General features: G+C 46.2%; 1 protein-coding gene, 1 long non-coding RNA gene and 7 other non-coding genes across 9 annotated transcripts; 7 read left to right on the top strand and 2 right to left on the bottom strand.

Annotated features, from left to right (window-relative positions):
- The first annotated feature begins 2,897 nt into the window (after positions 1-2,897).
- TRNAT-AGU (transfer RNA threonine (anticodon AGU)) lies at positions 2,898-2,971 on the top strand. The gene has a single exon. It is a non-coding gene; the product is annotated as a tRNA-Thr (tRNA).
- A 6,159-nt stretch (positions 2,972-9,130) lies between these two features.
- On the bottom strand, positions 9,131-9,204 carry TRNAI-AAU (transfer RNA isoleucine (anticodon AAU)). Its single transcript has one exon. It is a non-coding gene; the product is annotated as a tRNA-Ile (tRNA).
- Positions 9,205-17,968: 8,764 nt separating this feature from the next.
- On the top strand, positions 17,969-24,377 carry LOC135365517 (uncharacterized). Its single transcript, XR_010413465.1, has 2 exons — positions 17,969-21,811; positions 23,257-24,377. It is a non-coding gene; the product is annotated as an uncharacterized LOC135365517 (long non-coding RNA).
- Positions 24,378-25,045: 668 nt separating this feature from the next.
- Positions 25,046-25,126, top strand: TRNAS-CGA (transfer RNA serine (anticodon CGA)). The gene has a single exon. It is a non-coding gene; the product is annotated as a tRNA-Ser (tRNA).
- A 1,519-nt stretch (positions 25,127-26,645) lies between these two features.
- Positions 26,646-26,718, top strand: TRNAR-ACG (transfer RNA arginine (anticodon ACG)). Its single transcript has one exon. It is a non-coding gene; the product is annotated as a tRNA-Arg (tRNA).
- Positions 26,719-35,695: 8,977 nt separating this feature from the next.
- Positions 35,696-35,778, bottom strand: TRNAL-UAA (transfer RNA leucine (anticodon UAA)). The gene has a single exon. It is a non-coding gene; the product is annotated as a tRNA-Leu (tRNA).
- A 3,800-nt stretch (positions 35,779-39,578) lies between these two features.
- On the top strand, positions 39,579-39,651 carry TRNAV-AAC (transfer RNA valine (anticodon AAC)). The gene has a single exon. It is a non-coding gene; the product is annotated as a tRNA-Val (tRNA).
- Positions 39,652-47,405: 7,754 nt separating this feature from the next.
- On the top strand, positions 47,406-54,905 carry PRSS16 (serine protease 16). Its single transcript, XM_045866086.1, has 12 exons — positions 47,406-47,475; positions 47,551-47,711; positions 48,366-48,465; positions 48,576-48,705; positions 49,980-50,103; positions 50,333-50,410; positions 50,492-50,539; positions 51,199-51,489; positions 52,250-52,391; positions 54,311-54,490; positions 54,569-54,714; positions 54,828-54,905. Exons 1-12 carry the CDS (start codon positions 47,406-47,408, stop codon positions 54,903-54,905), a joined length of 1,548 nt encoding a protein of 515 aa, XP_045722042.1.
- Positions 54,906-58,893: 3,988 nt separating this feature from the next.
- TRNAI-AAU (transfer RNA isoleucine (anticodon AAU)) lies at positions 58,894-58,967 on the top strand. Its single transcript has one exon. It is a non-coding gene; the product is annotated as a tRNA-Ile (tRNA).
- Positions 58,968-67,034: the final 8,067 nt, after the last annotated feature.

The following is a 67,034-nucleotide window of genomic DNA, read 5'->3' as shown; positions in this document are numbered from 1 at the left end:
GGTAAGGTGCAGGATTCTAGGAGAGAGAAATATAAGCAAATTTCCTGAGTGCAAAATAGAAATTCATAGGTTTTCTGGAACCAACAAGAGGGGTTTCCAGTTCCTATTGAAGAGGACAAATGAGAAGATTATTTGCCACAAGCAAGGATTAGACTCATGCAAACTTTAAGTTCAGCATCTTGCCCACTCGTGCATCCCAGCAACTTAGAATCTGTATTCTCGTATCTTTTTCTTGTAAGAACAGTTTGGGAAACCTAGGGTTGACCTTATAGGTCCGTGAAACATAGGCCCAGGATTACAAGAACATAAACAAAAAAATCTATGGAAGATTATCTGATGGGAAATTCATAAAATATAATTCAAACAATTGTTTTATTAAAATATATTCTTCCCATGCTATGACGTGTACAGGGTACTAGGAAATAACTGGATTCTTCCTGACCTTGCAGATAAATATTCTAACAGGAAAAATGCATGATTTTATTAAATACCTAATTGCATGAAAATATGAAGAGGCTAAGATAAAGGACACCACACAAGCAATCACACATCTTGGAGACCCTTACCAAACCAAAGCTTTGAGAACCAGAAGACACAGTTCTAATAGATTGTCATACAAAAAACCAGTACACTTATCTAGAGTACTAGATGGACCAACGTCTCAAATCTGAAAAAGAAAATCTACACATCTTTTGTTTTTTTAGAGAGGACATTTTTTAACTTAGTAACAGAGAAAGACCTCTGAAGCATAACCTCAAAAATACAAACCATGGGGTGGGGGGAAGAGAAATCCTTAACAAAATCAAGGATCTGTCATTAAGTTCCTCCACTGACAAGTCAACAGACAGGTAACACATTGGGAGATGATTTTGCAAGATCTAAAATTCACAGTAGCCCAATAACCACAATACACAGTATCTCCCCCACCCCACCCCGCCCCGTGCATCAATGTGAAAGACACACCAACCTCAATAAGCACATAGGCAAATTATAAGAAAAGAGTCAATGTCCTAAGATGCAGGGCCAGTAGCTAACATATAAACCGATGCTCAGAATCTTTAGAAGGCATAAATGCAAATTAAAAAAAAAAAAAAACAATGATGAGATTCATTACGCTATGCATATTAGATTACAAAGTAGAAAGCTGAATAGTGTCGAGCGTGGACAAGAATAATGGGGCATGCACAGCTGGTGGAGTGTGGACTGGAGAATAGACTGGGATTAGTTAGTCATTCTGCTCCTACAACCCAATGAAATTCTCAAACACGGACATAAAGGGGGTGGAGGAAAAGGTGGTGTAATTTGGACTCGGGGGACAGTGGAGGCAACCTGTGAGTCCGCCACTGGGACAGAAGAGAGGAAACACATCGTGAGTGCCCACCAAGGCATTGTATATAGCGGTTAGAAGCCACGATTTAGGTAGACACAGGGCAATTTTGATGGCTCTTAAAGTCATGATGTTTTTAAAAGACACAAAAATATATAATATACCATTTATGTAAATTTATTATATATGTGCACACAATGTCAACTTTACAAAAAATACATATTGAAATGATGTACAATAAACAAATTAGCTTATATAAGGAGAGGCGTGGCAGCAGGACCTCGGGACAAAGGGAATGCATAAACCTTGAAGTGTTGTAAGAAAAGGCAAATAGGTCAGATACAGGGTAGACTGGAAGAGCCGGAGATGTCCAGAGGAAAGCAGGTAACAGAGGATCTGTCCCAAGGAAATCTCCCACGTGCTTTCTCACCCCGCCAGAGTCTCGCCCTCTGTGGCTGCCCAGTGAATGCGTAGTCGTCACCCTCATAGAGCACAAAGTGGGTATCTAAACACCGCAGGATGATGGTCCCACCTGCTCTTCCACGCTAAGCTGCATTCAGGCCACACCCGCCACGACCCCTTCTGCTTTTCCAACACCTGCGGCAGAACTTGTCAGAGGAGAGGTCATGTGACTGGACTAAGCCCCTCCCTGTGCCAAGCCCAGATCCCACGGGCATCGGGGGGGGGGGGGGCGGGGGTTAGTTATCACATTGTACCCCAGTTTTCGCCTGACTTCTCAGTACCCTCCACTCAGTTTTTCTGTCTTGATGAAGACAGAGATCAAGTCAGTTTGAACCCAGCGGGTCAATGAACAGAACCAGACTGTGCCTAAAGTCGTTTCCTCCGGCGGAACTCCGCGCTGAGCAACAAACACATCGTGCGGGGCTCTAAACCGTCTTTGAAAGAAAGGGCCTGACATTGCCTGGTTTGGGCAAGTTGGAAGCTGGGTGGCCGAAAATCTGCATCAGCGTATCCTCATCTCGGCCAAATTAGATAAAATGGAAGGAAGCATAATAGTCTTGTTCAAATGCAATAAATTAGCTCAGAAGGTAGCACTGTGGGTTTGTAACCTGGGGGTAGTGGGATTAGTTCTCACTGTTTGGGGGGTGGGGGGGTAGGTGTTAGGGCAAATTGTTTACACTTGTTTTCTTGACCGCCCTCTAGAATACAAATTCTATAAGGAAGGAAAGTTTGTTTGTTTGTTGTTCACTGTTCTATCTTCGATACCTAGAAAAGTACCTGACATACATTACCTACTCAACATTTGTGGACAAAATGAATGAATTAAAGCAGAAACAAAATTAAAAGGTGCTGCAATATCCAATATTTCCCCTAGATGGCGGTAGTCGCCATAAAATAGGAATGTAACCCATTTTTTTTTTTAATTTGAAATTTTTAAAACCTTGCATTGAAGAATGCATTTTTTAAATGTTGAAGTTTCTGTTTTAGTAAAAGCTCAGAAACACAGATATCTTCTCTTTGTCACAAAATCAAATGAATTTCTGACAAATTGCTACATTTCACAGAAAATGGTATAAATATGATATAACTGAACATAAATGCAAAAAGGGGCTCCGTGGCTTAGCTGGTCAAAGCGCCTGTCTAGTAAACAGGAGATCCTGGGTTCGAATCCCAGCGGGGCCTTCTTTGTTTCGTTTTCTATTTTCAACAGTGTCGTTGCCTTGGAATATGTTGGAGTTGCCTTGAAGAATGTATATGGCAGGTAGAGCCTGTGTTCAATTGTTATTCCAGCTGAGGAGAGTCTCTTGCTAGGTGATTGCATCACATGATGAGGGACTGGGATGAAGGGAAAATGAGTCACATTTCCATAGCTGATCAAAGCGATGGCTTTGCTGATGATAGGTAAGACCAGGTTAGGAACCGAGCACCAGTCATCTTGCAGTAGGTGATAGAAAGCAACATCTCACATTCTGTCTTGGAAGTTCAGTCTCCAAACCTCTAAATCTGTGACGGCCAATATTTTCAGCTAAATGACAGAGTTTGGTTGTCAGTGTCAGATGAGGAATTAATAAGCCATGGCATCCGGTTTGTCAGACTCATAGTTTATGAGGACAAGTAAGAGAGCACGGGGGACATTTACACTCTCACCATTCTGGTTTGGGCAACCCTAAGAACTGTCATCTTTGTGCATCTGAGTGTAAGGGGCAAGACCAGAGCTCAATGACCTTTTGAAGAAATAAGTCATAAGCTAAGCTAAAAGGCCTGGGTGGCACTGGCCTACACTCTGGGCTTTTCCGTCTTGTACAAAGAGATTTCAAAGGTTATGACTGGAGCACCTTGAGAGTCACTGTCTTTAACCTGGTCCTGCCCCGTGCCTGAAATCCCACTTACACTCCACAGTAAACCTGGTTTCATCTTCCTTTTATTCCTAGCAGTTCTGCCCCTCCCAACTTCCAAAGGAATGTGAACAAAAACATGGCAGTGAAGGGTAGCAGATGATACCACCCCAAAATCTGCCACTTTGGCATATGGATTATTGCGAGCTGAAAGCAAGTGAGAAGAAGCAGATTCCCCAAAAGTTCTCTGCCCTCCCCCTACCTGCCTAGAAGCAGGACAGACGTTTACAAAGAGGTCCCTTCTTCCCTCTCTACCGGAAAAGACAAAGGTTACTCCCCAGAGACAACTTTAGAGCCTATCAGCCCGGCAATGAAGTCAGAAACTTCACTAGCTTCTATCTTTGCCCTTGGCCCGAATCTGCCTTCCCTTTGTTACATCATCTCAGGGCGGATTTATTGTCCTTTGGTAAAGATGCTGTAGGAGCTGGACTTCTGAGCCACCTCGACAGTTACTCATCTTTCCCCGGATGTCTCCCTCCTATACCTGGAATAAACGTGTTAACAAAATTCAGTTTGTTTTCCCCTTCTTAATCTTTCCTTACAGGGGTCTCAGCTAAGATTTCAGAAAGGCAGAAGGGAGATGTCTTCCCCCACCCCCCCACCCCCCCCCACCCCCACCCCCGGCAGTTACAAGCCTCATGTAACTTTCATATTGCAGTATTCTCTCTTTGCAGAAACTAAATCCAGGGAAGGGTGAAAATACCATTAGACCTACCGATCATATATTAAAGTGTTATTCCTGCCCTCTACCCACCAAGAACTCCGTCAGGGAGGAACAGACATGCTATCAGGTACCTGTCAATCCTTGTCTGAATCGTGAAGCGGGACAACCAGGACCCAAACCTGCCCGCAGAACACTGTTGGTTGCCCCCAACTCACAACAGATTAAAGGGAGGCTTCTCCACTGTTAATATCATTATTAATATATCCCCAGACCTCCCTCACAGCCTGGGTGCTGGACAAGGAAGTTGAATCCTCTCTCCTATGTCTTTTGCCAAACTTAGGAAGAGAAGGAGGAAGGAAGTTAGGAGGAAGGACAGAAGATGAGACAGAACATACATTTTAAGTTTTGCAAGATAACGGATTCAGTGAAGATTTTTTTTTTATAGTGGGCTGACCATGAAATCTTCTTAGAAAGATAATGATTAAAAAAATTCAAGAAAGCAAGGCAGGCAGATCAAAGTAAACAAATAAAAAGGCTGCACACGAAAGGAAAAATGTTTGAAAATAAGGATATGTGGCAGTTTATAAGTAGTTGCCTTGGGCTTTAACAGATTTATAAATCAAATCCTGAAATATGGTTGTTAATGGTTGGTTTGTTTATCTATTTATTTACATGCTGGAACTGGCCGAATATTTCTCTTACATCTCAAGAGCCTCCTGTTCCTTGTTTTCATGCTTCGATGGGCCGGTCCACTCACCTGGGGGAACAGTCGGAAGTTTGGTATTTCAGGGTCCTTTACACTGGAAAACTGCTGTTGAGAAACACTGTAAACAACTGGACAAACTATGCCTCAGAGGTTTAAGTATCTAAAATACAAACTTGGAATGTTTGTTCCATTACAAACAATTCCAACACTAATGTTTACAATCCCTACTTATTAACTCATTTGAAGTTAACAAAGTGGAATACAATCCATGTTGATAACAGCTTGGTAATAGTATGAAAGTAGTTCCAACCTTGTGGATTCCTGAAGCCAGTCCTGAAATACAGTGTCAAAGTGTTCCAGGATGGGGGAGAGCATAACGAAGGACAGAATTTGAAAATTAAGTTTATTTATCCTCATTTATAATACCTGAGTTTGAAAAGCCACGAACTGTATTAAAATCTAGGAAAGTTTGCTTCATTTCGATGTGTTTGTTTCTTTGGTTTACCGCTTCTTGCCTTCCCCTATAATATGACAGGGTCCCTTTTGGTTTTTCCTTGTGTCATCTTCTTGGAGAGCAAATATTCTGTATTTTAGAGAATACCCTTTTATAGTTTATGCTGACTGTGCTGTCTTTAATTATTGAAGACAACAAAGGTTTCTCACATAGGAATGAGCTATAGTTCTTTACACTCATGTTACCTTTTATCCTTATTTTAAAATGTTTTACTGTAGCTTTGAAACAAGTAGCCAAATATTTTCCCCAGCAATCATAATCTGATTCCTCTCCAAAGTGTTCAAATGTCCTGAGAGCTTTTAATTTTTACCTTCCCCAAATCAAATCCTAAATGTACGATAAAACTTTCAAGGTATCTTTTCCACCTACAGCTATCTTTGAGACTTCCCAGGAGGTACCTGGAAAATCATAAAGGTTTGTTCTTTCATCCTGCAAAAAAGAGAGATGCTGGAAAGAACCAGGGCTATTGGATGTGTTACTATTGATGAGTTGCACAGGAAGAGTTGAAAATCAGAAGGAGAAGAAGGAGGAAGGAGAAGAGGAGAAAGGCTTAGTCTTCCCTAAGTCAAATTTGCACGGGTAAAATGTTAATGTAAGTATTTCAGAAATTGTACACTGAGTGGGAAATTCCTGGGGATTTATCAGTGCTCTTACTGTACATGAGATATTTCTATCAACATATAAAATCCTGGTGTTGTTTTGTCTGATAGTAGACAACAGGGGTAGAATGCAATCAAGCATAATCCCAGCTATTTTTTTTTTATGTTAACTTGGTCGCAACTTTATTTCTTTAATTTGAATCTAGCATCTTCTGGGCTACTGAGTTTTAATTGAGGACTTACCACAGTTATTAATTATTAATAAGTCTTATTAATGTATAGATATGTAGAACCTACTCCAGACTTACCAGGCCTCTTTGCTTCATACTGTTGACATAGTCTTGGTATATTTTTACTATGTGACTTGTATATTTGTGGCATATGGTGTCTCCGGATTATCATATGTCCATTTCAAGACTTTCTCTCTGTGGAAATTATGTTCATCCACTTCTATAAACTAAATGCAGTGTTTTTTAATCTTCTTTGAAAATATGAAGGTCATAATGTCTACAACTATTTTGTCTAGAACTTGTTTTGGATTGGCTTTGTTATCTTGTTTTGCATGCCACAGAAACAACCAAAATTCCTTGTTAGTGGCATTATTCTTATCATGAATTCTCATCAGCCCTTTAGCCTCAGAGAATTATAAGTAATAAATCAATCCCAACCATTTAAAATCTCTTGTCATCTCTCTATATAGTTATTTTGTTGGGAAAGCACTTGCAATGAGCTTCATCTTCAACAAAGAAAGACCATCTCAGAGCTTCGTAGGAAAAGAGGACTATACCAGATACATTTGGTTACAGACTCTGGATGGCTTGGATTCAACAACTTTAAGACCATAACCATTCTACTGAGTCTGGATTTCCAGAATTCTGCTCAAGAAGCTCATGGGTTCATGAAACTGTTTTGGGGAAATAAAATGACTCAGCCAGCAGAAAGATGCTTCCTTTTCGATAGAAGAGAGAGAAGACACTTTATGACGTATTAGTGTTTTTACATGTATATAAAGTCGCATCAAAGTGACAACAAAATTATGATACAATCTGACCCGTTGTTTACAGCAAAGCTGAAGAAAAAATACTGACTTCTCCTTATCTCCTTGAGAAGCAAACTGCTGCACCTTGTGGGTCTCCCGTCAAGCTCCTCTGAGATCCCTGACCTAATTCTGGCGGGTACATTTTTATATATCTAGAGGTTATTTGGCCCACAACCTTAGAAATATTCTACACTGTAAAAGCTGAAGACCAGACTTAATCCATAGAGACATTTATCTCTATTCTGAAGATTCGAGTCAGGACTCAGATTCACTACATAACCAAGGAAACACTGCAAGGAACAACTTTTCTCTATATAAACAGAGAAAATAATTTCCATTTACCCTTACAACTGTTAACCCAAGACCCAGGGGAGCAAGAATGACAGAAGACTGACTGAGGGATAACTGTCGTGTTTGTCTGGAATGTTGCTGATGCTGTTACAGAGCTCTATCTTCTAGATCTACAAAGAAGCTCTTTCTCTTTCCTCCATCTACGCTGTGAGTTGTAACAATTTAGTAGACTTCGCTTTTGTGAACTAAAACAATTGAAAATATCTTATTGTGTAACAACATGCTCTTTTTTGTATCTCTCTGAGTCGCAGCTTTACCTTTTCCTGAAAACTATCTTTGAACCAATCTGTACATTATTTCCTTTGATCAGCAGGGTGTTTTGGAGCTCCGACCTGAGCACTATTTGAAATGTCATATGGTTTCACACAGAAGGTGCTTTATTCACATTATAACGGAAAATTAAGGCGTCCTGTTCCCGCCCTATCTCCCGCCCTGCTCGCAGACTTCCTGAGGCAGGGGTAGAATGGACTTAAAGGTTCAGATTCAACTTCTGGCTAGCTGGAGCGACGCCTTTGGAAAGAGGCTGTTCCTGTATAGTTTGACAGCTCAGTATATGCTGCTCAGTAAATACCTCCAGACACATCAAGTGAAAAGAGCGCGACGCAAAATGGTGTGTCCAATGTGACATTTTGTGTAACTAGAAGGAAAACCGATATTGGTATTTACGTGTCCACGCCCGAAGGAGATCAGGGAGCATCCCTGTGAGACTAAGAGCCGTGCTGCAGCCGGGAGGCCGCGGTGACAGGGACAGGTGGCGGACGCACCCCTTTAGCTGCCGACCACGTGAAGCCGGTCCCTGACCCCGGACCCGCAGGCCAGCAGGCCGGCGCGGCAGGCCCGGCCCCCGCGGCAGGGGTGCGGCCGGGGGTCCGCAAAGGCCGGTCGAGTCCTTGCACAAGTCCCTAGGGACAAGCGGGGGCCCTTTGTCAATTCTTTCCATGGGCTTCTCTGCCTTTAACTGGGTCGTCGCTGCTCCTGACGTGGAGGCCGCCGCTCCGGGCGCCCAGACGAAGCCCGGCTTCCTCGGGTTCCCCGAGCAGCTCCTGCCTCCCCGGCACCATGCTCGAGGCGCCGCTCACGGTATTATTTCACCGGCACGGCGCCTGGCACTTTCGCGGTAGCCCCAGACTCTGAAACCCGAGGAAGAGCGGGCGCGCCGGCGGCCTGCGGGTCGGGCGAGGAGGCTCGGCGGCGGCGGAACGCGGCGGGCGCTAGGACCCGGCGGGCCGGGCCGCGGCTCCCCCCGCCCCCGCCCCCGCCCCCGCCGCGCCCGAGCCGCGCGGACGCCGCCGCCGGACGCGCGGGGTCGGAGCGGGGGCGCGTGAACGTTCCGCGCCGCCCGGCCCTCCCGAGGCCCGCGCGCTGTCACGACAAAGCCGCGGGAGCGCGCCCCTCCCGACCCGTCCCGAAAGGCGGCACCTCCCCCCGGCCCCCCGCCGCGATTTCTTTTTTCAGTAAAGTAAAGCTTCCGCCCCCACCGCTCAGCGGCGGCGCCGCTGACCCTCCGTCCCCGGGGGGAGGCAGCAGAGTCCCCGCGGACGGGATGGACGGAAAGGGAAAAAGGGCGCGCACGTGGCCCGTACGGGGATCGAACCCGCGACCTTGGCGTTATTAGCACCACGCTCTAACCAACTGAGCTAACCGGCCGCGTGGGGGCGCGCGCTTTACTTAACGTGTTAAAGTCATGCCTGGCCAGGCTCCACCGGCACCTGCCCGCCCGGAGGCTGGGACAGACGCTTGAGAAGAGAGATTTCCCGGTGCCGACACAGCCGAACCGGCTTCCTCCCGGGAAAACTGAGTCCTCGCGCTGACGGCAGCAGCCGCTAGAAGTCCCGAGCGGGGCTCCCTCTCCTGCGCCGCGAGCCGCCCCAGCCCGGGAGGGGCCGCCCTGGGGCCCCGGACCCTGCGGCCCCGCCGCCCGGCCTCCGCTAGTCGGCGCTCGCCCCAGCCGCGATCGCGAGCGGCGTCCGGCATCCGGCGCTGCAGTGCGGCTCGCGGACGCGTGGTGGCGCCCGAGGGCAGGGCTGCCGTCGGCGGGACGCGAGGACTGGGGGGGGGTCTGACCCCTCTCCGTCCCAAAAGAACTAAGGCGTCCTAAATCCAAGACAAAAGAAGGCGGGACCAGGGCGAGTTCGGAGTTGGGCCTCTATCTTCTCTCCGTCGGACCCTACAACCCTCCCATGCCTCTCTTCCAGCTTACCACGCTTTGTTGCTTCTAAAATCCATTGACCTGCTTTGTACAAACGTGTATCTGAGCAAGACTCGAAAGACGCTTTTTCTCTTCTTTTTTTCTTTTGCAGAAAGGAGAGCTCCATCTTTCGACAAGGCAGATCAACTCTTTATTTACTTACTGGTTTTTAATGTAACAATAAAAGCTATAAGATCATGTTCCTTATCTTAAGCACATTTCTTTGCGTCAGCATCCTCCATGTGAACTCGGGGTTGTGTGCGTTTGCTTTGTCCCCTAGTAAAAATTCAGTAGAAGGTGAATTGAAAAACCAGATTTTTTGCTCTTCGGGTCACTTTCCTCTTTGCACTTTATTGCTGCTCCCTTAGCTTTCCAAACCTTGGGAGATCTCTCCTGCTTGGGGTGGGGGGGAGGTCTGCTCTTTGGGCTGCTGGGCATCCTCTTTGCTCTCCAATCTTCCCCGGGCTATTTTTTTTTTTGGCTGGGAGATCTCTCTCCTTCCAGAGAGCCTTGGAGAGATTTCCCTCAGCTCTCGGTCCTGGCTCTTAGCAGTTTAATACAAAGTGCCTTGGACTGGTTGCCCTTAGCTTTTCTGCCATGCTCCCTGCTTTTGGAAGGCTTTGCCCTCCCTGGGTATTTCTCTCCACTTTCTGGCCTTTTCCCTCAGGCCCCTTTTGGCTTACTCTCCTCAGCAGAGACAATCGGCAGTGGTTTGGGCTGCATGGAATTCTCTACTTGGGTGAAGCCGGCCCACCAACAAACCTTAAAAATCTCTTAAGAGTTTCTTCCAGTTGCTCGTACTCGTGTCTTCGTAGGTTTCTCTTCCTTTGCCCCTCTGCCCATCTGCCAGGGATAAGGGCAAGCAGAGGCCTCTTTTACCCTATGGAGGCCTCTTTGTGGAATTTAGTTTCCTTGGGGTTTTTTGTATCCTCAACTCCCTGATGGGTTCAGAAACCTGATATTCTGAAGCCTATGGGCTTGCTTTAATCAGGAGGTTGAGAGGGACACACTGTTGCAACTTTGTACAACCAAACCAAATGTTTCCAGATTTCTGTGCCAAAATTGCTTTTGTCATCCTTGAAACTAGTTCCCTTAAAATATAAGGTAACAGCCTAACTGCTCTCAATAAAGAAGCTAACCGTTTGTGGGCCTACTTTGTGCCAGGTGATTTGCATGTTGTTTCGAGTAAACTTTCCATCATACATCATTTATTCAATCAATAGTAAGAGATAGCCACGATCATTCTTATATTGAAGTTGGGGAAAATGAGAAATAATATGTACTTGTTGACATGGAAACTTCCAGATGTGAAATGGCTGACTCCTTGCAGGTGCATTGCCAGGTTTTACTTAGACCTCTGGGGGAGATTGCTGGGCACCTGGGGGGCAAAGGAATGTCATATAGAATTTAGGATACATTTCAGAAAATTACCCATAATGTTGTTCACTGATCTGACAAATGTTTATGGACATCTTGCCATGATCCAGTCTGGTCTTCACCATGGTAGCCCATAATGGCCCAAAGCCACACATGGTCCCCCCCACAACCTCCCAGAGTTTAAGATCCAGTAGCACCCACAATTTCTGAGTAGCTGAGTGTAGGCATGATCTTCTCCACAGAGGCAGTATCTTCATTATAGCTTAAGAAGGCTCTTCTCTTGTTCTTCAGGTTTGATACTGATGTATTTTCTGACAAATGATCGGGACAGATTAGCAGCACAGTCCAGTGAAAGCACTTACACTACATGCCATGGAAAACGTCCATATTTTGGCTCCACTGCACAGCTGCTTAAACAGAATATCCTGCATTAGACTCTTTCTCCCTTTCTTTTCTGTAATTTCGGAGAGTATTGTCACCAGCAATGTTGAAGACGGCTTGACAGAGCATACTGTATATTGTTTAGAAGTTAACTGACGGAGGGAATGGTGAACCTTGATGTCACCTAGGAAATTAGGATTCTGAGTTCAGGAGATGACAGTGGGGTCTTCGGTAGAGAAACGATAATACAAAGGATTGGTCGCTCTAAAACATCTATGAAGAATCATTCCCAGTGGGGCCTCAAGAGAGTACCTTAAATTCTGTCTTGGAAATTGTGGAGTGCAGGATTTTCTTTCTGTGACCACCAATAAATTGTGGAGGGCAGTGGAGTCTGAAAGCAGGAATCTGAACAAGCTGAATGTAGGGATGTAGGATTTGGCCCTTGGGCTCAGTATGTATTTGTCATATGGAACAAGCGACAAGTTCACTGGTCTCCGTGCATTACTGGTCTACTTCGACCGCCTCTTCTGACTCTTCTTGCTTCCTCTTCTCCCCATCAGAGCATCAACCACAGCTACAGCGAGTGGCCATTCAACCAACTTTTGAACATGGAACAATGAAGAGCCGATTTCTTCTTTCAAACTCAATTAAGGAAATAGAACATGTACGCAAACTGGTTTTATGTAAGATTGCTAATGTGTCCTCCCATGGTTTCAGATGACTTAGCTTCAAGTCCCACAAATGTGAGCTTTAATCTCTAAGGCACATGAGGAAAAATAAGAAAAGTAAACAAATCTGGTATCATTTGTATAAATTAACTTCTCCCGTTAGGATTCCCTCCTGTGAACTAATCTCCCTGAAGCTGCAGGAACAGGGAAAACTTAAGTCGTTTTTAAAAGAAGTTGCAAGTGTCATGCTTCTTCCCATCCCTCGTCCAAAGCTCAGACAAAAATTAGGTAAAGGCATTTTGAGCAATAAGTCAAAGAAATCTGAATCTGAAATGATCATTTGGGGATAGCAAATGAGTACTTAGGCTCCGTTTGTTTGTTGCTAGGACCGGTACCTAGACATGAAAAATGTCATCAGTAACAACACACGGTTCTCTTAGCACTGCAAAGTGTGGTGACTTTGGGCGAAGCAAGGAAAGAGGACTCACGGGTTGGTTGTGAATGAAGATAGAGCAGAACAGGTGTCCCGCAGCCTGTCCTAGGACAGAAGAATGGAGGACGGAATTCATAGGAGGACATCAAGAGTAAAGGTGGGACCGGATGTGACCTGGTTGTGAAAATTACTGCATATTCGGTTCTGGCTTTTGTGAAACTTTACACCGGAAGTAACCAGATGATATCTTGAAGGAACGGTGATCGTTTGGCAATACCAGAGGAGCAGAAGGAAAAACATACAATAAAAGACTGAGAGCAAATGAAACAATATAAAAAATGTTTTGAGATCTCAAAGTATTAGAGAAGCACTTAAGTGTTTTTAATCATTTTTTTTTATTTTGAGATCATTGTGGATTCACATACAGTTGTAAGAAATAATACAGAAAGATCCCATACCCTTTACCATTTTCCCCAAAGGTAACATCTTGCAAAACAATGTTACAACCATAATATTGACATTCAAACAGTCACGATCCAGAATATTTCCAACAGCCTGAGGACTCCTCATGTTGCCCTTTTATGACCACACCCACTTCCCTCCTATGCCAATTCCCTCCTTAGCCCCTGGCAACCACTAATCTCTTGGCCGTTTCTGTAGTTTCACCATTTCAAGAATGTTACATAAATGGAATCATACTGTATGTAACCTTTGGGACTTTTTTTCACTCCAAAATTCTCTGCAAATTTATCCAGATTCTTATAGGTATCCATAGTTGATTTCCTTTTATTGCTGAGCAGTATTCCATGGCAGGGATGTTTAACCCATTCACTCCTTGAAGGACATCTGGATTTTTTCCTAGGTTTTGGCTATGATGAATAAAGTTGGTATAAACATCCACACACAGTTGAAGGAGGGGAAACATAATTTTCCCTCCACCCTCTTAAGTTCTTAGCTGAGGCCCTCCTACCACCCATTATGAAAGACAGTCGAACAAAAGTAAAAGAAACAGAAGTTTAATAACATGTATACCTTTGTATACATGGGAGAGAACCAGGAATACTATGTAACTACCATGTATACAGAAGATATACATGCTGTCAAACTTCTGTTTCTTTTTCTTTTGCTAGTTTGTCTTTTATTGCAAGGAGGTCTCAGCCAAGAATCTAGAAGGATAGAGGGACAATTATTTTTCTTTCCCTACATAGTTACTTGCGTGAACATAAGTCTTTACTTCTCTGGGATAAATGCCAAGGAGGGCAATGGTTGGTCTCATGGTGATGTCATTTTTAGTTTTTAAAAAAAATGACAAAGTATTTCCAGAGGGGCTGTATTATCTCCCCACCAGCAATGTATGAGTGTATTAGTCTGCTGGGGCTGCTGTAGGGTAATTTCTGTTGTTCTGTCTTCAGTTCACAGATTCTTTCCTCTGTCCCTTGCATTCTGCTGCTGAGCCCAGGCTCTGAGATTTTTATTTTGGTTATTGAATTTTTCAATTCTAAAATTTTAATTTTGTATTCCTTTACATTTTTTCTTTCTTTTTTCTGATGCTTTTTTTTTTTTTTTTGCTGACGCTTTCTATTTTTCATTTGTTTCAAGCATGTTCATAATTGTCATTGAAGCATTTTTAAGATGGCTGCTTTAAAATCTCTGTCAGATGATCCTAACATCCCTTTCATCTTGTTATTGGACTTTGTTGAATGTCTTACTCAGTTTGAGATTTTTCCAGTTTTTGGTTTGACAAGTGATTTTCAATGGAAATCTGGACATTATGTGCTTTGTGTTATGAGACTCTGGCTCTTACTTAAACCCTCCCTTGTAATTGGCTTTCTCTACCCCCAGGGAAAGTAGGGGGGCTCATTAATGCCAGGTGGACAGTCCAAAAGTCCAGGATCCCCCACTCAGCCCCCACTGACACCAGAGGTAGGGCGTATCTTATTTCTGCTGGGAGGTGGTGACAATTCTGGTCCCATGTGGTCTCCACTGGCCCAGAGATGGATGGAGGCAGGACCCAGCTACCACTGGGCAGTGACGGAAGTCCTGTTCTTCACTAGGCTCCTCTAACACCACCCCAGCAGCCAGGGAGAGGGAGAGATATTGCTGGGTGGGGGTACGAGTCCCAGCTTCCTGCTTGATCTTTGCTGCCCTGGGTAGTAGTGAGGCTACAGTTTTGTGTGGTGTGTGGCTAACGGACAGTAGTCATCATCCAGAAGTGTTTTGTCATGCGAGGCTGTCCCTCTGATGGTCTTCTGGCTGGAGAGAGCAGCTTTTCTTAGTTTTCTGTATGCACCCACTGGCGTTTCGGGCTTCCAGCTTATGTAGCTCCAAGTATAGGACACAGGAGGCCATTCCTCCAGCCCCAGGGTCCCTAGCCAGGTTCCTTCCTTTCTCCACCTTTCAGATTCATCTTCTGTTTATTTTATGTATAATGTGCACGGGTTGTAGTTGCCCTTAGCAATGAAAGGATGGAGATAGGCACCTCTTTCCAGAAACTCTGTTAAGTTTTTATATTATTATTGATATTAATAGAGTACCATAAGATATTTATATAATTTATATACTATTTATAACATATTGTATTATTATTTATTTATGCTATACATATATTGTGTTTATATTATCCTACATTCACTTATATTTGTTAGTATATATCCCATGAAAGCAAACATGATGTTCCTGGAGCAGAGATTAACATTATTCTTACTAACTGCAATGACCCCTTAGTCTTTTCCTCCTCTCCATCAGTGTGTCATAGATTTTCTAGGTCTTATGTCCCTTTGAGAATATGAATATTCCATGGACTCCCTTCCCAAACTGGGAAGGACAGCCACTTTCAACTGCCAGACAAGGTGACAGAGGTCAACGCCCAGCACCAGAGATGTTGCTGCCCGGGGACCGGCATCCTTGACCATCAGCTGTCTTGTGCTGCCAACGACACTCCTTATTTGCATGGACAGGGGGACCAAGACCCCCTTTTAAAAGATTACTCGCATCAGAATACTGCTGTAGAAACTGCAGGGGGTGCTACCTATGAACTCTTGAAGAGTTAAATATGTTACAATAATAACTGGTACATTGGTCAGGTTTCTCCAGAGAAACAGAACCAGTAGGATGTTTATGTTATAGAAAGAGGTTCATTTTAAGAAGCCGGCTCACATGATTGTGACAGCTCAGTGAGTCCAGAATCTGATAGGGGAAGCTGACCGACTGGAGACCCAGGAAGGAGTGATAATTTGGGACCAAAGGCAGTCGGCTGGGAAACCGGGAAGAACTGATGTTGCAAATAAAATCTGAAGGCAGCATGGTGTCAAAATTCTCTCTCATCCCCTGGAGATCAGCCCTCTTCTCTATTCAAGACTTCACTTGATTGTATGAAGCTCACTCACATTATGGAGGGCAATCTGCTTGACTCAAAGTCCACCGATTTAAATGTCAGTCCCACCCAAAAACATCCTCACAGAAACAACCAGAATAATGTTTGACCAAACATCCAGGCACCATGGCCCATTCAAGTTGAAACATAAAATGCACCATCACAACTGGTAAATATTTTTAACCTACGAAAAAATGCCTAAACAAGGCCAAGACACCCAGAGATGTCTATCTTTGCTAAAGTGTTTCTCCTTGAATGAAATACAACTTTTCCCTCCTGGTCTCAGTAAATTTTTTTGTGAAAGCAGTTCCTCATCCTCCAGGTCCTGGATCCAACTGGTTGAAGGTAACCAGTTATTGGATCCATCAGAATGGCCCACATCACTTGTAATCTCATGATCTTTTGCCCAAATAAAAATTAGATTTTGTTTGTCGATCTGCATGCTCATCTGACAGCACAGATGTAAATTTTGGCAAACACAGCCAACAGATGTCTTACCAAAGAAAATGAAAAGCTGATACCTGCTAAATGTCCCATTCATCTCACACATCACGTCTTGTACACCACATCTCATGCGAAACAGCGGTGTGCTTTATTCACCTATGATAGTGAAGCTTCCATAACTAAAGGTTTGGGTCACTTTTCAGTTTCTCAAAATTTGCAGAAACAATGAGATTTTTTGACCGTATAGAAATGAAAGGATCTGGCCTCTTTAAACACGTGCCTACAGGATGACTATCGCTGCTGCTGGCTACAGAAAAGATGTACAAATATTTGTCTTTTGTAAAATCACAAAATCAGATTTTCAAATTTGGGGACAAGGAGAATTGCCTCCTTTATTTTAGGAATACATTGAGGATGAGAATGTAGAAAAAGATCCCAGCAAAGCAGAAATATAGATGTTCCAAAACGGGCTGACAGTCTTTGAAGAGGGCATATAAAGACTAGGATAAAGGATGAACCAACCGGATGAGCCAGAGTTGTTCAATGTCACATGCAGATGGACACGAAAAACTCATACAGTGAAAAAATGACTCCATTTTGGGGAAATAAGACTGGTTCGCACAGACCTTTAAAAAGACATCACTGCAAAGAGCAGTCACATTAAATGGGACTTTCTCATTTCTTTACTAAAGCTGTAACTTATTTGGAATCCAACTTTTATTTTACAAGTTCAAATGATGTCTGTGCTTTAAACCATTTTCCCCAAGAAAAAGGGGTTGAGCTACAATAGTGTCGTGTGCTATGGAATGTTTTTAACCAGTGGACATTTCTGACATGGAGATGATACGACGAAGTTACGGATGCAGAAGACCTGATGTCAAACAGCTGGTCAACCCAAACAAGATGGAAAGTAGGTGGACACTTTTGCAGAGCTAGAAAGTAATTCCCACCCGTCCAGGAACCTGCTGTTGCTATTAAGTAAAATCCTGAGGATTCCACGCTCAGTGTTATTGAGAGGACATTTAGTTGGAGGTCATCACACTGAACTGACACAAAGCAGTGTGATACAGGCTTGAGAGGAACAGAGCTGCATGTCAACGTGAATTTTATCTTAACTGGTCTTGGTTTTACCACTACATTAAAGAAAAGAAGAATGTCCTAAGGGCTGCAAGCAGTTCAGTGAAATATTACGGGAAAAGGAAACAAAAAGTAAAAGTATCCTACAGTATCATGGGACAGAAAAAAAAAAGTCATTACTTTTTATTAAATATAGGTAACATGTTTACTTTGTCCTATTGTATTTGTTTTCTTTTAAAAAATATTACATGTATGTACTTGGTGCATACACAGTCACATAATCTACTACAAAACTGAAATACCAAATAAGAAGTTTAAGTTTCTCTGTCAGAGGACAGAAACATCCTAAAAGTATTGTTGTGGTTCCTCACATGTATTATTTGTTTAATTAGTTCTATTAATCGCTCATGCCTCCAGTTTTAACTAGTCCTATTGCTTTGATTAAGTAACAGTATTTATGCAACAGAACAGCGAATAGAATGATATAATTTCAAATAAACACCTGCTTTCCGTACTTTTATGTTGCAGTAATGATACACATGCGCACGATCATTCCTTTTGTATTCGTGGCGATGCCGTTCAGGTCGCCCTGGAATGGCTCTGTCCGAGGGCGCCCTCTGACGGCTGCAGACGCTCGCGCTCCCCGCCGGCCAGAGCCCCGAACGGCCCGGGCCCGGCCCGGCAGGGCGGCCGGGCGCCCTTCCCGCCGCGAGGGGGCGCGCGCTCCCTCCTCCCGCCGAGCCCGGACGTCGGGGCCGAGTCTGCGCGCAGGACCCGCTCGGGCGCCCGCGCGCGGAGGGAGGAGGCGCCCCCCGCGGGTGAGCGCGGGGCCCGCGGTCCTAAGCGCCGCCGCCCGCGCCCCGGGCCGCGCTCCGAGCCTCCGGGAAGGGCGCGCGGCGGGCGGCGGGCGGCGGGGGCGCACGCCGCACCTGCTCCCGCGGCGCCGGGGTCAGCGGATTGGGGGTGAGAACCGGGGGCTGCCGGGAAACGGGGGGCTGGCGGCTGGTGTCGCCGCCCCTCGGCTTCCGTGGAGACCCGGAGCCCGAGGAGGGCGCCCCTCCCCCGTCGCCGCGCCTCCCAGGCCGCTCACTGGCCCCGGGGCCCGCAGGCGGAGCCGAGGGGAAACCCGTTCCTCGCAGACTGGAGGGCGCCGACGTGACGTTTTCCGTGGTTCGTGGACTGACGCCCAAATCTCCGGAATCAAGGCGGCTGCGTCTCGGGAAAAAAGGCGCTGCCCCGCCGGGCCTCGAACCGGGGCCCTTCGCGCGGAGGCGGCCGCGATAACCGCTACGCCACGGGAGCGCTCGCGCGCCGGCCGCCGCGGGCCCGCGTGGTGAGGCGGCTCGGCCCCGGGCCTGGGCCCGTCGGCCGCCGGGCGGCCCGCGAAGGGCTCGCAGGGGCGCCGCGCTCTCCCCTCCGCTTCCGAAGAACCGAAACCCTGGTGTCCGAGCGAAAGCCTCACCCGGGGCCGCCACCCTCGCGCAAACTTCGGGCGCGAAAAGCCAGGCGGCGTCCCGGAGAAGGCGGCGGGGTCGGACTAAGCAGAAGGGTTTGCTTAAAAGAATAACGAAAGCTGACGGCCAGCACTGCACGCACCTAAGGAGAACCGCATGATGGTCGGACTCACACGCACTGTCAACCGACCACCGCCGGAGAATTTGACCTCAAGACCTCCGCGTGCCCTGGACACCGTCTCTGCCCCTGCGACGGAGCCCGATTCGCCTCTCTCGGCGACCGCAAAGGACTCTCTGGGAACCAGAACGGAGCGGCTTGAGCTCGGGAGGCGGTCAGAAGCCCGAGCACTTTCTGCCACAGCCTCTTCCTCTGCAGGTAACTGACCAGAAGGGGTCGTGTGGCTCCATCTCACGACCAGGCTTCTGCGACCCGTACGGGAGCACATGAAACGCCTCGAGAACACCATGGCTGGCCAGGAATGCAAATGCAGAAAGCTTTGTCCCCAAGGAACTCAGAGTCTAGTAGTTAGCTTTCCTTACAGAAGCATGATCTCTGTTCTACTGTTCCGTTGCCCAGGCTTACAGCCGGTACAAACAGGAATCAAGACAAGATTATGTCACCTCCCGCTCGAATCTCATGCTCTCCCCATCATAGTTGAGCTGGACACATGTTAAAGAAAAAAAAATTAACATGAGGTATTATGCCAACCAAGTTGGCAATATTTGGCAACAAAATGTAATGCCACGGTTGCTCTTGATGAGACTCAGACTGAGAACAAGTCTTTCTAAATTCGTTCTTAAATGACTCCAATAAAAATGGACTGACTCGGGTAAAAGGTAAATTCCTGTCTTGGGGAATGGGTAAGGATAGGATAGTAAAAAAGGAAAGGAGTCAATTGCATGATAGTTTAGTGGTATGTGGGTCTGTATTTTAGTCAGAGATTTTGCTGAAAGTCGGAAATATTGCAGACTTTGTTTTCTGGAATGAGATAAGCTTAGAAGAGGGGAACTATCACCTGTCTCAACCATATTTAGGGGAATTAATTCTACACTTCCAGATTACAGCCCCCTAGTGCTAACTGGTAGAAGCGGTCCTTTGAGCCCAGCCTTAAGAGGTTAGTGTCCTCTTGTCCGAGATATTTGTAGTGGCCTCCTTGAGGCACTTATCTGCTAAGCTCAGCTGATACTCTCTAGCATCTATCACTACCACCTCTCTCCTCTCTTGAGACTCCAGAGGGCCAAGGACAAAGTGTGACCCATGGGGAGGTGTGATACACATCAAAATAATTGCACGATTTCCCAAATTTATACTGACAGAAACCTGGGCAAGTGTGAATGGGAATGGATCTTAAGTGAATAGGACCAAGGTGGCAGGAATATAAAGTTGCATCAGACCAAGCTCACTGACATAGTCTTACTTGGCAGAGGTACCCAGTTCAGTGTTTCAACTCAGGGACCTGGGAACAGCTCTAAATTTTTATTCATTAAAAAAAGTATAATTAATAAATGATTAATATATGGACCCAAAGTTAGGACGAACCAACACAATGAAATTGAAACATCAGTATTTCCTTAGTGTATGCAGAACAAACTAGAGGCGTAAGGAGATTGAAATTCTAGAATGAATGTATCGTGGGCTTCTCCAGAGGGACTTGCACCAAGGTTGTGAGAAGGAAATTCATGAGGAGAGCCTCAGCATGCCCGATTTGCTCTGCGGTGACTTTTCCTCATAGGCCAGAAATTACAGGGGTTCCTGCTACCACTAAACTGGAATCCCTGAACATAATGGCCATGATTGGATCACAGGGTGATAGGAGCCAAGTGTTGGCAAGGAATTGCCAAAGACTAGATGGGTGTTGTTACGAACTCAAAATTCACATGTTCTAATGTGAAGCCCTAACCCCTAATGTGACTGTATTTGGAAATAGGAACTTTCAGGAGGTAAATAAGGTTAAATGAGGTCATAAGGGTGGGGCCCTCATCCAATAGGACTGGTTTCCTTATATGAAGACAAAGACATACCAGAAATCTCTCTCCGAGTCTGCGCAGAGGAAAGACCATGTGAGGACAAGACAGGACCTGTGTCCTTTTACCAAAGTGACTGTGCATTAGGGCAAAGGAAATAGAATTTTCTAGGATTACTAGAAAATGACTGGCATTGATTCCTAGAGGACAAAGCATCACTGCTGTCCACCAAGCAAGGCAGAGACTCAATGACTCAATGACGTTTGCTTCTGGTCCATTTCACTGTGGGCACAGTGGGTCCCTAAACCCACCCTTAGATCATTTCCCTAACTCCAGACAGTATCTTTAGCATCGTTTCTTTTATTTATTTTGAGAGAGAGAGCATAGGGGGAGCGGCAGAGGGAGAGAGAGAATGCCAAGCAGACTCCTCTTGGGGCATGCAGCCAGATCCAGGACTGGATCCCATGACCCTGGGAGCATGACCTCAGTCGAAATCAAGAGTCGGACGCTTAACCGGCTGAGCCACACAGGTGTCCCTACTATTGTTTCTGTGACTGATGGAGGGAATGCTATTACGGCAGAAAAGGCCAAGGGGAAGCCACTAGAAATTCCTCTAACCGTGACAATAGTAAACCCAGAGCAGCGCGGCTGTTCTTGGAGGGGTAGCAGGGCGTGGTGCCAACCTCAGGGACTGGAAAGATGCAGGGGCGGAGATTGCCTCCATATCTTCTTTCAGCTTGCCTATTCAGCTGTCGGCGCTCTGTGGAGAATGACAGTGAGCTACTGCAAATTCAGTCAAGGGACTGTTCCAGTTGTATCTGCCCTTCGGGTGTCGTGTCCTCGGCGGAGAAAATCGGCACGTGCGCGGGCACGCAGTACACAGCTATGGATGAGGTCCGTGCTCTTTTCTCTGTCCTGAACCCTAAAACCCATCGGAAGCAGTGGGCTTTCAGCGGGCTGAACCAGCAGTCCCCCTCATCCGCCCGACCTCACGGGTGTATCGGTACTCCAGTCCGATTATAACTCATGTTATAAATGAGTCGCAGAGACCCCTCACCATGTCACCATGTCCTAACGTGGAAAGCTGATCGCTGTCTTACATACGGACATCTCAGGCAAATGCACATCACGCAAAACGCTCACAAGGGCAATGGATCTGCCTTTCCAGAACGGCTCAGTCTTGTCAGCCTCTCTTGTGTCTCCATCCCAGCCGTAGTCCCCTTGGGCTGCTATAACAAAGACTCCAGAGACTCGGTGGCCGAAATGACAAGCATTTACCTCTCGAGGTTCTGGGAGGTGGGAAGTCCAAGCTCAAGCATGTGCAGATTGAGTCTGGTGAAAGTTTGCCTCCTGGCCTCGTGGCTCCTGGAGGGCAGACTCCTCACTGTGTCTTCACATGCAGGAAAGAACTCTCCACGGTCTCCTTGATAAGCGCCTTCTCCCATTCTTGGGGGCTCCGCCCTAAGGACCTGATCACCTCCCAAAGGCCCCCCCTCCAAACACCATCATCCTATTGGGGATTAGGTTTCAAGATACCAATTTTGGAGGAGCACAAGCAGTTTATAGCAACCCCCAAAACATCCCCTTCCTTTTCTGACTTCAAACCATGTTTGTCCGGAGTAAGTTGACATGGACGTCCTGTGGAGGGAGGCCAGTGGCTCAAGGGGTCACAGGTCTGACTGGGGTCACAGGTCACGCCTGGCTGTCTGGTTTCTTTCCTCTCTCTTGTGAAAAACATCTTTCTTCCTATGTTGTTCAAAGAAGTGATACTGAACTGTGATGCTCAGTCTGACGCTGAAATAAATTATTACAACATTTTGAGAGGAAGTTATCCTGAGTTGATTTGGCACATCCGGACCTACTGGGGTCTGCTAAGTCTGAAGGTCTTGAGAGACAACAAAGGAGCCATCTTCTAAGATTTCTTTTTACCTCCCACTTCTTCCTGACATTGAGAAAGGACATTGACTGAGAAAGTCTCTAGGACAAATATCGAAATCAAAGACGCTCTAAAGAAAATTATAATAATTTACCAGTCCTTTCTCTACCAACTCTACCCCCATTGGGCAGCATCCACATGCATTGGGCTTCTCAGAGCTCCCCATCCAGGGGGTCAATGCTGGAGGGAAGAGAAAAGAGCATCTCCTGGGGGGTGTCGATGGGCACAAGAAAGCGGCAAGTTCCCAGTGGCACAGAGTCTGAGAAGCCGTTTGGGATTGAGGAGAATCTCTGACAAAAGTTAAACTCCCCAGGAGGAAGCAGGAAGGAAGGGATGAGCTGTGACAGATTTTGGATGGTGTCCTTTTAACCAAATGTCCTTGTTTCTCTGTTTTTTTCCTTAGGGACTCCTGAATTCCTTGGTAGAGTAGAAGGATTAGGAGAAAATCAAGATCTAGGTAAGAATCACAGACATTTCAAAGGAGCCTTTGATTTGTGGATGGACTCGATAGTCTTCATCCCAAGATTACTTGAGTCTCCAAAGGGTTCTGTCAAAGGCCTGAGAATCAAACCAATGAAACTGCCCCACGGCTAGCCTTGGTTGGTCCCCGGTCTGTTGCAGAGCTGTGGACTGGGTAAATGGCAAAGCTGAGGGCGGGGACTGGAGATTGCTACAGAGTTACTCCACTCAGTGCTCTTTGCCCCTAAAGCCAAACAGGATTTCCTGTAAAAACAACTCCTGGAAACTGTACGTTGTAAGAACTACACTCTGGCCCAGACCAAAAATACTGCTTTCTCTGCAAAAACAAAATACATACACAAAAAAAACAGATTTTGCAAGTTGTTACTCCTAGATCCAAAGGAGGAAGTTTACACTATTTAAATTCTGTGAATTTGGACAAAATAGTCCAAGATTGCACTGTGGAGAGAGGACTTCTTCCGCTTCTCCCAGAACACCCTAGAGCAAATCAAGACAGCTCCCCTCACCAAGCTTTGAAATCAGGGTGTGCATTCCAGGTCTCGCTGGCCCTGAGTAGGGCCAAGCTAGAACCCCATTCCAGAGCCTTCTTGCCTTGTTGCCTCAGGCTTCTTGACTGACTCCAGACTGACTCCAAATTGCAATTCACTCGCTCTGGGGCTCCTGGTGAGGCCTCCTTCAGAGCCCTCGTGTTGCTGAGTTCCAGAAAGGAAGCTCTCCGTTCACCATTCAGAGGAGGCCTCTGGTAAAAACAGTTCCTGTCCCCCTCCTCATTCGTAGTGTTTTCTTGAGCTCTTATGTAATATTTTTTAGTAGGTACGTCCAAAGTCTAAAATGGCATGCAGTAACTTTCTCCTTCCTGCTCCTGAACAATTCCATCTCCTCAGTCTCCAGCCCCTCAACTGGTTACTGTTGTCATGAGTTGACTGATTACCCTTGAGAGATTTTTTTTTTGTAAAATGCATATGTAATCTAACACAAATGTACTTCCAGGGGTAGCATTCTATGCAGATTGCTCTGACTGTTGTTTTTATTTTAAAATATATGTATGTACACAATGAACTTTCTCATTTTCTTTTAAATATGCATAGCACTCCACTGTGTAATTATGGCATGATTTATCTGATTAAATAATTCTGAATAATTAGGTTTTTCCCAATCTTGTTATTACCGTTAATGCTGCAGAGAGTAGACTTAAGCACAATATAACCTCTCAGGTGTGCAAGCATATCCTGTGTATGTGTGGAAATGCTCTATCAAAGGGTATTTGCGTTTGGAACATTGGTCGGTGCCGACGAATTGTCCTCCACATCAGCAAAGCCCAGTATTTTCTGCGGAGAGCACAACTGAATGGGATTCTGGATACAACTCCTCACTTCATTTCCTGCCAACTATGAAGTAAAACCAGGCAACCCATGAAGACTGTAGAAAAATGCTGAAAATCAAGGATTCTTGTGATGCTGGAATATTGCCTTCTCTCGGAGGGGTGAGATTTTGCGGCCTGGGGCCTGGCAGCATGGGGTTGGGTTGGAGGAAGCTGGGCAAGGGCTGGGTGGAGAGACCTGACGAAGGGGCTCGGGAGTGATTTCTTTCTGTGTCCCGCTTGAAGTGAACATGCCAAATGAGCAGAAGCAACCAGCATTGGTAAGACCGGACTGTAATCGGGGCCTTGTACGAATGTGTATTCTAATGTATAAACAACCCGCCCGCGCAGGGCTGTGATGGCCGAGTGGTTAAGGCGTTGGACTCGAAATCCAATGGGGTTTCCCGCGCAGGTTCAAATCCTGCTCACAGCGCTTCGTGGTGCTTTTTCTATCCCAACTACAAAATGAAATGCTCACCAACAGCTCTGTGTTCAGCTTTTCATCTTACTCCGCAAACTGGAAAGTAGGAAGGCAGCTTCCCTTCCAGAGGTCTCTGTTGATTTGCCCCCCCCTTTCTGAAGCACCGCTCGGTGTATCTTGGCACTTGGACCCTTCGCCGAGCCGAGCGCCGGCCACCACCCCCCTCCACCCCCTCGTGCGCGGGCGCTGCCTCTTTAGGCCCCGGCAAGCAAAGCCTGGAACTCCGCGCTCAGAATAGCTGCTTGTCCTGTACTGGGATTATGAAATCTGGAGGCAGACCCCAGGGGCAAAGAGAACCAGGAAATTTTATTTTTAAAACTCTTTAATGAAATACCCCGTGCCGATAATAGAAATGTAGGCAAGCTTCCTCAAAGAGTTCTCTGGTATTTAAAAAAAGAAAAAGGAAAAGCAAGCAAACAAACCTAAAACAGGCTGGTGGAAAACGTAAAGGTCTAGGATCAGAAAGATCCATTCGTGCGTGCGTGTGCGCGCGCCAAGCGCTCTTTAAAGCATCGTACAGAAATGAAATCGAAGCAAAGAGAAAATAACGATTTGGCCAAGGCAGTAAGTGGAGTGGGGCAGGAGTTGGGTGCACCCTGGCTGCCCGGGGACCCAAGCCCCTCTGCTTCTCGCCCTCAGAGGAGAGGACCGGCCTCACTTACAGATGCTTTGTGTTTCCAAGCGTCTATTCCGCCTGTATCGAGCACTTTAATACACCTAGCCGATCTACGTAATAATGAGGGGTGGTCTTTAATTCTATAATTATAAATCCAAACTTCTAAGTTCCTATGTGAATTGGGTTCTTTCTTCAAATATTTACCTTGAATTCTTGCCAAACCGTGGCCTAATTTGGGAGGGTGGGTGTTTCTGAATGTCTGGTCTGCTGCATAGAGTCTGAAATCATCTCCTCCAGCACGAGTTTGGGCTCTTTGGAGAGTGCAGTGGAAAACATATGATTAATAACTCAGTAGTGCATTTTATTTCACTTTCCTTGTCATTATATCAAAGTTTTAAATGATGTGGGTTACTAAAAATTGATCCACACATAGCCTCAGTATTAAGTACATAAGAAAAGTGCGATTGCTTGGAACACTACATCTAAAACGAATGATGTAATGTATGGTGATTAACATAACAATAAAAAAATTTTAAAAATGCGATTGCTGATGGACCAGTGGACCGACTGCATAAACTACTGAAGTGTTCACAGGTAGGAACAATAGAAACAAGCATGCACATAAATGAAAAAAAACAATGCAAGCGACTTTCTGTCACACACATGATGTTTCAAGGCAGGAAATCCTATCAGAAATGCAACTATTTTACCGGAATGTAACTCATGCAAGCTAATCCCAATCAGTCCGCTTTACCGGAAACCACAGGTCTCTCTCCTTCGGCTCACTTCTGCCTACTCAGGAAGCAACTCAGTGATTCTGATGAATAATAAATAATCAACACTTCTTAACCAGGGGGGCCAGTGGCGCAATGGATAACGCGTCTGACTACGGATCAGAAGATTCTAGGTTCGACTCCTGGCTGGCTCGACCTTCCTTTTTTTTTTTTTCTCTCTCTCTCTCTTTTTTTTCTCTCTCGAAAGAATGTCTTTCTGTGTTTCTTCAAGTTGGTAAGAGAAGCAAACTCCCAAAAAGGTCTTTCTACACGTGTACATTCTTCAAATTGGTAAGAGAAACAAACTCTCAAAGTGCTTTGGAAGGTAATTCATCCGATCTGGCTCCTCACCTCGGGGGCAGCCCTGGCTATCCGGTAAATCGGAATGAGGGCTCAAATCGTCTCTCCTCCTCAAGTTCCTTTCGCCATACTGACAGTTGACTGAAAGATCTTTGGAAAGACAACTTCAAGAATCACATGAGGTATATTACTCGCCCCAAAAAAGGAATGTTCTGATACATGCTACAACCTGGATGAACCTTGAAGACATCTGCTGAGTGAAAGAAGCCAGACGCAAAAGGCCACAGGGTATGATTCCATTTACAGGAAATGTCCAGAATTGGCACATCCACAGAGATGGTAGCTGCCAGGAGCTGGGAAAGGTGGAAAGGTACAGAATTTGCTGGGGGGGTGATGGAAATCCTTTGCAGTTAGATAAGGGTGATGGTTGCACAAATCGGGATGCACTAAAAACCACTGAATTGTACACTTTTCTGTGAATTTTATGGTATGTAAATTATACCTTAATATTTAAAAATCAAAGACGCGTCAAAGAAAAAAAAAATTCCAAACCAGTATTTTCTTCACGAAGTTTCCCCCCGTTGGGCAGGGCTCTCTCTCTCCTGCACACTTTCTGTCCCTGAGCATCGGTCCCGGAGGAGAGAGGAGGGACATCCACTGGAGAAACGTCGAACCAAGAAAGACGCGGCTGTGGACAAACGAAATCAGAGCCTCGCTTAGACCCTCAGTTGGCCGATCTCCGCAAAGATCCACGTTCCCACCCACGGAAGCGACTCGGCCTCCCTGTCCCCGCCCCGCCCCGCGGTGTGGCCCGCAGCGCCGGCGCCTCCCCGCGGAGGACTGACCCTAGGAAACTGTTTAGGGTCGTGAAGGATCCCAGACAGACGTGGAGCAGACAAGAGGCCGAGGATGTTAGGGAGACGAGGGAGCGGCAGCCTTTGGCGGGGTCTCTCCAAACAGGGGGGCCTCCTCTGCAGGTGCACCTGCGCGCGACCCCTGGGACAGCGTGGGGGGTGGGCGTGAACACAGACGAGCGAAAGAGACCTTCAGGTGCGGACATACACGTCCTCATCTTACAAAAATGGGTTGGCCCCCGACAGCGTGCGTTGTGAGGGGGCGCTGGGGAGCCTGCCACGCGTCCAGACCCGGCTGGATACACGGTCTGTCCAGCTGAAAGCGAATTAAAAGGTGGGGAAGGACGGAAGAATGGTCCAAAGGAGTTAGAGCTTCCTAAAATAAATGCTTCTTAAATTTTAGCGCGCGGGAAAATCACTGGGAGGGAGGACTAAACGCAGTTTTCTGGGCCTGGCTCCCGGAGGTGCCACATGGGTTCCTGGGATGCAGCCGGGGGAGTTTTAGCAACGGGATGCTGGCGCGACGGGCCCGCGGACCGTACTTCACTGCTGGACTCGTGCGCTGTAGTTTATCTCCCGCTTTTTACCGCTAACACCAACACGGAACTTGCACGGTAGAGTGAAAAAAACAGCGTCCGTGCGGAGAGGAAAATCACGACTCCAGCACTATTCCACTAGGCTGGAACCAAGGTAACTAACTTTTTCCCAAGGTAATTAATTTTAAGGTAACCGACCGTGTCTACTCTCAAGATTTTTGTTTTCCTCAAGATTTTTGTTAGAAACGTGTACATTTCATCGAATACTTCCCCCCCCCCCTTTTTTGGTGGCTCGTTTTAGAAAGAAGTCCATTTCCATCTCCCCCTCAAACAAAGACCTTTGATATAATAATCACACTCTTGAACCTAAAGGAGAAAACTTAGGCTTTTGTTTGTTTGTTTGTTTAATCTGCAGGTTGGGAACTTCTCTTCCCCATAAAAACATCAACAGAGATTATTTGGTGAAGAAAAATTTTTTTCGTTTTTCCCCAGAATGTTCTAGAGCCGCACTGTCCAAAACAATAGCCATTAGCACATGTTTCTAAAACTTAATCCCCCCCCCAAAAAAAAGTGAGATTTCTTATTCATGGGTTTTTTAATTGATTCCATGTTGGATTATAATATTTGGGATATAACATTACAATTAATTACACTTATTTATTTATACTTTTTAAATATGGCTACTTGGAAAATTAAAATTACTTATTATATAGTTTTAAGTCTCACATCTTCTTGTGGCTACTGATGTGGTAACATCAGTAAAGTGCAATTAATTTGCCAGGATGTGGTTCTTTGGGGCAGACTCCGTGGTGGTGTCACATTCCAAAGAATCTGTTTTTTACTCAAAAAAAATGCATGTATTCTTCTGCAAAAGCAATTCCTAGTGTGTGAAAATGAAAATTTTTCATACTATATTTCTTTACCTGCTTTTTTTTCTATGCAAGAGGGCTCTGTGAGTTGTCGGGTGAAAGAACCTACTTAGTAAACAGAAGAGTCTGGATTGCAGTTTGGTGAGGCTCTGTCTGCAGGCTTTGTCATTTTCAAAATGTTAGTCCTAGTTTTGTTCAAGACAGTTTGGAGGATTTATTCTTGATGAAACCTGAGTTACTCAATTGTTGTATGATGTGGAAGACTAAAAGCCTGATGTTTACTTTATAGATGCCTTCAGTTTCAGAAGGTGGCGGTAAGAGAAGTTTTCAAAGAAGAGACAGAAAGACCGGATGGAATGTGTAAAAATTTGCATGAAAAATCACTCCTCACAGCGCATGACTGAAGCACCACAAACTATTTTTAGACACCAAAAAATTCAGAATTCTCGTCTGATGACAATGCCCCTTCCCTATGCAATGAGATTATCAGTGATTTGCTTTGCAATAATTGAAATATTTTGTCTTTGACCTCTGACTTTATCATCTGAGAGCTGGTAATACGGGCTCCAGCAGTTACTGGAAACGCTGTTTTTGATTTTACATGATCCCCATAACTGCTCTTAATTCTTTCTGCATCCTGGAAGAGTCATCATACGTGATGTCCAGTAACTGTTTGTAAATGGATCAGGGAATATCCAATTTCCTTTCTCCACTTTTTTGGAAGTCAGTAGAATGGAGCTGAGGCCGAGGGGCTAGGAGCTCCCCACGGAGAAAACAAACCCCTTCCTCCTGCAATGTCTTTCCAGCGCCCCCTACTGTCAGATTTTCTGTGCCTGCAGGTACAAAAAAAAAAAAAGTGAAGGCCCAGATCCCTTTTCAAAAGGCTGTCTAAAAGGATGAATTTGAGAGTGAGAGGCGTATTTAAATTTTCTCCTGTGTGTCTCCTTTACTCCTTACACAGAACCCTTTACATTTGTGGTCACCAGACGTGTGGGGTCTTTCCTCCCACCAAGCAATTCTTCAACACTAGCTGATGTCTTGGATTTAACTCAGTTCTGAGACTGTCTATCTGGAGGTCGTGTCAGATCGCACAGGTTATGAGCTCAGTCTCAGGAGACCGCACTCACCTCAGACACCAACGGCAGCTAGCTAGTCAGCCCCAGGTGACCCCCAACTCTGTCCGACTTGGCAACAAACTGGAGGTTCCCAGGAGCTCCTCCCCCTTGGATTCCATTATTTGCTAGAACAGTTCACAGAACTCAGGGGAACACTTCCATACATCTAGCAGTTCATTACACGGTGTGATAAAGGATGCAGATGAACAGCCACATGGAGAGATGCATGGGGGCGGGGGCTTCTGAGAGAGTCTCAAGCATGGGAGTGTCTGTCCCTTAGGAGCTGGAGCACATCCCCCCCCCAACCCCAGTACTTTGGGTTTGTACCTCCAGGTGAGGTGAGTTCACCAACCTGGAAGCTCTCTGAATCCCGTACTTTTGGGATTTTGATGGAAGCTTCATCATGTGGTGACTGATCATTAACTCTTCTTTCTTTTCCCTTCTTTTTTTTTTTTTAAGACTTTATTTATTTATTTGAGAGAGAGAGAATGAGAGAGAGCACATGAGAGGGGGGAGGGTCGGAGGGAGAAGCAGACTCCCCGCAGAGCGGGGAGCCCGATGCGGGACTCGATCCCGGGACTCCAGGATCATGACCCGAGCCGAAGGCAGTCGCTTAACCAACTGAGCCACCCAGGCGCCCCTTTCTTTTCCCTTCTTAAGAGAACTGGGGGAAGGGCAGAGCATTCCAAGTTTCTTTTTTTTCTTTTTTTTTTTTTAAGGTTTTATTTATGGGACACCTGGGTGGCTCAGTCGTGAAGCGTCTGCCCGATGTGTGACTCGATCCCAGGACCCTGAGATCATGACCTGAGCCAAAGGCAGACGTTCAACGTTCAACCACCTGAGCCACCCAGGCGCCCCAACATTCCAAGTTTCTAATCATGGCTTGGTCTTTCTGGTGACCTTCTAGGAACCCACCCACAGTTGCCTCAGCAGAACAAAAGACGCATCTACCACCCAGAAAATTACAGGAAAGTCATCTCTCTGTAGCCACAAGACGAGGAAAAGAGCAGCCTAGCAGGCCAGACAACGTTCAGACAGTAACACTCTCCTCCAACAACACACCGCAGAAAACACGGTGTCCCAAACTCCCACTCTCGCATCACCACCTGAAAAGGCCCAGCAGAGAGCTTGGACCCCCACTTCGACCAGCGGTGAGGGTGGTGTTGGAGAAGGCCAAGGGTAAGATTGGCAGCACAAGGCCCGTTGCCCAGACCCCACTCCCACATCCAATCCTGCCAGACCAGAAGCTCAGCGCATGTGGGTGGAGCTCTTAAAGGGGAGATTAACTTCCGGTTGACATGGCTGGGCCGTTTGGTTGGGAAAATCTTTCCTGTCAGCACCCATAAGTGGGCTGGGCAGATTTTCAGAAACAAAAATCTTCCAGTCTACTGCAGGATATTACAGTCCTAACTATGAATTGGAGCCAAGATAAGACAGAATGGCTCACAGACTGGTATACACCTTTCAGATTTGTTAGTCTTCCAGGCAGGTGAGCTTCTGTTTCACTCACTTCCAAATATTCTGCCACAGTTTGGAGGGGTAGTCTCCCCATATCTTGAAAGTGAGGGAAAGGTTCTACAGCTTGAAATTCCTTAAAAGTGACGTTCAGATAAATTTTGTTCTTTGCCTTACTTTCACTGTCCATGTCTAAATACCTGCAGCCCACAATTTTTTTAATTTAGGGGGTTCGTTTCCACAAGATAAGTTACATTTTTATTTAGCTTTTCCCAATTCTGGCTTACAACAAACCATCCTTTTTTTTTTTTTTTTTTTTTTTTATTTGACAGAGAGAGAGAGACAGCGAGAGAGCACCACACGAGCAGGGGGAGGGGCAGAGGGAGAGGGAGAAGCAGACTCCCCACTGAGCAGGGAGCCCCATGCGGGACTCGATCCTAGGACGCTGGGATCACGACCTGAGTCCAAGGCAGAGGTTAACCAACTGAGCCACCCAGGTGCCCCTCAGTTGTTTGTAATTTTCTTTTTTTTTTTTTTTAAAGATTTTATTTATTTGACAGAGAGAGACACAGCGAGAGAGGGAACACAATCAGGGGGAGTGGGAGAGGGAGAAGCAGGCTCCCTGCCGAGCAGGGAGCCCTATGCGGGGCTCAATCCCAGGACCCTGGGACCATGACCTGAGCCGAAGGCAGACGCTTAACGACTGAGCCACCCAGGTGCCCCACAACAAACCATCCTGTGTATCATGCTAGTCCTTCCGCCATTTGTTTTTCAAAATTTTGGTGCTAGCTCTTTATTTTCCCATTATTGTCCTTGTGCGTTTATGCCTTCAAAACACCCCTTTTCTTTCTTTTTTAGTAGATTTTTGGGTAGAGAGCCATCAAATGCCCATCTTAAATATGCCATCTTTACAAGCAGATCTATCTCTGACTTCCTGTGATTTCTCATCATGCGAGATACCCAGAAGGTCAGTAAAATAATATCATAGATAATGAATAGTATGACACCACTTATGTTCAGATGACAGTCCTACAGGACTCCAGCTTCCAGCTCACATGAAGAAGGCTGGAAAGAGTGTTGCTCCTAACCGACCAGCCAAAAATCTAGATAATTTAAAAAAAATCATAATCTTTTTTTTTTTTTTTTAGTGTATTTTTATTGGGTCTTCAAGTCTGGGTCCCACAGTCCTCATCTGATGTCACTCTTAGCTCTGTGGTGATTTCTCCCCTGATGTGCACATAGGGCTTGCCCAAGTAGCCTACTGCAGCCAAGGTTTTATTCCAAAGCTACCTCTCTAAGGTCTAAGGTTACCATGGTAGAGTTTTATACAACAGTTTTCCTTAAAATATTCCACAATTTGTTATTCCCAAACAAAATAAGATTATGCTCCACTCAGAGAAATTGGTTAGTCATTCTGAAGATGTCTAAGAACTATATTACTGCCAAAGAACAACTTTTCTCAGTTCATAATCTTCTGCGAACCCATGAGAGAGCTGAGGTCTCAGAGGAACCAAATAGTTTGAAATCTAAGGAAAACAGGTACTTCCAAGTAGAAATGGGACATGAACACTGGCTCACCCAAAACCTGCAGGATGAAGATGGGGCCTCCATGCAAGAGGGTAAGAAAAATCCAGCTAAAAGTCATCATTTTGTAATGAACTGCTAAAGTCCAGGTGTGGGCAGGCAGGGATATATTGGAGGGAGGTTGCACATACTTCACTGAGCACTCACAAGAAAGGCTGGGACAAGGAAAGAGAGCAGAGAAAGCCTCCTTCAGGGGTCCAGGCCTGGCAGAGGGGAGCGTCAGCGCCCAAATAAAGAAGTCCTAAACACTGAGGGAAAAGAGACAAATACTGTTAGAAACTGAAGAAAGTACAAAAGAATAAAAATCTCTCCCCTGGGGGAGTGTCAAAAAACCATATGGGCCCAGAATATTAGAGAATGTCAACTGCCAGGTTGAGGGGGAGGGGGGAAGGAGGAGAGGCTGACTGAGAAAGTCAGACCTCAGAGACCCAGGGTCACAGAATATCACAAGTCTGGGGCTGAACTGTGACAGAAAGCCTCTTGCACAACCCATTGGACTAGCAAACACTAGCTACCAAGAAATGGAAGGGTAGCCCTGGGGGAAGGCAAGAAATCCAAGGAGAGAAACCCTCTCTGAAACTCGCACAGAGAAGGCCTAAAGCTGAGGGTAGCACAAAACCCCTGAAATAGCACTCTGAAAAATTCAACCTCACCCTAAACCCAAATAGTGCCAGAAGAATTCAAAGCCCATTGTACCCAGAAGGAGATCATAGCAACAATAAACCACAAACATATCTCAACTCCTGCTTAGACTGATTCAACCTCACACATCAATAGCTTAGTAAGAGGGACATATCCATCTCCAGCCTAAATACTATTTGCCTCACCGGCTACCATCCTAATACTACGCTAATGAAAAAGCATCAGACACTCATAAACACAAGAAGAGACCATGCACTGTCAAGAGAAAAAGCAATCAACAAAGTGAGATTCAGAGATGTCCCACATAATGGAACTGTCAGAAAGGAAATTTCAAATACCCATGATTATTATGTTAAAGGCTCTAGTGGAAAAGATGGACCACATACATCAGCAGATGAGAAATTTCAGTAGATTGTTGGAAACTGAAAGTCAAATGGATATGCTAAATTAAAACACACACACACACACACACACGGTAACAGAGCTATAGAATGCCTTTTAATGGCTCACCAGTAGACCCCACAGATCTGAGGGGAAATTGAAGGAGGGTCAATAGAATCTACCCAACCTGAAACAGCAAGAAAAAAAAGATTGAAAAAAAAATCACTGAAGAGTTATTGATCAATGTCAAGTGGTCTAATATGTTTGTAATTGAAATCCCAAACAGCAAAGAAAGAGAGAAAAGAACAGAAGAAATATTTGAAGAGATAATGACTGAGTACTTTCCCAAAATAATGAAATCAAGCCACAGCTCCAAGACCAGAGAATCCTAAGCATTTTATATGTGTGTGTGGGGGGGGGGACCCTATTTACCTCCTATTCAAACTGCTGAAAACAAATAAAAGAGAGAATACTGAAGACAATCAAAGAACAAAATACATATTATATATAGCTGAAAAAGATAAAAGTTACATCAGACTTCTCACCAGAAATTACGTATGTCACAAGACAAGGGAATGACACTTCCAAGTGATGAGAGACCAAAAATCATAATAATGTTAAAAACCCCAAAAAACTGTTAACCCTGAATTCTCTACCAAGCAAAAAATATTTTTCAGAAATGAAGAAGATAGAAATATATGTCCAGACAAAATCTAGCAGACTTGCACCACAGGAGATGTGAGAAGGAATTCAGGATGAAGGAACAGGAAGCCAGAGAGATAGGAAGGACTGAATATCCACAGAAGTGGTTACAATGCAGGCGCACAGAAGGCACATTTTCCCCAATTTTAATCACTCTCGATAGGATCGACTGCATAAAGCAGAAGTAGTGACGTGCTGTACTGTAGACATGAGAACAAATACCACAACGATGGCCCAAACAAAGCAGAGAGGGCTGGTCTGTTGCTGCAAGCTGCTCACCCAAGCAGCCGCGGAATATGCCATTTGAAAGGAGACCCAGGCTAACTGCAGGTGTGTCTAGAAAACCCTTGGGAAACCAGTCCAGATCATTTTAAAAGACATGAAAAAAAAAAAAAGACATGAAAAACAATTTTATCTTCACAATAGTGTAGTGAAGATAAAATTAAACCATGTAAAATGCTCATAAGTTTCAAAAACAGGAAGAAAGATAAAGGAAAGGAACACCTAGAAACAACTTAAGAAGACAGTGGATTTTAATAGGAATATGTCAGTGATGACATTATATGCCGATTACCTGAATGAACCAATGATAGAGTTTGTCAACTTTTGGATAATAAAACGTCAGACCGAGCTGCAATGCTGGACCAAGTCCCAGCTCTTAACAAGGGAATTCTAATCTCACAGAAAGCACACCTACCGGGAGTGGGGTTCGAACCCACGCGGGCACATGCCCATTGGATCTTAAGTCCAACGCCTTAACCACTCGGCCATCCCGGTGGCACGTGTAAACCTTTTTGTCAAAATTACTAAGTTAGAATTCATAGAATTCCTAGTCCCTAGAAGGTTATGAATATACCTGGGAAATCAGGTGACCAGGCTTTAATGTGTGGGGAGGAAACAAGTCCTTAAAATGCTTCTTGGGGGAGAAAAAACACTAACGGAAATGTTTATTTTCAACAATTATTCTAATCACTAATTTGTACCATACATTATAATGGGTGTTAGGGAAAGACTGAAACATCCCTGATCTCGCAGACTTGCATTAAAATGAGAAATATTGTGACAGAAAAAGCCCATGATGTTACCGGAATACTCACGTTGTCAGATTCAACTCACTTTGTCACCACTTATGCTCAAGAGAAGACCCTTCTTTTAGTGGATTTGGAAAGAAAACCACAAAGGAAAGGGAGTGGAGTAAGAGGTGGAGAAAATGCAGCCGCATGAACTATGTCTCATTAACTCTACAAAGGTGGTGTCTACACTGCTCATTACTCATCAGACAACACTGGTTTGCCTGCTGAATCTAAGCCCACGTTCCAAACCCATGACTCTGACTGTCCAGGTGAGGGTTTTGAGTCTGGAACCAGAGGACTGTTAATATTGAGACAAACTACCCTTACAGTAAGTTTAGAAAACCCTACTGCACACATACGGAGTTTGGAGTTTAACACGTGATACTGGTTTTAATAAGGAAGTATTGTAACCAAGAGTTCTAACTCTCCACTAATGAAATCTCTTTCCTGAGTACCTACTATGTGCTAGGCACTGAGTCAGGTGCACATAATCTACTAAGTCAGTAAGACACTCAAACACTTCAGTCAAGGGACTGGGTTTAAGAACTCATTAAAGCAGGTTCCAGATGGGCATTTGGGGGGTTGTATTGAAAGTTTGTGATGGCTTCTAGAATCCCCGACAGGTTCCTTTTTCTCCACATTCCTGCCAACACTTGTTAGTTCTTATCTTTTTCGTAATAACCATTCTGACAGGTGTGAGGTGATAGCTCACCGTGGTTTTGATTTGCATTTCCCTGATGATGAGTGGTGTTGAGCATCGTTTCATGTGTCTGTTGGCCATCTGGATGTCTTCTTTGGAAAAATGTTTCTTCAGATCCTCTGCCCACTTTATTTGTTTTTTTTTTTTATATTAGTTGTATGAGTTCATAAAGAATGTTTTTGGATATTCACCCCGTATCAGACACACGGTCTGCAAATATTTTCTCCCATTCCATAGGTTGCCTTTTTATTTTTTTGATGGTTTCCTTTGCTGTGCAGAAGATTTTAATTTGATGTAGTCCTACTTGTTTATTTTTGCTTTTGTTGCCTCTATTATTGTGATTCTTAACAAAGAGCAGAAATATCTATAGAGTTTATAAAATATACTCAGAGAGTGTAAATACCTAAATGTGAGAGGTAAAAATTAAAGAAATGTACGTAGAGAAATGTCTTTGTGACCCAGAGGTCAGAGAGGACTTAACAAAAATTCTAAAAGCACAAACAGTTGGTATAGTTTACCTCATCCAAATCAAAAGTATGTTCAATGAAGGCCACAATGGAAAATCAATGGACAGGTAGAAGATATGTGAAACATTTAACAATGACAGCTTCATCCATGTTATGTAGTAAGAAGCCATGAAAATCCGCAAAATCAGGCAGAAAATTCAACATAAAATGGGTAAAGAATAGGAACAGGATGCTCATCAAAGCCAAGATAAAGAAGAATCTGAAAAGATTAACAAAGATTTAAAACATTTAATATTATTAGTAATGTATGAAAATGCAAAATTTTCATTTTACTCTACCTACATTGAATTTGAAGAATTAGAAGCCTGGATGTGTCCATTATTGCAGGTATGAGGATATCCGAATCCACGTGTCCTGCTGATGGAAGTTTATGCTGATGCGGCCACCCTGGAGAGCAGTCTAATAATTTTAACTCAAGATTAATCAAATCCAATGATCCAGATATTCTGCTCCTAGGTGTATATGATTCTCATTCCTCAACGCCCCCCAAAATCTCAGAAAGGCACAGATCGAGTCATAAGTGGATGTTAATTGCAGCATTATTTTTGGTCCTTCAGAATCAGACTCAACCTTGACGCCATCATTGGTAATGGGTAATAGATGATGAATAGTAGACAGGTAAGCGTGGTAAAAGCATAATGATGAGGGCGCCTGGGTGGCTCAGTTGGTTAAGTGACTGCCTTCTTCTCAGGTCATGATCCCAGGGTCCTGGGATCGAGTCCCACATCAGGCTCCCGGCTCAGCGGGGAGCCTGCTTCTCCCTCTGACCCTCTCCTCTCTCATGCTGTTTCTCTCTCGCTCACTCTCCAATAAATAAATAAAATCTTTAAAAAAAAAGCATAATGATGAATATTATGAAACTATGAGGTGTAATAGACTAGATGTTCATGTAACAACACTTGTGAACCTTAAAAAGAAAGGTTTTTTTAAAAGATACCTAATAAACTTTTGTCCTTCATCACAGTAATCATTCTGCTCCCTGGTTTTCAAAACCTTACTGTTGCTCTGCACTTTTCCTCTTTTTGTCCTTGTGCATTTAAGCCTTCAAACACCCCTGATGCCCTTTCTAGCATAGTTTAGGATAGAGAGAAAGCAAATGTTGTGCTTAATTTTCCATAATTATAATCAGGTCCGTCTCTGACTGACAATGATTTTTCATCACTATGGAACCCAAAGGGTTCCTGAAATAGTGGGTGGTGATAGGGAGCCACCATTTATATTGGGATCAAAATACTAAAGAGGCTAGAGAAGAATTTTTTATGTCGGATTTCCCCATTTCTCATTTCACCACTGACCATTTCAATTGAATGGGGTTAAACTAAAGGAATAAAAGTCATGTAGGACATCATCAGGACTTCATTGGCAAGCTGCTTGCTACTTCTGATGACTCGTCCTAAATTCCAACACATGCTGACTGGACTACCACTGTCCTTCCTCCAGGACTCCTCGCTGGTGAGTAGCCCATGAATTAGTTTTTTTCTGCCGTGTTTTTTAAACTTTCCCAAACCCATTCAGGCGATTTGCTTCTTGCTGTACATCTTTGCATGAGCACTGCCCATCTTTCGTTTTCAAACCTCACGAAAGTGTCTTAGGAGTGTTAAAAGCAGGTGTCTGATGAATCTCACCACGACCAAGATCCCGACAGGCTGCCAGCATGAGAAAAAAACACTCGAGTGGGTGTCCTGTCTGATGGGATTTCAATTCCAGATCCTTCAGCTTCAAAAAGAAAGGAGCCTGTGGGCCTTTTGTGCCCCTGGCAGGGAGAAGAACGTTTGGTACCCTGCCTCCCCCAGGCAGTCAAAAGAAAGTGAGCCCAACCTGTCCGGGGACGACGGCTTGTCCCTGCTGCCCAGCCCTTCACCAAGGCTAGCGTTGGGATGCTGGGCATCCCACTCCACCTGTGGTTCCCCATCGCGTGGTCCAGCAACGAGTCCTGGGCTCACCAGCTGGCTCTGGTTCCTACAGGACAGTCTTCAGTCATCGAGAGATGAAGGACAGGGCGTCTTACAAGGTCCGAGACACGAGCCTGGGACAGATGAAGACATTTCCCGGGCGTCTGCTGCACTCCCCCGCCCCGTCTGCAAAGTAACGGGGGCTCTGGGGGGGCGCTGGCCTGGCTGTGAATTGTCCAGCTCCGACACTGTGGATTCTGAGACTCGGAAAGTGGGGGGGGGGGGGGGGGGGACTGTGCCTCCGCCAAGAATAGAGCCTCGAGGGAAGGATGAATTGAAGGTTAACTTTAATAAATGGAGAATGAAGAGAAGGAAACAGTCGTGCGTTTCCGTAGTGTAGCGGTCATCACGTTCGCCTAACACGCGAAAGGTCCCCGGTTCGAAACCGGGCGGAAACAAGGTACTTCTCCTTTTCCCATAAATGCTAAATTCTTTTTTTTTTTAATTTATTTTTTATTCTTATGTTAATCCCCATACATTACATCATTAGTTCTAGATGAAGTGTTCCATGATTCATTGTTTGTGCATAACACCCAGTGCTCCATGCAGAATGTGCCCTCGTCAATACCCACCACCAGGCTAACCCATCCTCCCACCCCCCTCCCCTCTAGAACCCTCAGTTTGTTTTTCAGAGTCCATCGACTCTCATGGTTCGTCTCCCCCTCCGATTTCCCCCGCTTCATTCTTCCCCTCCCGCTACCTTCTTCTTCTTCTTTTTTTTCTTAACATATATTGCAATAAATGCTAAATTCTGTCCCGGAAATTTTCTACCTGAATTTGCCTACTTTTCTACCAAGTCTCAAAATGTTCGTGCTCCCTTTGCAGCCCCAAACTCTGAGTTACGGGAATTACCTGGCATAACAGGAGCAGAGCTGAGGCTTGCTCTCCGCGTCGACAGCGGGTCGTGTTGCGCCCCTGGCGGCGGGTCGGAGAGGATCTGCGCTGGCCCGCGGGGCTGCCGGGGCGAAGCGAGGTCCGCGCGCGCTGGGGCAGAGGGGACGGGAACAGCCCCAGACGGGAGCGTGGCTGGGGCGTGCAGGGAGGCCCGGCAGCCAGCTGCGGCCGAGGTGCCCACGGAGAGTCACTCCAGGAGGGGCCGACAGGCCGAGTCCAGCCTTGGGCGTCCACTGTCGCGGGCCCGCGGCCTCCACGCTGGCAAAGCAGGAGGACGCTGGATGTCAAGCCGTGAAGTGACTCCACAGGTCTTAACTTTTTAGAAGGACCCCTCTGCCGGCTCTGCGGAGAACATGTTGTGTGGAGGAAAGGATGGCAGCAAGGAGATCTGTGAAGTCCCTTCCATCGAGCTGCATATCAGAGAGACCGTGGCTTGGACAGGTGAAAAGTGGTTACAGTCTAGATAGATTTTAAAGATAGAGCAAAAGAAATTGCTGAGAAAATGGATGTGAAGAGTGAAAAAAGCGGAATCAGTGATGATTTTGAGGGTCTTCTTCAGGAAGGATGGAGTTGCCATTGACTGGGATGGGGAAGACTGGATGGAACAGCATTATTGGGGGCGGGGGGGCGGGGGAGTGGGAGTTCTGTTTTAGACAGACTAGTGTGGATGCCTGGTGCAGAACACTCAGGGTCATGCTAAGAAATCAGTTGAATATACAAGCCCAGGGTTCAGTGGAGTGGGTTAGAGGTTATGAGTTGTAGTCATTATTTAAGCCATGAGAACAGATGAAATCACCAAGAAATGAGTGTTTATAAAGAAGAGGTCCAAGGACCAAACCCTGAGACATGCCGTTATAGAAAAGGGTGGGTGAGATGACCGGAAACAAAGGATATTAAGAAGCAGCAGCCAGGGAGGTAGAAATACAACCAGGACAGCAGTGTCTTGAAAGTCAAAGAAAATATTTTAAGAAGGATGAGGTGCCTATGGCCCCTGAGAAGTCAAGGACTTAGAAGTGGTGATTAATTTTAGACATCTGGAGGTCATTGGTGATCTTGACAAGAAGTTTCCACTAAGTGGTGGTCCAAAAACCCCGGATGTAGCGGTTTTGAAGACGGGGAGGAGAGAAACTGCAGACAGTATGTCTGTATAGTTCTGTACAGATTTTATAAAAAGCCATCTGACAGGTCAGTAGCTAGAGGAAAATCTTGGGGCAAGAGAAGCCTTTTTAAGACAGGAGTCAAATAGCATATTTGAACATTTGTGAGAATAATCCAGTAGTCAGGAGATTGCTCTAGTCAATGCAGATAAAACTCTCTGTAAGTCATTAGTAATTCACTGAGAAGAGTGAAAATTCCTTCCCGGAGGAGACTGAAGAATTTTCCAAAACACTATGATAGCAACATGTCACAAATAGATTTTGACTCCATGTTTCTCTTCTCTGTTATTTTCCCTTTCCAGGACAAAGATACATGAAGACTGGTTCTGGAACTATGCTAAAATTCAAAATAGTTGAAGGAATCCTGAGATGTCCACTATGGTACCAGACTTGGCCACCCCCCAGCTTGCCATGTCTTCAGTCCCATTTAATAGACACTGCTCCATCATCAGCCTGTATTCACAGAAGTGCTATATGCTCTTTGAGGATGGCCATATTTTCTAACACGTAATGTGGACACCCAACTTCCAGCCACATATGATTGGGCCAAGTTCTCAAAGGCAGCCAATCCATGGGCTGGCAAGTGACCTAGGAAGAGACCTATAACCTGATCCTCACTAAAAATCTCTGCCCCAAAAGTGACTCAAGTATTTAGATGGCGGGGGGATCACATGGATTATTTTAGGAGGGAAATTGGAACTGGAAAAAGCAAAAATAGTGAGACAGGAGACAGAAGAGATTCAAAGAGAAAATGACATTGAAAGATTTACTGATTCACATTAATCCCTATTTGCTAGCATATAGGTCAATGAACTATTACCCTTGAATGGCATCAAAATGATTAATCTAGACCCTCTATAGATCTTGTTAAATTAAGAGACCCTTCTAGCTAGAGCATAGGTGATCTTATCCCTAAAATCCTATTTGGGTAACTCCACTCCACCTAGCTTCTAGATGTTGAAAGGAGGGAAAGGAGATGGAAGGAACTAACACCAAGTGGGTCCTCTTATGAACTTTTGGAAAAGGGAAATATGTCTTTCCATCTCTATTAACCCAACATCTGGAGGGCCAGGCCTAAGGTGATGTTTGCTCCATTCCCCCACCCTCTCTTCAAGCATGTGTCTCCTTTTCTTTAAACAAAGAACTTAATAACTCAATACTTAATGCCTGCTATGTGTCAGATACTGCATTAGTCACTAGAATAACACCTATGAACAAAATAGAAATTTGTTTCATTTCTAGTGGCAGGATTACAGAATTATTTTAAACCAAAGTTACTATAAAATGCTATACGATATGATAATAAATGCTAAGGAGAAAAATTGAGAGAAGGACATTAAGGGTAAATTTTTATTTTCAAATTCTAAATGGATTATTGGTGACATGTGAGCAAAAATCTGAAGGAAGAAAATAAATGAGCCATGGGGCTGTCCAGGTAAAGTCACTCCAGACATAGGCTGTTGTGCCCGCAGGGACCCATAGTGGAATTTACCTTGTGCATTAAAGGAATAGCAAGGAGGCTAATTCTGCTGGAGTAAAATGAATGCGATTTTAATGTACACATCAGTAATCTATTGCCTCAAATTAACTCCTTAACAAACCATCCAAATTCAGTAGCTTAAAACAACAAAAATCTATTTAGCTCACTAGTCTGTGGTTAACTAATATAGGTTAGGATTGACCAGACTGTTTATGTCCCAGCTGGGTTGACTCACGTGTCTGGTGAACAATAGACAATCAGCCAATCTCCATACATTTCATATTCTCCAGCATGCTAAACCCAGGCAAGTTCTCAAGACAATAGCTCAGGGCAAAAGCAATCAGGAAAAACAAATCCCCTCTGGAACTAATAAGCAATTATAGCAAGGTTGTAGGATACAAGGTTAATATACAAAAGGCAATCACTTTCCTATTTATCAACAATGAAAAATTGGAATTTGAAGTTAAAAACACAATGTGGGGGGTGCCTGGGTAGCTCAGTTGGTTAGGTGGCTGCCTTCAAATCGGATCATGATCTCTGACCTCAGGGTCCTGGGATCACGCTCCACATCGGGCTCCCTGCTCGGGGAGAGAGGGGAGCATCTTCTCCCTCTCCTGCAGTTCCCCCTGCTTGTGCTCTGTCAGGTAAATAAATAAAATCTTTAAAAATTTTTTAAAAAATCAAAACATAATGTGATTTACATTAGCACCCCCAAGATGAAATACTTAGGTACAAATCTAACAAAATTTGTGTAAAATCTATATGTGAGGAAAACTACAAAACTTTGATGGAAGAAATCAAAGAAGCACTAAATAGAGAGATATTCCATGTTCATGGATAGACTCAACATTGACAAGATGTCAGTTCTTCTCAACTTGATCTATAGATTCAACACAATCCCAATCAAAATCCAAGCAAATTGTTTTGTGAATATTAACAAGCTGATTCTAAAGTTTATATGGAGATGCAAAAGACCCATAATTGTCACCACAATGTTAGAAGAGAAGAATAATTTGGAGGACTGACAGTACCTGACTTCAAGATTATGGTATATGCACACAATGGAATATTATATAGCACTAAAAAGAAAGGAGCTACCAAGCCATGAAGAAATATGGAGGAAACATAAATGGATATTACAAAGTGAAAGAAGTCAATCTGAAAAGGCTGTGTACTGTATGACTCAACTATATGATATTTGGAAAAGACAAATGTAAAAAGATCAGAGGTTGTCAGGGATTAGGAGGGATAGAGGGATGAACAGGCAGAGTGTAGAGGATTTTTAGGGCAATGAAACTATTCTGTATGATACTATAATGGTAGACATATATCATATATTTGGCAAAACCTATAGAATGTACAAGAGTGAACTCAAATGCAAACTATGGACTTCGGATGATAATGACATGTCAGTGTGGGTTCATCAGTTGTAACAAATGTACCATTCTGATTCAGGATATCGATAGTGGGGGAGGTTGTGTGTGTGGCAGCGTAGGGGGTATATGAGAACTTCCCACTTGATTTTGCTATGGACTTAAACTGCTATAAAGAAATAAAGACTACTTAAAAAAAAAAAAAAACTAAACAGCAACCAAAACAAGTAAGCAGAAAGAGCAAAGAGCATATTCAAGAGTCTTCTTTGTTGGGCACCTGGGTGGCTCAGTTGGTTAAGCGACTGCCTTCGGCTCAGGTCATGATCCTGGAGTCCCAGGATCGAGTCCCAGGATCGAGTCCCAGGATCGAGTCCCGCATCGGGCTCCCTGCTCGGCAGGGAGTCTGCTTCTCCCTCTGACCCTCCCCCCTCTCATGCTCTCTCTCTCTCTCATTCTCTCTCTCAAATAAATAAATAAAATTTAAAAAAAAATCTTCTTTGTCAACTTTGCTAATATCCCATCAGCCTCCATAAGTCACAGTGCTCAACCAAGAGAGAGTGGGAGGGCACTACAAGGTCACATGAAAAACATGAATGGAAGGAAGGGGGAAGAATTGGGGTTATTCATGTAATAAGCCCACTATAGTAGTTAATTATTTCTAGTTGATTTGATGCAAAAAGGTCAAAATAAAATCACCTTTTCTATTACCCGGTTATGTGCTCCATATATTCCAGCTTCTTACCCTAACTCCACCATCACCCACACCATGATCATGACTCATCCCCGCCAGTTACACCATTCCTAAGCCTCATCCATCCCTCAGTATGCCCTTAACTCCATCTCTGCTACTCATCTCATCACTGAACTACAAGTTAAAGGTGTCTAAGATGGACTGAGAGGCTCATAGATAAAATTGGTTTTATTATATATTACTTGAATATTAAAATAAATAGATAGGAAAGGGAGGGAAGGGGGAGGGAGGGAGGGAGGAAGGAAGGAAGAGATTTTGCCTCTAGGTCGAAGTAAAATGCTGAGAAAATAAACTAATCACAAACTTAGAAAAAGACTGAGTATTCTGTAGCCATATCAACAGCCACCAGAACCGATTTTAAACCAATTCAGTCTATCAGTGATAATTGTTTTCAAGGCAAGGAATCACTGTCAACCCTGCCTTCGGAAGATCAGCCGGTCAGAGATGCATTCATGTCGAGAAACAGGCCCTTCAGTGCCAACCAAAAACAGCAGTTTCTCCCCAAAATCACGCTTCCACAGATTATGTCAACCCGCTCAGCCCCCCAAAGTCCTCGCTTCCGTGAGCCCCCTGCCCCCCAAAATATCATCCCTTGGCTCCCTCAAAGGACCAGTTCCTGCCCAGCCTAGCTCTCTCCCTAAGTGAGCTTTGGCTCCATATTTCAAGTATTGGGTGATGGTTTCATCATCCTTTAAAAATTCCCCTTTATTCAAATCTGAAACATCTGCCCTTCATTTTTGGCTGGGATTATATTTTTTTATTCATGTCTCATTTCTGATATTCTTGCGTATCCTATACAATAATGTGGCCTTTCCAACCATATTGCCTTGTCACAAATAGAGACTCGGGCAGGCGTTAGTCCTTTATACGGTGTATTAATCAGATTCAGCAAGCAAAATGCCGACATTTGAAAACACACTCTGACGGAAAGGCTTCAGACACTCACCCCACAAATATTTACTGAATGCCTATCTTAGGTTCAAAACCGTTGTTGGTCTTAGAAATCCGGAAAAAAACAAAAACAAAAAAATAACTGTCTTCATAGAAAGAAATTCTGGTGGGAGCAAACTGATAACTTTTTAAAAAGAAAAGGAAAGGAAGGTACACATTGTGTCTAATTTGATTTTTTTTAACAATAAGAAATAACTTCAACGGTGTTGAGAGGCAGCGGGAAGATGATCAGGTACATGAAGCACCGAAGAGCCATGAGGAGACTTGGGGGCTGGACTCTGGGAACCGGACAAGGACGCGTGGTGCCCTGGGGGGGCCCGCAGACTCCCGTGTCACCTCCAGTCCCACCCCTACTCTGGTACCTCATTTTCTTTACTAAGATTTCTATCCGAAGGCTTTAAGCCACTTTTTCTCAAGTTGTTGCTTCTTTTTCTCTCCTTCCCTCCACCCCGCCTCGGAGAACGGGGGACAGAGAAGGTAGATGTCACTGTTGAGGACTAAGAAATTAAGTCCACATCGAATCTCAATTTTACGTTGGAGAGGCTATTTCCAATGCCTGAGGCGACTGCCGCAAACTTAGTTTTTTTAAACACAAGAACGAATGCCTTTCTTGGACTTTCTGGGGATTAAACCCACAACCATCACTGTTAACGTCACCTTCTACCCACCTGAGCTAACAGCCACCTGGCCAGACCCTCTTTTTACTTAAAAAAGTAAAAAGCTGGGGCGCCTGGGTGGCTCGGTCGGCTGAGTGTCTGCCTTTGGCTCAGGTCATGATCCCAGGGTCCAGGGATCAAGCCCCACATCCAGCCCCACATCCAGCCCCACATCAGGCTCCATGGGGAGTCTGCTTCTCCCTCTCCTTCTGCCCCTGCTCATGCTCTCTCTCTCTCTCACACACACACACTCGCTCACTCTCTCTCTCAAATAAATAAATAAAATCTTAAAAAAATTAAAAAGTAAAAAGTTTGTTGGCCTTCTTGTGTTTCTTTAAAACTAAGGGAAATCCTTCTTCTCCAAAGGAGACTTTTTTTTTAAAGAGTGGTGACACAGGGGGCCATGATAAGGAGCAGAAAGAGGGGAGACTAGGAAGCAGACAGCGTGAGACTGGGACAGAGACAGACGCTCCAGTCAAGAAGACGGAAGAGCAGAGAGGGGCCGAGGAGCCCAGAGGGGCCGAGGTGCTGGGGCTGAGGACAGGAGAGGCCCAGAGAGAGGAAACCAGAGCGAGTGGGCAGGGCCAGGTCCCGGGGTGCCGTCTGAAGGGCAGAACGCAGAGTAAGGCCTAGAAAGGGGGAGGCTGGGGCACAGGGGGGCAGCAAGCGAGCGAGAAACTGGATCGGCAGGTCCCATGTCAGCAGGCGTCCCTGCCCCGCTGCGGTGGTTCCCACAGACGCTTGGCCTGGCCCGGGAGAGGCATCTGGAAAGAAACCCGAGCTCCTGGTGAAAGGCTATAAGTGTGAAGCCCAGTCCTAGGACCTGACAAAGGGCCTCAGCGCGTGGGGCGAACCGAGCGCTGAGAGGCAAGCGCAGACCAGGGGACAGCATGGCCGGCAGGCCTGCCCTGTGGCGGGGCCTTCTGCTCCTGCTTTCCCTCGGGGGCTCCTCAGCTCCAGGTAGGAAGACGCTGAGGGTCAGACAGGTGCTCCCAAGGGGGCCTGGCCTGACTCCTTCCCCTCTGTGTCCCACAGCCTCCCTCCTGAGGCGCCTGAGGGAGCACATTCAGCAGTTTCAAGAGAGCTCGGGCCTGAGCCTGACGTTAGGCCCAGGTGCTGGGGCCCTCCCAAAACAGGGGTGGCTGGGGCAGCCACTGGACCCTTTCAACACGTCTGACAGGCGATCCTTCCTGCAGGTGAGGCCAGGAGAAGGGGATCCCCCAGGCCCTGCATCGCTGGGCCCCACAGGCTCATCCTCTGCCTACTGTCAGCGTCCCCGGGGCCCTTAGCTGTGCCCTTGGTCCCCGGGGCTCCCCTCTCTGTCCTCAGCCTCCACATTCTTTGTCCCTCGGGCGCTGTCCTTCCCCCCACTTCTCCCCGTCCTTCAGACTGAGGTTCAAATCCACCACCGACATGTAGGGTCTCAGCATGCAGAAGTTTGGACCTGCCTCACAACAGAAACCTGAAGAGCTCTAATGAATGAATGAACAAATTCACCAGATTTTACACCTACCCTGCACAGTCTGCAAAGGTCAGCTCACCTAGGTCCCACTTGCAAATCCATCTGCATTTCTTACTTATTCTACGGTCCTCATTTCAATATGCTAGTCCTACCCTTGACCCTGGGGACACAGGACTGAAAAGCTGACAAACTATGGCTCTTACAGATCTTGCATTCTAGCTGAAGAGACAAACAGGAAAGAAAAGAACACATAAATAAACAAGCCTATTTCACATACTACCAAATATATAAAGAAAGACCCATAAGGGAGGGAGACTGCAACGAACTGGGAAGAGAGGAGAGGTCAGGACCCTCAATCCTACTTCTTCTTGCCCATCCCACCTGTTAGCGGTACTGGGTGAATGACCAGCATTGGGCCAGCCAGCATGGACCCGTGTTCCTGCACCTGGGGGGCGAGAGCCGCCTCGGGTCTGGCTCAGTGATGAGAGGTAAGAAGCAAGGGGGGGAGACACAGCTGGGAAGCTGGTGGGGGCAGGGAGGGGAGCTGCGCCTTATGGAGCTGCAGCTTGCGTCCCCCCCAACCATATACTCTTCACAGGGCACCCTGCAGCCCTGGCCCCAGCCTGGGGGGCCCTGGTGATAGGCCTGGAACACAGGTTTTATGGCCTGAGTATACCTGCTGGGGGCCTGGACGTGGCCCAGCTCGGCTTCCTGTCCAGCCGGCATGCGTGAGTGAGGGCCGGGAAGTTGTCTGGGGCTGTGGGCCCGAGGAGGTCTGCATCTCGGCCTCCCTGTGTTGTTGTCGTGGTCCTGCGCTGCCTGAAGTGGACCCCTGGGTCTCTGGTTCATGTTTTCTTCTCTTTTTCAGTGTCTCATGCTTTCTCTCTCGATCTCTGGGTTTCTGCCCCCCCTTCTTCCTCTCAGGCCATATTTGCACCTCTGTCTCACTGCAGCCTGCTGGTCCAGACCCCCCACGTCTGGTCCCTGGAGGACACAGCCTCCCCACCCCCTGGTCTTCGCTTTCTGCCCCCAGCCCTTCAGTTACTGCAGCCGAGGGATGGGCTGAGCACACCCCAGCTCACCACTCCCCCTCGCTCACGTCTCTCACATGCCTCTCATCTCACTTACAGGAAACGAGGCCCCTGGGCTCTGGGTCCGCAGTGAACCCTCTGACCTCCACTTTCTCACACTCCCTGGCCTCCAGCTACACAGAGATCCCTGCTGTTCCCCAGACTTCTGAGCACAGGGCTGCCTGGAGCCTTTCAGCTTCCCTCTGCAGGGACAGGGTCTCCCCCACATATTTGTAGGGCTCCCTCCCTCCCTCCCTCGCCCCCCCCACCCCTACTCGGTTAACAGCCCCTCCTGGTCCCCAGGGTCCTTCACCTGCTCCACTGTTCCGCAGGACTAAGCTGTCCCTCTCCCACCTGGCAGCTCTCTGCCTCCCTCTTGCCTCCCTCCCTATCTCCACCTCTAGCTCTTTGCCTCTGTGTTTCTTTCTGTCTCTCCATTTTTCACAAGCCAAACGGGTTTCTAGCTGCAGGAGGATGGCACTAACCGTTTCAGAAAGTCCGGGAAGAAAGAAAACACTTGGGATGGAAAAGAGGATGTTAGACGCATCCCAACGTCTCTCTTTGTAATTGTGTCTGTCCTTCCTTCGGTGGCTTCTACCCCCCCCCCCAGGACCCCTCCTCTCCCTGAGTAGCTTTCCTCTTCTGCCCCCAACCCTTCCCTGTACTTGTCAGCTGTCCGCTTAAAATGCCTCAGAGATTTATCCTCCCGCGTGTTGCCCGGAGGAACGAGGGTGGAGGCTTTCTGGAGGGGCCTCCCCTGGCCCAGGTGAGCACTTGCTGAGATGGACGCGGGGCGCGGGGAGCCCTCACACCGACCCCGTGAGAAGAGCCAGACTCCCCCCGTCACGTCTCTGGGTCCCCGCCCGCGCAGGGAGGGAATCTTCAGGGACTCCCGGCCAGGAGGGCCCACCGAGCCTCCCCTCTGCCCCCAGGCTGGCGGACGTGGCCTCTGCCCGCCTGGCACTCGCCCGCCTCTTCAACGTCTCCACCTCCAGCCCCTGGATCTGCTTCGGAGGCTCGTACGCCGGCTCCCTGGCTGCCTGGGCCAGGCTGAAGGTCCCCGGGACCCTCGCGGCGGGCTGGGGGAAGGGCCCCATCTCAGGACAGGTGTACCCCGTCCCCCCTCGCCCCCCCGCACCCTCCCCTGCCCCCCAGAGGAGCTGTCCACGAGCTGTCTTCACCAGATTCCGCGAGTAGAGGGCAGGGTACGCGGGAGCGACCCGGGGGCGGGAAGTGTGGGGTCCCGGGTCCCCCCGGCCGCAGGCTGACGGCTGTCCTCCCTCAGTTCCCCCACCTCATTTTTGCCTCCGTCGCCTCCTCCGCTCCGGTGCGGGCCGTGCTGGATTTCTCCGAGTATAACGAGGTCAGCGCGGCGGGCGGCGGGTGCGCGAGGGGTCCTCAGCGCGGGGAGCCCCTGATTCCTTCTCCCGCTTTCCCACTGCAGGTGGTGTCCAGAAGCCTAACGAGCACGGCTGTCGGCGGGTCCCCGGAGGTAGGAGATGGGGCCAGTCCGAGGGAGAGCGGGACAGGAGGTCTTGGAAGGTGGGGGCCAGAGGGTGAAGCTTGCAAGGTGGCGGGGTCTGAGGGAGGTCGGCGACCCGGAAGGTGGGCGGACTTTAGAACGCGGGAACTCAGAGATGGGGCGGGCACCGAAAAGCGGGGCGCCCCAGCAGGGGCGGGGCTGATGCGGGCGGGCCTGGGGGGCGACCCTATCAGGAGGGAGAGGTTCTGCGCAGGGTAATGGGGTCGGGGGGAGGCGACCCTACCAGGGGGGTGAGGCTCCGCGCGGGGCGGGTGGGTTGGGGGGGACGACCCTATCAGGAGGGTGAGGCTCCGCGCGGGGCGGGGGGGTGGGGAGGAAGACCCTATCAGGTGGGTGAGGCTCCGCGCGGGGCGGGGGGAGGTTTGGGGGGACGACCCTACCAGGGGAAGAGGCTCAGCGGGGCGGGGGGGTAGGGGGGACGGCCCTACCAGGGGAAGAGGCTCAGCGGGGCGGGCCCGGGGAGACGGCCGCGAGGAGCCCCGCCCGGGGGCGCGGCCTCGGCGGGAGCTCCCAGAAAGTGGAGCGCTCGGGAAAGACGCGGGTCCTGGGCAAGGAAAGGCGAGGCCCAGGCCGGAGTCTTCAGCAGCGCGGTCCCTCGCTCCCCGCAGTGCCTGGCGGCGGCGTCCGCAGCCTTCGCGGAAGTGGAGCGGCGGCTGCGCGCGGGCCCCGGGGCTCGCGCGGCGCTGCGGGCGGAGCTGGGCGCCTGCTCGTCGCTGGGCCGCACCGAGGACCAGGCAGAGCTGCTGGGGGCGCTGCAGGCCCTGGTGGGGGGCGTGGTGCAGTACGACGCGCAGGCGGGAGTGCCCCTGAGCGTGCGGAGGCTCTGCGGACTCCTCCTCGAAGGCCGGAGCAACGGCAGCCGCTCTGCGCCCTACCTCGGGCTCCGGCGGGCAGTGCAGGTGAGCGGCCCTGCGCGCAGCTTGGTGCGGGGGAGGGGGGTCAGCCGGCAAGGGTTCCTGCTCCTCTGCTTGACCTTGGGCCAGCGTGAACCCTTCTGAGCTGTAGTTTCCTCTTCTGTGAAATAGGGGTGACACCTCTGGGCCCTCAGGGAGGTGCAGTGAAGTCGGTCAAGAGAAGCACGCAGTTTGCAGGTGTTAGCGACTGTGACTGTTACCTCTTTTGCACATCTTGTTCTGTCCACTTCCCCAGGCCTGCAACAGAGTCTAGCGCAGAGCAAATGCGTAGCAAATGCGTAGCATAGCAAATAGCATTTACAGAAGGAAGGAGGAAATGTAGCCCTCCGGACAGAGTTCTCCCTAGAGCCGGGGATTCCAGCTCGGAATCCGCAGCTACAAACAGCTGTTACTTCTCCAGCGCTGTCTGGACCAAATGCTGTACCAAGGGCTTCACATATATTAGTTCACTGAATCCTCGCAATAGTTCTAGGAGACAGGCACTATTTTTATCCCCACTTACAGATGAGGAAACTGAGGCCCAAGAGATGATCACTTGCACAGGGTCTCACAGCTGTCCAGTACCTGTAACCCACGGGGACCCATGCACCCACTCGCTCTGACCCCGGACTCCCAGAACTCTGCAGCTCTTCGGACTTCTGACCGTTGACTTGCAAGGACCTATGTATGCTTTCAGGCCCTGGGCCCTGACTTGCTGGGGGGACAGGAGGAATTCATGTATGTCTGTGTGTGTATTGTCCCCTAGGTTGTCCTGCACAGCCTGGGCCAGAGGTGTCTAAGCTTTTCCCGAGCAGAGACAGTGGCGCAACTGAAGGTCACAGCCCCCCACGTGTCCAGCGTGGGCGAGCGGCAGTGGCTGTACCAGACTTGTACAGAGTTCGGCTTCTGTGAGTGACCGGCCCCACCCTCACCCCCCAAACAGACATTCTGTGCTGTGCCCGGACGAGCTGTCTCATGGGGGTCTGGACTGGTTTTCATTTCGGTTGGACAACTGGCCAGACTCCTGGTCCTCGTTTAGCCTGCAGGGGTGGGGCTGGCGGGTAGACACTCCCCTAGAGTGTGGGTGTGCACGGCACCCTCACATACCTTCTCTCACACACAGCCCTCCACACGGGTGATCATCCCGCCAATCTACTCTTCGACCGTGTCCCAGTCCGGGAAGGGCCCTACCGGCTCCCTAGTTACCTTCTAGAAACGCTGGCAGTGTTTCTCATGCCTCCTTCCCTTTGTCCCCACAGCCTGCCAGTCCCTGAGCCCTGCCTGCTCTTCACCTCAGCCCCCTCTCTATTCCCAGCTCTGCTGTCCCCATGGAGGCCCCCCAGCCCCTCCTGCCTCCATCCCTGACCCAGCCTCCTCTCTGGTCTCCAGGCCCTCTTTTCACCCATACAATCCAAGTTCCTCACCGAGTCGAGAGAGATCTTTCTAAATACGACTTTGTCCTTTCTCTACTCAAAACCCATGGCTCCTCAGTGACCCTAGGGTAGGGTTGCCAAATAAAATACAGGATGCCCAGTTACATTTGAATTTCAGATAAACATTTTTTTAGTGCCTGTCCCAAATGTTGCATGGGACATACTTACACTAAAAAAGTGTTTGTTTATCTGAAATTCAAATGTAACTGGACATCCGGTAATTTTATTTGCTAAATCTGGGTACACTACCCCAGAGTTCAGATCCTTTCCACATCTCCTGAAGGCAATGAGGATATGGTTTAAAGCAAAGGGTTCAAATTCCAACTTCACCGTTTCATAGCTATGTGATCTTGTGCAAACTTGGGCAAATAACCTAAGCTCTCCCTCTGTGCCTTAGTTTCCACATCTGTAAAATGGGGATAACAATAGTGTTTCTCTCATAAGGCTATTTCCAGGATTAAGGGAGGTAATATATGTCACACGCTAAGAATAACGCTGGTACATAGCACGTACTCCTCAAGTACTTACTGTTATTATTTTTACAAGACTACCTATTTTGACCCCCCAATATAGCAGTTCTCCTGACACCTCAGGAACTTTGCCCATACTCTTCACTTGTCCTGGATTACTCATCTTCCTCTCGTCACACAGTTCACTCATCTTCAAGTCTCAATACAAGATGCCTCCTCCTCAGGAAGCCTTACCTGATTGCTGGAGCTAAGTCTGCCTCCTGGCCTCCCCTTCTACCCCCTCCACAGTTCTGTGTTTTTCTCCCTAGCACTTCCCACAGTCTCATCATACAGACCTTATTGCTCATCTCCCCCTCTGCACTGAGTCCTGTCACCGCAGAGCCTGGGACTCTCTCTGTTGCTACTGGGCTCCCAGTACGGTTCACGAGGCATCTGAGCATACAGGAGGTGCTCAATGAATGGTGGAGAAAGGAGTGAGTGAGTAGAAGGCTAAGGGAGTTAGATGTAGGCTGAAGGCTCGGGGGAGCTAGGGATTTTAAGCGAGGGAGACGTGGTCCAGTTTGTGCTTTACGCTCCCATGTCCCCTTGTCTCTCTAGCTGAGTACACATGCTGTCTCCCCTCTTTATGGGGCTTTCTCTTTTCTGTCTTTGCTTGGCTCACTCTTCCTAATTCCTGAAGGTGCTTTCCTGGAGCCTGTCATGCTCCCTCTGGGATTCCTCCTACCCCAGGCCTTGTCCATCACAGACACGACTTCCTGGGCGGTCGCCGTCTGAGGGCAGGGGTGTCTCTCTCTGACGACGGGACCGTGAACTTACTGAAGGGAGGGTATGGAGCAGTTTTGGTCATCACCAGGGAAAGCTCTGTAAGTGATTATTAAAGGGGAGGGCTGTAGGCCCCACACTGATAGATATCTCCCTCCACAGATGTCACCTGTGAGGACCCCAGATGCCCTTTCTCCCAGCTCCCAGCGCTGCCCTCCCAGCTAGAGCTATGTGAGCGGGTGTTCGGGCTCTCAGCCTCATCCATCGCGCGGGCCGTGGCCCAGACCAACTCCTACTATGGCGGCCAGACCCCGGGGGCCACCCAGGTGCTCTTCACTAATGGTGAGCCTGCCGTCAGAACCTGCCTCCCAGATCCCCACTAGCCCGGTGGCAGCACAGCATTCTTCCCTTTCTTACCAGGGGACACAGACCCCTGGCACGTGCTGAGCGTAACACGAGCCTCGGGACCCTCGGAGTCAGCCCTTCTCATCCCTGGTGCGTCCCACTGCATGGACATGGCGCCCAAGAGGCCCTCAGACTCCCCCAGCCTCCGCCTAGGGCGCCAGGTAAGAGAGCAGAGGCGCGGGTGATTGGCATGTCATTTGCGTACCGATTTGCATGTGCCCGCCCCCTGCGGGGCGGGAGTCTGACCGTCCCGGTTGTGCGCGCCTCTCCGCAGAGCATCTTCCAGCAGCTGCAGGCCTGGCTCGGGCCGGCAAAGGGGAGCCAGGAGAGCCCGGTGAGCAGCGGGGGCTGAGGGGCCCGTACCCTGGCCGCCCCCTGCGTGGCCACCTCAGTCCCGGACGTAGTCACAGGACGGGAGAAAGCAGCTCGTGTTGAACGAGGCCATTTCCGGGAAGTGGGCTTCAGCACCTGTTTCCACAAACGTCCTCACCCCTGATTGAAAGTGTGTTGTGTGACCACGAGTTGGATGAATATAAGCAGAGAATTATTCTCGTTGTGAATTTGGGGTTTTTTATTTTATTTTTTAGAGAGCATTTTATTAATCGGTTCATGGCTATCCTTTTTTATTGTTTAAAGTATCTTCTGTAAAGCTGCTTTGTGTCATAGAATTCTGGAACGATCTCACATCGATTTACTTTTTTCCTACTTTCAGAAACACAGCAGTCTTGGTGGGAGTCAGCTTCTCTGTCAGTCTGTTCGGGCTGCTGTGAGAAGACACACTGTAGAGGGGGTGGCTCATGGGCCACTGCTAGGCGTTTCTCGCGGTTCTGGAAATCGCAAAGTGTGGGATCAAGGCACCGGAAAATCAGGTGCTTCGTGAGACCCCGCTCCCTGGTTCATACTCAGCTGTCTTCTCTCCGTGTCCCCCACACTGCAGAAGGAATATTGGTATTTTATTATTTTTTTTTAAGTTTTTTTTTTTTTAATTTATTCATTTGAGACACAGAGATACAGAGAGAGAGAGAGCATGAGCAGGGAGAGAGGCAGAGGGAGAGGGAGAAGCAGGCTCCTTGCTGAGCCAGGAGCCCGATGTGGGGCTTGATCCCAGGACCCTGGGATCATGACCTGAGCCGAAGGCAGACGCTTAACGATCTGAGCCACCCAGGCGCCCCAGGAATATTGGTATTTTAAATGCCAAATGTCAGAGCAATGTGCCCGGGCCCAAGTCCTGGTCAGACCCTGCTCAGACCTCAGACCCTGAGCTGTCCCTGCTTCTCACAGTTCCTTCTCTCTCTCTCAATCTTCCTTCCTAAGCCTTCACTCACCATCACTTCCCACCACCAGATGCTACTCTGACATCCTGATAGGGACGCCCCGGGCTTTGGGAGGGCAGGAAGTAGCAAGTCAGGGGGACAGCATCTCTGGGGAGCTGGGAAGGGCCGAAGTAAAGACAAGTCAGGATGAGAGAAGGGGTAAGAGAAACCACAGGCCATGCTCCTGTGAGGAAGTCGCTCCTTGCCTATCTTGACTCCAAACCCTTAGGACGAACTCTTTTTTCCTGCTTAGAGCTAACCCAGCCCTGTTCAGCAGGTGCTACCCTGTCCTGCTTACTGACCTTGAGCCATAGCCCCTCATGCTGGGGTCTAGCCTCGGAGCCTCCCTTTATGTGTTCAGCTGGTGCACCACGGTCTGACACATCGTGGGCGCTCACTGTCTGTTGGGAAATGAAAGGATGGGGTCTAACCTCAACGCTTCACACACTTGGTTTTCCTTCCACTTGGCCGGATGCAGCTTCCCTCCATCTCCTTTGCAAACTTCTTTGCAACTTGACATCCGAACGCATTTGGGTTTGGTGTGAGGCTCTGTCCTCAAGCATTCTCGGAGCTCGCCTGGCAGGGGCCTGCGGGCCCAGGCTGAACTATCGGGTGTGTGTCATGGGGTGCATCGTGGCTCTGGGGTGGCCCGAGTCACCAGGCTGGCTGCCGGTGACCGGGCAGCCCACTGTTTTCACCCAAGATTGCTGTGCAGACAGCATCACTGTCCACCTGCATCAGTCTCTGTTACAAAAGGATGGACAATTCTGAGGTGCTCTCCCTCCCTGGCCTCCCTGGCCCATACTTGGCCCCCACTATCTATTCTCTACCTGGCAACCACAGTGATGCTTTCAAAAGGTAAATTGGGTCATGTTACTCTTCTGCTTAAAACCCTCAGATCACTTCCAGCTACAACCTGAATAAAGTCTGAATTCCCTCCCGTGGCTACAAGGCCCTGCATACTTCGGCTTTTGAGCTCTCCTCTGAACTCACTTCCTACTACTCTCGACACTGCATGCCAACCACGTGGCCTCTTTGATTACTTAACATCCAGAGCCAATTCCTACCTCAAGTCCTCACATTAGCTGCTCCCTCTGCCCAGAGGTTGTGCCCTTTAATGACCTTTATTTTTTTAAAGATTTTATTTATTTATTTATTTGACACAGAGAGAGAGCACAAGCAGGGGGAGCAGCCGAGGGAGAAGCAGGCTCCCCACTGAGCTGGGAGCCCGAGGTGGGGCTCCATCCCAGGACCCTGGGATCATGACCTGAGCTGAAGGCACATGCTTAACCGACTGAGCCACCCAGGCGTCCCCTTTAATGACCTTTAAGTGACTTCTTCCTTCTTAACATGGAGGCTCAACTCCAATGGCACCTCCTCCAAGAGGCCTTTCCTGACTGCTCCCAGGTCCCAGTCACTCCCTGTCACATTACCTGTTTTATGAACTTCCCAGCCACCAGCACTATCTGAAATGATCTTGTTTTATTTTCATTTTTGTTCAACTCCTCCGCACTAGAATGCCCACTCCCTGAGAGAGGGGCTGTGCCATCCCAGCAAACACACCCATATGGGTGTGAACTCTCTTTTCTAGAAGCTCAAAGAATGCAAAATTGGATCCAAGATTGTAAAAATACTTCTCAGGACCAGGAGGATTGGTAAATTTGTGGTTCCCCTGCCTATACTTTTGTTTACCAGTTATGCTCTATATCCTAGAAAATATTTGAATTCTAATGAGGATAAACAGTTTTGAGGAACGTAGAAGCATTGTGCTCTGAAGACCCCTGGTCTGTCTCATGCAAATTCCACCCTTAAACATGATCAAGTAGGGCTTCTTTCCCGGGCGATCTGCTTCGGAGGTCTCTGCTCTGGTGCGGAGGCAAGCATAACCTTATCCCAAAGTGAGAACTCCAGGGGCCTTGTCAAAATGCCTAGTTTATGCACCCTCTGTAGACCATACTCTCAACATGACAGAAATCTCTCACATTGAATCTAGAGAAGAACAAAGGTGCAGGACTAGTACTACCCCATCAAAAGATTTCCTATAAAGCTCCAATAATTAGGACAATGTGGTTTGGTCATTACAGGTAGACAAATAGATCAACGAGGCAGGACAGAGTCCAGAAGTAGATACACACACACACACACACAGGATCAATTACTTTTCTACAAAGATGCCAATGCTAATCAGGGAGGAAGAAAAGTCTTTAAAACAAATGATTCTAGAACAGTTGGATAAATTATAGACCTTCTCTCAATCTCTTTTGCAAACTTCTTCACAACCTGACATCTGAATGGGTCTGGGTTGGGTGCTGCTAGGCTGTTTTCTCTTCCAGAGCATTCTCTGAGCTTCAGAGCTTGGGGGAAAATGTAACCTCATCCCTACTCATACCATACTCAAAAATTAATACAAGTGCATCATAGATCTAAACACAAAGCTAAAACTATAAAATATCTAGAAAAAACAGAAAAATTATTTCTGACCTTGTAGTAGGCAAGTATTTCTTAGGGAGAAAAGAATAGCGTAAGATACACAAAAAGGGATAAATTGACATCAGAATGAAAACTTCTCATTAAAGAAATTCTCATTAAAAAACATTAAGGAGTGGAAAGACAAGGAAAAGACTGAAGGAAAACATGCACACTACATACATTTGGCAAATGATCTGGGTCCAGATTAAAGAATTCCCGGAAATCAATTTTAAAAAGACAAGCCAGTAACAAATAGGAGAGAGGAAGCCCCGCTCAGCGACTTGGGTCAGAATCTTTTCGGGTCAGAATTGGGTTTTGAGAGAGACGCGCGAGAGGGTTCGTTCATTCAAACCAAATGTCAAACTTCTCTCCTTTTCCCATCATCCAGGGTGGGCGAGCGCGAACTAGGAAGGATGTGGGATTTAAAAAAAAAAAAAAAAAAAAATTGTTCATCTTTCTAGGTTTTTCTTTTGGTCCCCCTCCCCGCCAATTTGAAGAACCGGTGGTGCGCTCGGTTCTTGTTTACATCTTCGGAATCGGGGGGTCCAGCAGTCGGCTGGCCGGTTAGCTCAGTTGGTTAGAGCGTGGTGCTAATAACGCCAAGGTCGCGGGTTCGATCCCCGTACGGGCCAGGTGAGCGCTGCTTTTTCCGTTTCTGAGCACAGTCCCCATGGGTCGTCCCCAGAGGACACCACTGCTGAGCCAAAATTCTTGCGAGGGCTGTTTTGGCCTAACGTCTTGTTCTTGTTTTCTTTTTTTTAAAGAAGTAACAGACGAAAGCTAAAGTGGAGAGTATTTTTAAAGGAAATTGAGCAAAGTAGAGCGGGTACAGTTCGGCAAGAGGGGGATAGGAAGAGTTGGAGAATTTTCCTGTTTTGTGTTGGAAAAAAAGCTGAAATGGTTTTGGCTCATATTACACTTTCCGTAAGGACTAAGAAAGCTTTCTTTCTTTCTTTCTTTTTTTTTCTTTCTCGGTAGCTGGTTAGAGCGTGGTGCCGATAACACCAAGGTCGCGGGTTCGATCCTCGCACGGGCCACTGCCTTTATTTTGAAGCTTAATTTCTGAAAAAGTCGCTTTTTAACGTTAGAGCTTATTTTCCAAAGGGATGACATATTCAGAAATTGAATCTGAAATGTTCTAACCTTTTGCGTCATTGATGGAGGGAATGTGCACGGGGGACGCTTTGGGAAACTTGAGAGCACGGGGGAAGATGACCTCCATAATGTTCACACAAAGCACGTTCTGCCAAAACTGAGCATTAAAAGAACCCCAAAAGAAAATTATGCATTATTTAACTTTTTTTTTTAAATCTCTCCACTCTTTAGAATGTGATAATTAGTTGTTATTCTGTGTCTGGTAGATGCTGGAGATAAATTGTTGTGTGAAAAAAGCAGGAACTCAAACACTTTGTATAAGATTCTGATTCTTCTATTTTAAAATCAGCTTTATTATGAGATGATTTACATGCAATAAAATGCACCCATTTTAAGCACAGAATTTGACATATTTATACACGCAAGTACAACCGCGGCAAAGTAGAGACCATTTCCATGATCCCCAAAAGTTCCTTCGTGCTCTGTTGCCGGAGTCCAGCTCCCGCCGGGGTGGGTCTCTCGTAGTAAAGGACGGCGTCAGCGAATGAGGAGACGCAGACACAGGATCAGGTTGCAAGCATCTCCTCCTGACAGCCTCGGAGGAACTTTATTTATATGTTAGGATATTTTTGTTTTTCCAAATCTTAGATCATTTTCTGGATTACAGCCATAGCCTTCTTTCATTTTTCCTTTGTAATGATTAACATGACCTTTATTGATTTCTGCTTATTGGCTTTCGCTAAAACTAAAAAACAGTACGCAAAGAGAAAGGTGCTAGACAGAGCGTGACTGTCTTGTTATTTCGTTCTAGAGAAACTAATTCTTCGTGGAATTAGTTTCATTATGATTGCTTAGATAGGCGTAACTAAGATGAGTAGTCACTTTATCATGAAACCCCAGAAATAGTCCCACAATTATAAAGATTGCCATAAACAAAATGAAAGAGAATAGCAGGAGCCAGCTGTGGAGTCTCCTGTTTTCAGGATCGTCCCCCATACTTGGACTTTGTCAAACACCATGAGTAGCTTGGCTCGCGCCACTCTGTGGTAGTAAGAATAATGCCCTCCCCCAAAGACGTCCACATCCTAATCCCTGAAGTCTACAAATATGCTATTTTTCCTGGCAAAAGGGACTTTGCACATGCAGTTAAGGATCTTAAAAGGAAGTGATTACCCTGAATTATCTGAATTGGGTCCAATGTAATCACAAGGGTCTGTGAGAAGAGTCCGGGTCACAGAAGACGTGACCCAGAAGCAGAGGTTGGAGAGACGCAGGGCTATTCTCCAAAGAATACCAGTGGCGTCTACAAGTTGGACAAAGCAAGGAAACAAATTTCCCTCTAGAGCTTCTGGAAGGAATTGCAGTGCTGCTGACCCATTTTAGACTGACCTCCAGAACTGTAAGATAGTAAGTTTATGTTGTTATAAACTACTGAATTAGTGGTGACTTGTTACAACCGCAATAGGAAACTGATATATACCCCTTCCCGAGACTTATACCTTCATCCCAGCCCCAACCAACTACAGATCTTCCTTCTGTCGTGATGGTTCTGTGTTTTCTGGAATATCTCATAAATCATAGACTATATACTCTTGTGCTCCTGGCTTCTTGTGCACAGCACAATATTTCTGAGATTCATTCATGTATCAGTAGCTTATTCCATTTTATTGCTGAATTGTACTCCATTGTACAGATACATCTGTACATTCAGATACATCTGTACATTTGCTTTCCATTCACATATAAATGGACATTTTCACTGTTTTCATTTCTAGCTATTATGAAGAGCGCTGCTGTGAAGATTAATGGAACAAATCTTTGTGTGGACATATGTTGCATTAGTCAGGGTTCTCCAGAAAAAGAGAGGGAGAGACTTTAAGGAATTGGCACAGGCCATTGTGAAGGCTGGCAAATCCACATCTGCAGGGTAGGTCAGCAGAATGGAGACCCAGAAAAGAACTGATGTTGTAGCTCCAGTCAAAACGCAGTCTGCTGGCAGAATTCCCTCTTCCTCAGGAAAGGAAGGTCTTTTTTCTTTTAAGGACTTCAACTGATTGGACGAGGCCCACCCACAATACAAAGGATAATCTGCTTTACTCAAAGTCCACTGGTTTGTTGGGGTTTTTTTTTAAGATTTTATTTATTTATTTGACAGAGAGAGAGAGTGCAAGCAGGGGGAGAGGGAGAAGCAGAATCCCCGCTGAGCAGGGAGCACTGCTTGGTGCTTGATCATGACCTGAGCTAAAGCAGATGCTTAACCTACTGAGCCACCCAGGTGCCCCAAAGTCCACTGGTTTAAATATTAATCTCATCTGAAAAATATCTTCACAGCAACATCTAAACTAATGTTTGACCAAATATCTGGATACTGTGGCCTAGCCATGTTGACACATAAAGTTAACCATCACATATGTTTTCATTTCTTTTGGGGTAAAATACCTAGGAGTGGAATTGCTGGGTCTTTTGGTCAATGTATGTTTGCCTTTATAAGAAACCACCAAATGTTCTCCAAAATGGTACCGCCATTTTACATTCCAAACGATACTTTATGAGAGTTCCATTTGTTCCAAACTTCTCCAACATTTGATATTGTCAGACTTTTAAATTTTAGACAGTCTACTGGATTTGAAGTATCTCATTGTGGTGTTAATTTGCATTTGCCATAACTGATAATTAGTATTTTTTCATATACTTATTGGCTATTTATATATCTTCTTGTTTGAAGTGTGTGTTCAAGTCTTTTGCGCATGTTTTTCTTGGGTTTTGTCATTTAGTACTGAGTTGTAAAAGTATTTATATATTCTGGATACATGTCCTTTCTTAGTTATGTATCTGAATATTCTCACAGTCTGTGACTTGCCTTTTCATTTCCTTACTTTTGATGGAGAACATTTGATCAGATGTTTGTATTTTATAATTCATGCAAAGATATTCTCCAGGGTTATGATGATCTTCTATGTTTTTTTCTCAGAGTTACATAAACTAGGCTTTTGTTTAGGTATATAATCTAATTTCAGCTAATTTTCACACATACTATAAATTTTACATATACTGAAGTAAAGATCAAAGTTAATTTTTTTTTCCATAGGGCTATCCTAATCTTGCAGCACTATTTTTTTTTTTGAAGACTGTTCTTCTTCCATCCATTATATCTACAACTCTGTCAAAAGTCAATTTATTTTATATGTATACCTCTATTTTTGAAGTCTCTGTTGTGTCCCATTAATCTATATGGCTATCCTATGCATATTTTTAAAGTAATATGTGGACCCATTAGGATGGCTCTTATTTTTTTTTAAAAAGCAAACAGAAAAGAACAAATGTTGGTGAGGATGTAGACAAACTGGGACGCTTAGGGATTACTAGTGGAAATATAAAATGGTGCAGCCTCTGGGGGAAACGGTATAGTGATTCCTCAAAAAATTGACCATAAAATTGCCATATGCTTCAGCAATTCCACTTCTGGGTGCCTGCCCAAAAGAAGTGAAAGGAGGGACTCAAACAGATATTGTACAGTCATTTAACAATAGCCAGAACCACAAAGCCACCCACGTACCCATTGACAGATGAATGGATAAACTGAAGGTGTTATAGACATACAGTGGAATATTATTCAGCCCCAGCAAGGAAGGACATTCTGACACCTGCTACAACATAGATGAAACCTGAAGGCATTATGCATAAAATAAGCCAGTCACTAAAAGAAAATAGTGGATGATTCCATTTATATGAGGCACCTAGCACCATCAAAATCACAGGGAGGGAGAGCAGAGAGCTGGCTGCTGGGGTGGAGAGGAGGAGCATGGGCAGTTAGTGTTTCATGGGTCAGAGTTTTGGTCGGAGAAGATGAAAGAGTTCTGGAGGTGGATGCTGGTGATGGGTGCACAGCAACAGGAAGGTGCTGAACTCCACCGAACTGTACACTTAAAATTGTTAAAATGATCAATTTTATGTTATGTATAATTTATCATAATAAAAAATACCAGTATTTTAAAAAGAAATTTGTGGAGAGTCTTTGAGAACTATGTAAATAGCTTCATCTTCCTCAAAGTTGTACCTACTAGTTTGGCATCCATTCATAATTCTAGTATGAATCAATTATTCCTGCAATCATTTCAAATCAACAATGTAAAAAAGCCTATTTTTCTTTTTACATGGATTGTTTGAAATTCCATTATAAGGAAGAGCTTCCTCTTCTCACCCGTCTGTCTGTCTATCTATCTCAAATGAATGCACAGATTCCTGCTCAAAGAATTATAATCACTAATCATGTATTTTGATGCTCAGATTGTTACAAATCTGGCCGATGTGGACCCTTCAAACCAACTTCTGTGTCTTTCTGACATGTATCATCATTTTTTAGGAAGTTCTTAATTTGGGGGACAAGAAAAAGCCCCACATTTATATTGTAATTTGGGGGGCCCCAATCTTGAGATCAGCTATTTTTCAAAGGAGCTCTGGATGCTCTTACCAGGGAACGGTTTTTAGAAATCAAGTTCTAGGTTCTCAATAAGCTCATTGCCCCCAGGCCCTCTCACCGATGGAGACAAGAAATCTGCACACACGTACATGTGCATATCTATGTCTGTTTCAATATTGATAGCTAGCTATCTATAGATAAAACCATGATTTCACAGGGATGTCTCCAACTATAATCCAACAACCCAGGGTTTATTTTATTCTGTATTTGCCAGCAGATAAACCTAGCTCCCACTCTCTCCGATCTGTTTTATTAACGGGAAAAGATAGAAGCACCTGGAAGAGAATCGGGGATTCTGGCAATGCTGGGAAGCTAAACCCAACTTCCAGCAGTCACGCCCAACTTCCCTGTTCATTTCTGTGTAAAGAAGTCCCGTTCTTCCTTACTGTGAGTCTTTCCCCTGCGGGTCTCTTTTACTCCTCATACAAAACACCCCCCTTCTGATGCTTCTGGTCGCCGAATGTGTGGAGGTCTTCCCCCACAACAAGGAGTTCTCTGGCACACCGAGTGGGGGGCTGGCGATCTCACTCAGTTCTGACACTATCTACCTGGAGATAGTTCAGATCCCACGGGTTAAGCGCTCAGTCCCACAACACTCCCGGCGCACTGAGGTCTCCAGGTCATCCACAGCTTCTGCCCGATTTGGCTAAAATCCCACGTTCCCACGGCCCCCTCCTGTGGTTCCCTTAATTTCCTAGAGCAGCTCACAGAACTCAAGCGAACCAGTTTACTAAAGGATGTGATAAAGGATGCGGATGAACACCCAGATGTAAAGGGCGGACGGGATGGGGTGTGTGGGAAAGGCACGGGGTCTCCACGCCCTGTCCCGGGGCGCCCCCCCACCTCCGCCTGTTCACCAGCCTGGAAGCGCTCTGAACCCCCACTTTGGGGATCTTATAAATGCTTCATGATCAGCTCGGCACGATCATTAATTCCATTTCTAGCCCTTCTCCCTTCTCAAGCGAATGGAGGGTAGGACGGAAAATTCCCAGCTTCCAATCATGGCTTGGTCTTTCCCAAGACGCCCCCCACCCCACCCCTACCCCCAGGAGCCCTGTGCCAGACGGAGACCAGTGTCTACTCTGTCTTGGCGCCCTGTTTCAAAGCGGAGCTTCCACGTGGCAGAAGGCCCCTCAAGGGCCGGGCTGATCTTGTAAAGCGGCTCGGGGTAGGACCGGAGTGGGGGCTGTAACTGTTCTGCTTAATGGCCCCCCTCTGCATTGACGCCCCTTTGGGACATGCTGCGTCACCATGTTTGTCAATGTTCCCTGGGGAAAATGCATATTCTCTATTCGAGGTTCCAGAAAGTCTACCTTCTTGATTATGCTGCCCTGGTTCTTTCTATCCTTTCTTATTTTAGGTTCACTTCACCTTGCTCGTGCTGAAGGTGTCCTTTTAAAGTCTTTATTATTCCTGCTTTTAAACCTATTTCTTATATCTTCCGTAATTTTTATTTTATAAATGTAGTTAGTGCATTCTTTAGTACGTAACTATGTATAAGTGTTCTGACTTTATTGGATTCATAGCCTTTAACCTTCAAAACTGATCTCTTTTGTCATGTTTAATTTGGGGGGGGCTTGAATTCAAAATTATCACATGTCAAGATCATGAACCCTGCTTTTTTATGGTTTGCTCCTTTTTTTTTTATGAACGTATTTTTTTTATTATGATGTTGTGTTAGTCACCATACAGTACGCCATTAGTTTTTGATGTAGTGTAGCCCATTTCTTTATTTTCTTCTCTCTGAACAATTTCGCTTTAGATGTACCTCTTAACAATATATTGTTACATTTTGCTCTGCGAGCCAATTTGAAAACATTTTAACATATGACTTAAGCCCATTAATATCTAATGATATGATTGATACATTTGTTCTTAACTCTGTCATATTTTGTCATTATAATGTGTCTTTCTTTTTTGATATTTCTTTTCTCATTTAAAAAGTTTCTTGTGACATCTAGGATGGTTTGAATTTTTGTCCTAGCAGTTACCTTAATCCTCCTGTTTCCCCCATTTATTTACCCTATCTAACTTGTTTTTTCCCCAGCTTTGTTGTTGTTGTTGTTGGCCATTCACTCTTGCTTACTGTCTATGTGGTGGTCTGTATATTTATTTTGTTTCCTCTTTCCTTTCCCTTCTTTTCCTATTTTTACATGCATTATTTCTTTTGTGCCAGAATAGAAACATTTAAAATTATGCCCCCACCTCTGCCCTTGCATTTATTTTAGTCGTAGTTCTACAATTAAATATATTAAATGTTCATCCAATGAAGTTTCTTTATTTCTTAACTAAATGAACCCATCCTATCATATACTCTGCAAGAAGAGTCCAGGATGGGCATATTTAAAACTCTCTTCTATAGTCTTGATTCTTGAAGATCTCAGCTTGGCTAGATATAGAATTCTTGCTTCACTCTTCTATTTTTTTCATGCTAATCGAATTTTTTTATATTGTTCTTCAGAAGTCTGATGCTAGGCTTCTTCTATTTATAGAAACTTCTGGGATTATAGATTTAATTATTATTTGTATTTTATTGACCATTTTTCTTTCTCTCAGAAACTCCAATTACTCGTATATTGGAATTTCTTTGCCTGCTTTTTATTTAAATCATTTTTATCTGACCCATTTTACTCCTTTCTTTATCTCCTTTTCATTTTCTCAGCAGGTTCTCTTTCTTCCATTCTCATTACCAAACATTTGTGTTGTAAATTTATTCTCCCTTGGGTGCCTTGTAATATAGTCTTCATTTCGGATGTGATTTTTCTTTTTTTCTTGCATTTTTTTCTACATTCAACCAACTTTCATTTCATTTCTTCCATTTCTAAGTTAAAGTGATTTTTTTGAAAATCCAAAAATGCTTGTTTGAAAATGTCTCTTGCAACAACATGGATGGACCTAGAGGGTATTATGCTAAGTGAAATAAGTCAATCAGAGAAAGCCACTTATCATATGATTTCACTCGTATGTGTAATTTAAGAAACAAAACAGAGGATTGTAGGGGTAGGGAGGGGAAAATAAAATAAGATGGAATCAGAGAGGGAGAGAAACCGTAAGAGACTCTTAATCATGGGAAACAAACTGAGAGTTGCTGGAGGGGAGGGGGGTGGGGGGATGGGTGATGGGC

The sequence above is a fragment of the Mirounga angustirostris genome, unplaced genomic scaffold (genome assembly GCF_029215605.1).
Source record: "Mirounga angustirostris isolate CCGP_5_RB_7025 unplaced genomic scaffold, mMirAng1.0.hap1 SCAF_8, whole genome shotgun sequence".
NCBI lineage: Eukaryota > Metazoa > Chordata > Mammalia > Carnivora > Phocidae > Mirounga > Mirounga angustirostris.
The sequence above is the reverse complement of the archived record's forward strand: the minus strand, read 5'-3'. Positions and strand labels throughout refer to the sequence as shown.

Excerpts from the sequence above, each read along its gene's own strand:
- PRSS16 (XM_045866086.1), top strand. The coding sequence starts at position 47,406 with ATGGCCGGCAGGCCTGCCCTGTGGCGGGGCCTTCTGCTCCTGCTTTCC. Across the intron at positions 48,466-48,575 it reads GTCTGGCTCAGTGATGAGAG|GGCACCCTGCAGCCCTGGCC; the intron begins GTAAGAAGCAAG and ends TACTCTTCACAG. Across the intron at positions 50,411-50,491 it reads ATTTCTCCGAGTATAACGAG|GTGGTGTCCAGAAGCCTAAC; the intron begins GTCAGCGCGGCG and ends TTCCCACTGCAG.